At 34.1% G+C, this 65,900-nt stretch overlaps 1 protein-coding gene and 1 long non-coding RNA gene across 2 annotated transcripts; one reads left to right on the top strand and one right to left on the bottom strand.

The window, feature by feature from the left end:
- Positions 1–15,400: 15,400 nt before the first annotated feature.
- Nep3 (M13 family metallopeptidase neprilysin 3) lies at positions 15,401–41,005 on the top strand (the record flags this gene model as incomplete). Its single annotated transcript, XM_088238949.1, has 13 exons — positions 15,401–15,542; positions 19,842–20,060; positions 24,467–24,680; positions 27,620–27,692; positions 29,075–29,304; positions 30,439–30,627; positions 31,121–31,284; positions 32,441–32,623; positions 34,194–34,355; positions 35,311–35,500; positions 37,178–37,308; positions 38,495–38,634; positions 39,958–41,005. Coding segments are annotated over 13 exons (2,214 nt in total), but the record flags the coding sequence as incomplete, so codon positions are not given.
- Positions 41,006–50,519: 9,514 nt separating this feature from the next.
- Positions 50,520–52,293, bottom strand: LOC148285682 (uncharacterized). Its single transcript, XR_015824708.1, has 2 exons — positions 51,736–52,293; positions 50,520–51,612 (listed from the first exon to the last, which is right to left on the bottom strand). It is a non-coding gene; the product is annotated as an uncharacterized LOC148285682 (long non-coding RNA).
- Between the last annotated feature and the right edge of the window lie 13,607 nt (positions 52,294–65,900).

Genomic DNA, 65,900 nt, shown 5'->3' with positions numbered 1-65,900 from the left:
TGTGGAGGAACACAGTGTTAGTTCCAAATTGAGACCGCGGCCGCACGCTCCAGATCCCGCATCGGAAAGGAAGAAGAACGTAGTAATACAAACAAATCAATCAAACGACACGAAACCCAAATACATATAGGAAACATTAGAATAATTTGCCCTATACAACATGCACTCAATCAACAGAAGAAAAACAATACGTATCTATAATAAGTCACAGTGGAACATCAAATCATTAAGACACTACCGGCAAAATCCTAACACAGATCCTAACATGATCCCTATCGAACTCAGGCGAAATTATTTTTCGTCATAGGACTGAATTCCTCGCAAAAACCATTTTCCTAATACCAACAGTAGAAACAATCCTATGCAAAGACCTTAATCGTCCTAACAATCTCACAGACCCTAAAGCAGACGAAACGGGTCCTAGAGCATGGTCGGCGCGTGGTTCTCTTGAGTTAGTCTACTATTAAGATATGTAATTTACCATTTCCCTTCTTCGAGATAAGATACAGATTGTACAGAAGTTAAGTATACCGTCTCGATATAGACAGTTGCAGATAGCGTTCATAATCGAGGCACTGGTCTCTTAAGTCTCGGCCAGAACTTCCAAGCCAATGTTTCCGTTCACAATTAGAACTGTTTATATAATTCGCAGTAACTGTTTATATAAAGTTGATGTTTTTGCTTACCGAAGAATAAATTCTTCCAGAAAGTATCATTACATGTCAATTAAGTCGATCCACTTGATTCGCGAATTTTCGCCATTACTAATAAATGATTTCGTCGATTCAACTTCAGAGATAATTGTCTTTTAAAGGCCTTAAGGTTTATTGCATAGAACAAAAGCGTTTCATGTTTTTTTTGGTTTTTACGTTTATTGGACAGTTTTGGTTAGCGCTTGCAATTCTCAACCCAAGTACCTTCGGCCCGCTGTATTGCTGTAATCCGTAGCTAACTTCGTGGTCAATAATCATTGAATAGTTAAAAAAAACCATGAGTCTGTCTTGTTTTCATGAGTTTTACTCGTTTTCATAATTATCTGTCTTGTTTTCGTGAGTCTTTGAATAAAATAATTGCAAATAAAAAAATTGTTTTCAAAGGTGTAAAAAATTATAACAATCTTCCCAATGAACTAAAAACTATCAAAAATAATATATCAATAAATAAATTTAAAGTAAATCTAAAGAAATTTTTTGAACACGTGTAAAAACTACCAAAAAGAGACAGGTAAAGGCCTTGGTTTTCTCAGTGTTCATCTACGGTGTGAAGTGTTGGACACTGAGGGAATCTAAAAGAAAAAAATCGAAGCTTTTGAGATGTGGTGTTGGCGGCGAGTGCTGCGGATTCCGTGGACGGCCAGGCGTACGAATGCATCTATTCTCCAGGAACTGGGCATAGGAGCAAGACTGATATCCATGTGCGAGAAAAGAATCCTGCAGTTCTTTGGGCATATTTCCAGGGGAGGTTCTGATAGTTTGGAGAAAACTATTCTCCTGGGAAGTGTCGAAGGGACAAGGTCGCGTGGACGTCAACCGACAAGATGGAGCGGCACAGTCCCCGAGTTATCAGAATCATCACTGACGAATGCCTATAGAAGAGCACAAGACCGTTCCAGATGGAGGGAGACTGTCCACAGACGAGCCATGCCTGGAGTCAGGCGTAATCACCATCCTCAGACATGAGGCACGGATTGAAGAGAGAAAAAACTGCATTAAATTTTAATTAGTATGAATGTATTATTGTTTTATGTTTTTTCTTTATAAATCTTATGTTTTTATTTTTTTCTCATGTACTCGTCTTTAAAATTAAATAAACTCTTATAACAAACAATAAACAACTACAACAGTGTAAGTCACTCTCCAAGAACAAGAGTTAGTCTCTTTTTTGGAGAGTTACAGTGATAGCATTTACTAGATGTGTAAAAGTAGATATGTATAGAGTTTTAAAAAAACACGTACTCTTCATGAAATTTATTAATATTTTATTTTTTTTAAATATTGTACTGGGGAAATGAATGTAAATTTATCGTTTCTTTGACTTGTTTTAATGAGTCTCTAAATAAAATAATAGGGAAATATAACTTAATAATATAATATGACGTTTATAAAATACTGTCTATTTAAAAAAATACTACTTATTAGCAGCATAATTTTAAAAAAAAAAATATATTTTTGAATTCCCGCGAAAACTGTAATTGCATTGGCCACACCCCTTATACGTCACGATTCAAGTTGATTTTTAACTTTGTCAGTAACCGTTTAAAAAAATTATAGAACACAATTATCGATGCCAAACATGTCGCGTTTTTCTAGGGTCATGTTTTTAATAATTTCTTTTTTAAAGGTATATATGAAAAAAAAAACACAATATCCACATTGATTTTGTGAAAATAAAATTAATTTTTCTTAATCCATTTCATATATTTTTATCGGTATTCGTAGTGTCTAATATTTACCTATCGTAATTTTGTGCTGAGGAAAATGAATGTAAATTTATCGTTTTTTACTCGTTTTCTTGAGTCTGACTTGTTTCTATGAACATCCGACTTGTTTTTATGAGTCTCTGAATTGCTTTCATGAGTCGCTGCATTGTTTTCATGAGTCTCTGACTTCTTTTTATGAGTCGCTGATTTGTTTTCTCAAGTCTGACTTGTTTTTGTGAGTCTCTGACTTCTTTTTATGAGTCGCTGATTTGTTTTCTCAAGTCTGACTTGTTTTTGTGAGTCTCTGACTTCATATCACGAGTTTGACTTGTTTTCACGAGTCTCTGAATAAAATGATTGAAATTTTGTACTGGGGAAATAAATGTAAATTTATTGTTCTTGCGTGACATCCACCTTGCAATAATCATTGACAATAAATTAATTGTTCTGCATGAATTAATGTACGTAGTTCGCAAAGTCCGTAGTCTTCGAGCCGTGAGGCATAAAGTCAATTAAATAAAATAAAATTTTAAAACAAAACGAATATTAGATGCGCTAACTTTGTGTTTTTTTTACGTTAAATACTTAATTTAACCACCTACGTATTGAACACCACATTTCAACAGAGATAGAGAACATTTTAGAGAAGGGAATATGAAATTCAATGTATTTATAAAATATGTTTTAATTGTTTTTAATCGAAAAAAGAAATACACTAGAACCCTTTTTTTACATGGGAGATACGTTTCATTCATGCTCAACAAGGTTTTAGATTTAGATTTATTAATGACAAAATACAAGGTTTTAGATTTAGATTTATTAATGACAAAATACAAGGTTTTAGATTTAGATTTATTAATGACAAAATACAAGGTTTTAGATTAAGATTTATTAATGACAAAATGCAAGGTTTTTAAACTTTACATATTACATTACATTACAATTATATGCCTATTTCAACATTATCTTGTATCCCTAAAATGTTTGAAGCTATAATTGCTAGCAAAATCACGCCCATGTTTAAGAATATACTGATTGATGAACAGCATGGATTTAGATCTGCCAGATCAACCACCTCTAACTTGATAGATTATACCCAGGTTATTGTCGAAGCACTCGAAAATGGTCAGCAGATTGACGTTCTTTATACAAATTTTTCTAAGGCATTTGACAAAGTAGAACATAAAATTCTCATGTATAAATTACATGCCTTGGGAATAAGAGATCCATTACTCTCATTTATTAAATCGTATCTAACTGGTAGGACACAAAATGTTCGGATAAAGAACTTTTTATCAACCAGTGTTGATGTTACATTGGGGGTACCTCAGGGTGCTCATTTAGCACCCCTGATTTTCAATTTGTTTATTAATGATGTTGTTAAATCATTCTCTTACTCTCGTTTTTGGCTCTTCGCGGACGACAACAAAATTCTCAAAATAATTCAAACTTTACAAGACTGCTTTCTTCTTCAATCAGACACTAACTCTTTTAACCGATGGTGTAAAGTCAATAAATTAGAACTTAATATTTAAAAATGCAAAATAATGTCATTTCATAGAAAAAAACAACCAATTTCCTTCGAGTACCTATTAGAAAACTCCAAAATTGATGTAGTCAAGTCCATTAGAGATTTAGGAGTTGTTTGGACTATAAACTGACATACATCGAGCATATAGATAATACAGTAAATAAATCACTGAAATTACTTGGCTTCATTAACAGAATATCCTCTGATTTTACTCATTTCCGTACAATCAAAACTCTTTATTGCTCAACTGTTCGCCCTTTTCTAGAATATGCCTCCTAGAATAGTGGTCTGGTCTCCATTCTATGTTGATCGCATAAATCACATTGAATCAGTCCAAAATCGCTCGCTTCGAAAAATAGCGTGGATGCTCGGACTAGAGAGAGTTGTATATTGTATTTTTTTTATAGTAAACGCCGACACGAGCGTTGACTTAGAGATTATGCACGCGTTGACTTATGACTGCGATAACTTAAGCATGTTTATTATTGTTCATTGTGATCGCTCAAATTTTCAGCACAGTTACATTGGTTTATATTTTACGCAGTTAGACTTAACTCTAATGGACCAGTGAAGTTTCCATATTGTAAAGTAATTATATGTAAGGTTATTAATTAAAGCACAAAAAAGAGAAGGAAAAAAAACATAAATAGAAGAAAATGAAGAAAATTTGTAAAAGTAATTAAAAGTTAAGAATTAAAATAAAGAATGAAAAACATGCTTAGATGTAAAAATAAAATAAAATAATAACATTTTTTAAAAAGGAAAAACATAAATATACACATACATATATTAAGGGATTCAATATATGTATGTGTATATTTATGTTTTTTACAAAACAATCAAAACTCTGCCTGTTCGAGGACTACTGTGGCTTTGCACCATTTTGGAACTATTTCATAGTAATACATTCAAGTTTCCTCTCAAACATAACCATAATACACGCTTCACGTCTAATGATGGCTTGGTAGTACCAAAAGTATGTAATAAATATGGAAATAGAACTCTCAAATATTTAGTACCTAGAATTTTTAATTTATTACCAAAAGAACTTAAATTTAACTCACATTGTAACAAGAGCAAAATAAGAGAGCGGCTACTCGATCAAGAGTTTATATATGAATAGTAGCTTAGGTGTAAATATTTTATTTTTTCATATATTTTCTTGTATTTAAAAAATAAATTTATATATTATTATTTGTATGAACATGTTTATTCTGATCTTTCCGGCTGTTAATTTTGATATGTTATTCATTGTTTTTATAAATGTAAATAATATTATTAAGTCAGTATAAATATAATCTTCACCAACAAGCTTCAAAAAGTGGCTTGGTGGGATTTTAGTTTTAGTTTTAGTAAAAATATAACAAGAGAAATTTTTTTAAATTGTAAAAATGTATAATTATGCTATTAAATCAAATAAATTTAAAAAAAAAGAAACGATGAGAAAAATCTTTAAAGAATCTTTAAATAAGAAAATAAATTATGGCTTATGGGCTTCTATGGAAATACCGCCACTGAATCAAACATATTTTTATTAATAGTATATTAGCTTCTACCTACAAATCTACCGCATGCAATAATGACTGGACAATAAATTGTTTTCACAAATGATGTAAATCCCTCCATTGTTTTGTAGACTGAGAAATAAATAATGTTTAATCACTTCTTTCTTGAAATGGTAAGCGAAAACTTGTGTTTATACTGCAATAATGATTATTTTTCTTTTCCACAATGGTTGTATTTCCTTTGTTTGAATTGAATATTATGTGTTATCGATTTATTTTATATATTTATTTATTTAAATCTTAAAATAGGGCTGTGTGCCCATTCCATTATAATATCTGTGGCTTGGATCTATAAGGGTGAATGTCGTAAATCGTAATATTACGAGAGAGTAACTATTTGGCCGTTTTGTGACGTTTTAATGAGCTGTTTGACGACTTTTATATTTTTTATTTAAATCTTAAAGTAGGGCACACATATCATACATATTGTTATGTGTGTTCTAATAAATCCATTGCAAATATATTTAATTTATAAATTGTTTATCACATACGTCTTGGCCATTATTTTAAATTTTGATATGTTTTTTTCTTCATAAATATTTTTTTCCATTTCGTAATACTTTTTAATTGCTTTAAACAAAATTGAATTTTGTGACTTTGCCTTTTTCCTAAATGGAAGTCTAATTTTGTTCTTTTCTCTAGTATTGTGATCGTGTTCATGCTGGTTCCGATCAATTTTTTTCCAAAATTCTGTTTTTATCGTTTAAATTATTCCGGAGTGTACCCGACGCTCAAGTCGTAGGGACGGAAACTTTAGGATAAACATTTAAAATGTCAAAATGTATATTTATGTGTGATTTCGTGTACGTTGGAGCCGTTCCGACTACCATTGGGGGAGCCATCTTCAGGATTGACAGTGTGTTTTGTATGAAAAATATGTGTTTATGTACTGGTTATTTGCACCGTGTCGCAGTCGGCAGCAGGCACATTCCGTATCATTTTTGTATTGTGTAGTGTCGGCCTCGTGGTGTAATGGTCAGCGCGTTTGCCTACCATGCAAGAGGTCTCGAGCTCGATTCCCGACATGGTTGATATGAAATATTTATTTTAAGGGTGTTTTTACAATAGAATATTTCTTAGTCCCTGGGTTGGGAACTGAAGTGTAAGACTGATCATCTTACCTTCATGTAACAATTTATTTATTTATTAATTTACATACATAAGTTTATTGTACATTATTTGAGACATAAGTCCCAACTCCATGGGACTAAAAGTCCTGTGTTGAGTTGGGAAGAGCAATTAGTTGACACAGACACATGAGTATATCACCACAAATATAGGATCAGAAACAAAAAAACATTTAAAAAAAAACGCATTTATATACAAGTTCAATAATGATCAAGATACGCTGCGATTGGTGTACCAATGCAGTGCTATATGCACCATTAGGTGCGCAAAGGTAAAATTCTAACAAAATGTCCACCTTGTTTTATTTAATAATCTGACAGACGTCAAAATAATCTAAATCTCAAATATTTGTGAATTCGCTACTTATGGACATAAAATGTAATCTCACCCTTTTCCATTTTAATCCCAGCAGTATTTTGACATTTACAAACGACACAACAAGGCATAGTTGAATTTAAATCGGCAGTTGCATACTAAGCGATGTCTACAGAGTAACTATTGGTTAAAATGTAAAACTACACACTTATGAGTAGCCTAGTCGGCTTCAGTTTCATGTACGTACGCATTTTTTTTTATTTATTGGGGATATCAACAGTAATATATGCAAAGAAAATATAACAAATAAAATACATGGTGTTCGTTAAACCCTGTCACATCCGAAAGCAAAGATTTTTTTTAAAAATAAAATGTTAAAAAAAACAAATGGTTGCTTACTTCTGCAGGGGAGAAGTGAGGGGAGCGTGGCGCAGTATCAGACTTCTCTCCGTTTCGCCCCTGCAGAAGTAAGCAACCATTTGCTTTTTTGATACTTTATTTTTAAAAAATTTATTATTTCTAAAAAATTATTTTAATGTGCCAATATGTCTTCTTGCTCATACTGATCATCGTGGTTTCGGATTTGACAGGGTTTAATGAACACCCTGTATACAGAGAATAAAACCAATGACAGATATCCACAGAAATACATGAAATACTCGTACAATACATGTTAGTGTGTCTGAGTGAGTGTAAGTGTGTCAGAGGGTGGGTGTTATAATGGAATGAGGGTGGACATGTGTGTAAATATTATTGCACAAGTGTCACAAAATATATAAAATATGAAAAATTAGAAATTAAATAATATTTTTTTATAGAAACTATAAAGTATAGGAGAAAAATGTGTATTTTAAAACGCGCATTTTAAATGTTGATTTGTTACAATCAAACGGATTAATAATGGGAAAATTCAATTATACTCACGAGCTAAGCGTAGAAGTGGAGAGTTATGAGCATAGTTCGTACGAACTGTTGGAATTTTATAATTCTATGATATTGTATATCATTATTTTATTACCCCTGTTTATTTATTTATTTATACTTTTACATTGTTTGTATTATTTTTTTATGCAGAATAATGTTCCCTCACTGTGTCCCGTGCCGAGGGAAACATTTTATATGAAGTGAAGTAGAGAGTGAATGCGCTAAACTGGCAGTGCACAACGGAGTTTTAGTCCCAACACTTTTGTATGGAAGCGAAACATGGAACTGGCAGAAGAAGGATTAAAGCCGAGGAAACGCGGTTGAAATGCGATCTCTTAGACGAATGTGTGGGGAATCAAAGTATGACAGGGTTAGGAATGATGAAATCAGGCGAGAGTAAAAATCTGAGTCAAGTATAACTGATAACAATATTTTGAATTTGTCCAAATTTTTGTAGACAAGGACTGGATTCAACTCCCTGGGGAGCTGTTTATATTAACATATTACAACAGAGATGAAAAACATAATATGAATCCAGTCCTTGTCTACAAAAATTTGGACAAATTCAAAATATTGTTGATAAATTACCTGGTCCATGAAGAAGTATAGAAATTGAAAAAATAATATTTTCAGGCGTTGCCTAGTTTGTAGGTGAAATAATTCAATCAGATGAATGTCACCCGCATAAATAAAGGTTTCAGCTCTTTAAATTCACAAACATCAACAGATGAAAGAATTGAAGGAATATGGATGTTCAAATATAGGCGGAATGGTGAATGTTGCACAGTGTGTAAAGTGGCCACTTAAACCAGCCATTGACAGGTCATAAGCCCAGTAGATGCCTAGACTTCCATATTGCCTTCTCTTGAATGTTCTTCATCTCTGTTGTAATATGTTAATAACTGATAAGATTAAGATAGGGTCTCTGAGATGATTTGGTCATGTAGAACGATTGGACTACGAATGAAAGGCGAAAATGAACGGTGACGTGAGACGAGGACGACCAAGGAAGACGTGGCATGATCAGATAAACCAAAATCTTAAGTCTGGTCATGTCAAAAGCCGACAGAACTGAAGGGCATGTATGACAGGATGTATATGCCAGGATAGACGTGTGGGGCGTTCCATTCTCTCTGCCTACCCCTACGGAAATGGCGTGATGGTAGTTGTAGTAGTAGTAGTAGCGTGTAAAAACAGCGCTCTTGTGCCATTATCCAGGGAGAAAATACGGGTACACGTTTGTATGAAGAAAAGTCAGACGGCGGCGGCGGTTCATCTTACAGCCGATGAGATTAATTTATCCCCTCCCACCTCTCAATTTGCAGATAATCTGAATTTGTTGATTTAAATAATCTTCGCGCTGTAATAGTTCTATGCAAGCATAATCTATTCAGTTCAGTGGAAAGTTTCATAAGAGTATTATCTGAGATCCGCAGTACTATACATATTAAATAAATACTTTTAAATCCTTTAAACTTAAAAAAAAATCGAAAACTATAAAAAATTCGTGAACTGTGAAAAATTTATTCGTGAGAACATCAAAGCAAATATTTGAGTTCTCACACTGAGGAAGTTTAGTGCTACGGGAAAGTGGATACTAAAAAATGTTTTTTTGCGCTCAGTTAAAATTAGAGTGTTAAATTGTACAACGAAATTTCTGAAAAAAAATCTGAAATTTAAAAAAACGATCTACTTTGAACGACGTCACTAGTTCTTTTAAATCAACCAATTATAGAGTGCTGTGATAGATTTCCGGGTAGCGGGAAGTCGATACATCAATCAGCATAACGCACCGAAGAGAACTTGCGACGTCACACGCGGAGTAATTTCAAAATTACAAAACTTTAAAATATCATTATAATTCCCTTTCCGCGCCTATTGGTGCATAGGGCCCTGCATTGGTTCACCGATCATTTTTGTTACATGAACATAAGATGATCAGTCTTACGCTTCGGGTACCAGTCCAGGGACTATGAAATATTCTGGTGTGAAAACGACCTTTTTAAATAAATATTTCATGTCAACCATGTCGGGAATCGAACCCGAGATCTCTTGCGTGGTAGGCAAACGCGCTGACCATTTCACTTCGAGGCCGACAAAATATTATAGCGTTTATAATACGATAACTACCATTTTGTTAAAAATTGTTTTAGTTTGATAGTCTTTTATCAATCAGATAAAAGAATTATTTAAATTTTTCCCATTAATATTGATTATTTATCCAAATATATATGTCCAAAATATATACATATGTCCAAATGTTTGAAGACAAGCTGGATATCCTCCCTAGGGACTTATTGAGGAATATCGCAATCGTTTGCTACCAACAAATGCTTAAAAAATGTATTTCATTCGTCACAACTGATGGATTTTAAGTATTATTTGTAAAAATGTGTAATATGCGCGTTTTTTTTCATGTTTTGTTATTCTGCCGAATCTCGGATGTAAAAAGTAGCCGAACAGGCCGAATACCTAATAGTTGCCGAATATTCGTGACATATCTAAATTTGTATATCAGGGAAGCATGTATTCAAGAGATGGAAAAGTAGAAAAAGATAGTAAATACTAATAAAAATATGTCAATCAAAGCTAAACTGGCAGTACACAACGGAGTTTTAGTCCCAACACTTGTGTACGGAAATGAAACATGGAACTAGCAGAAGAAGGATGAAAGCCGAGTGAACGCGGTTGAAGTGCGATCTCTTAGACGAATGTGTGGGAAATCAATGTATGACAGGGTAACAAATGATAAAATCAGGTGAGAGTGTAAATCAGGTGAGAGTCAAGTGTAACTGATAAGATTAAGAAATGGTCTCTGAGATGGTTTGGTCATGTAGAGCGAATGGACGATGAAAAAATGGTAAAACAAGTATACACGGTGAAAATGAACGGTAACGTGAGACGAGGACGACCAAGGAAGACGTGGCATGATCAGATAAACCAAAATCTTAAGTGTTTATGTCAAAAGCAGGCAGAACCGAAGGGCATGTATGACAAGATGTTTGAATGTGGAAGAAGCTAGAAATGTATGCCAGGATAGACGTATGTGGCGGTCCATTCTCTCTGCCTACCCTTACGGAAAAGTTTGTTTTTTGATAATTGAAGAACCTAATTTAGGCAGCTTAGATTGTCAGATTGATGTCGATTATGTCCGCAGGAACATTTTTAGAAATTATCGGCGTTTCCATGGTTTGCTGTGTTTTCTGTTAAGTTTTTTTTTTTTAACAAACGAGGTTATTAATTAATTTAACAAAATCAAAGTGCAGTGCAGTGTTGCAATCATGCCTCAATTGGTAGAAACATCTTCAAGGGCAAATCTTTTTGAAAATGTCATCACCCTAAAAAGGGCCGAATCCATGATACCCAGAAAGGTAATTTTTTTAGTAAAAATGTACAAAAAATACAATAATAAAAAATAAAAAAATACGCTTAAATAAAGACGAATATATATACAAGATACTCCATTAGGAATCAGGGCCTCGATTATGAACGCTATCTTCATCTTTACATTTTGAGACGGTTTACTTAACTTCTGTACTATCTGGACCTACCTCGGTATGTTCTACCTTCTTGTCATATTGACATCATATGATCGAATCCAACCAATGAATGACCCCAAAAAATTAGTCCGCGTTCCTTACTTCATTAAAATTTCAAATAGTTCTCATTTGTATTTTAAATAGGCTTCTGTGATAAAAAGTGCCCACTTGAAAGCAATTTTAAACTCCAATAAGTTCCTGTTCAAGCCGAAAATGCTCGCTTGAACATTATTTTTACATGAGTTTTCACAATTACCGATTGATTACAAAGCCTGCTCCTTTAACATCTCGATACGTACTCTCAGAAAGATAGTAAAACAGATGGAAAATGTATAATAAATAATATTTTTTTTTATAAAATAAAATAAATAAAACAACTTTGTTTTTAACCACTAATTTGGAACATATTGGAACATATTTTTTTATTTGGCAACATTTTTTACACCTAGATACTCTTATATTTTAATAGGGCATAATCTAGCCACATTATTTTTTGCACCCAAGCGTTTGTTTTCAAACTGACAGTTATGTCGAAATTTAATTCAACTTTGGGTTATTTCTCTCTCATGCTTTAATAGGTTTTTAAGAAAAAAAGTGCCAACCCTCAGAACGTTAAATAAATCGTTTTGTCAGTTTCAATGTGGGAGGGGGGGTCAGTAGTGTATCTTCGTAATCGGTCCGGAGAATTTCGACCTCAACTATCACGTCATACTGAAGTAATGTCATTTTAGTGCGTAGATATGTGTACCGAGACGTACTTACCTTTGATTCATTACGATGTACCTACTCAAAACTTGAAGGTAGGGAATCAGTAGTGTATCTTCGTAATCGCTCGAGAGAATTTGTCTTTAACTATACCGCCATGGTGAAGGTATGAAGTCCTTATCTTCCCATCATAATCGAGGCCCTGATACTACGAGAAGGGGTCAACACTGTTCTGACATCGAGGCAATACTATTACGTTGGCTAGAAGGTCTATAATTTTTAAAGGTTGTCAAGTTGAAGAAAGTGTTGACCTCGCTCTTTCATGACGGTGGTCGTAGGGAGTCAGAGAGGTTGATGCATGTCGCGGATTGGAGATTCTTACTGGATGGAGAAAATAAAATATATGCAAATAATAAATAAAAAAACAAATAACAATCATGAAGTTTCGCCTATATTTATTGAATTGTAAATATTTTTTGTATGTTTGTATGTATGTGTATGCGCAAAGGTATATGTATGTGTGTGTATATATATATATTTATGTAAATGTATATGCTAGTAAGTTTATGTTTTATTAAATTTGTCTGTTCTTTTTTTTAAAAAAAATTAACTTGTAAATTATTTTTTGATTATTTAAAAAATAAAATATGTACGTTCTAATATTTTTTTTGTTTTTTATTATTTAATTTTACAATACGCCCAGGGGGCATTTACAAAAATTATTCAGGTAAGTACAAATATAGTAAGTTATTATATTATAGTTGCATAATATGAAAAAAAGAAAGAAAATATGGATACAAGAAGTATGTTAGAATTAAAAAGCAATTCGTAAATAACTTGTAAAGAATTGAAACATATATACATATAAATATATATATTTATTTATGGTTGACTGTACAGAGCTGCTTGTTTTAATAACAATACATGTGCCAGCCAGGATTTGTAGACGGTACCACCTGTTTCATGTACCAACAAGTAAGACATCGTATGTTAAAAATGCTTTTTTTCGTAGGACTTTTTCAATGTACAATACAAAATTTAAAAATATAGATTATACAAACATCACTCTGTCAGATTTAAAATTTAAACTAAAAATGTATTATGTAACTTAGTAGACATTATAATAATAAATATGTACATCTCCCCCCCCCCCCTCCTTATCCTCTCTTCAAGCATTTTTGTCCTTGTTTGTCCTTATCCCGCGCAATTTACAGTAACTTAATGTTCTTAAAATTAATATTTAAAAAATCTTTGATTATTGAGTACTTGAAAATAACATTTTTATATGTATAAATTGTTTGTATTTATTTGATATGTAATATATATATATTCTTTACTAACTTTGTATACTATGTGGAAATCTGTTATTGGTTCTGAGTTTATACACTATATCTGTTTGTTTACTAAAAATATGTATGTAGAACTGTTATTTTCCCTAATAAAATAAAATAAAAATAAAATAAAATAAAATATATATATATATATATATACGTATTAAAAAAAAAGGTTATCACCAATTTAATTTTAAAAAATTAAATAAATAGATAATAATAAAATAATATATGGTGCACTAAAATATTTGATGAATTAATTTCAGAAAGTGATAAGACACATCAAATCAGAAAAAAAATGTCAGGAAAAAGAAAATTTTATTACAACTTTACTAATTAGTTTTTAACAAATTTCCCCATTATTTAATTTTATGGGGCATTTTTAACGAGTTGTAAAAAACTCACTATTAGAAAATAGGAATCAATTTGGGGTAGTGTGGGATTCGAACCTCGGACCTTTGCTCCGCGAGTCCGAGACACTAGCCACGGAACCACAACCCGATTAAAATAAAATTATGTATTAAAATGTAATTGCCCAGCGTGGAACGGGGTATGTACCCTTCTTAGCCGGGCAAAGTTTTAAATCGAAAATGTAAATATGATAAAATCTATGAATAAATAAAATGGTTAAAGGGTAAATTTGAAAAAACGTAAGACATTAAAATATAATTGATTTTTTTCTTTTAAATGTAAAAGACATATATGAAAAAATGTAAAGACAGTGGAATTGGGTTGCGGTCCCGTGACTAGTATCACGAACTCACGGAACATAGGTCTGAGGTTCGAACCCCGCGCTACCACAACTTGATTCACATTTTCCAATAGTGAATTATTTACATCATTATCATTCCCTTTCCGCACCTAATGGTGCATAGGGCACTGCATTGGTACACCAATCGCAGAGTATCTTGATTTTTTTTTTACATGAAGGCGAGATGATCAGTCTTACGCTTCAGGTACCAGTCCAGGGACTATGAAATATTGTATTGTAAATACATCCTTTAAAATAAATATGTCATATCAACCATGTCGGGAATCGAACCCGAGACCTCTTGCATGGTAGGCATTCGCGCTGACCATTGCACCACGAGGCCAACGAATTATCTACAACTTATTGAAAATGGCCCTGAAATTGAAATATTTGTAAATCATAAAACGCAAATATTTTTTTTTTAAATGTATCTAAAAGACAGTAAAATTAAAAAATGTAAGAGAGAAAAATCAAGAAAATATATAAAACACAGTCAATTAAAAAAAGTGTAAATTATACATTTAAAAGGAACCAAAATTTATTTACAAGTAATTCAAATATATCAAGTCAAAGAAGGAATCGTGTGTTAGAAATACCACATTGTAAAATGAGACATGCATATTTTATAGGCCCAAAAAATTTTAATTCTTTTTTTACTGATAATATTGCATTGATTCCAAAGTTTCAAAATGATCCATCTTTTAAAAAACATGCACTATCCTGGATTCAAACTAAAGATACGAACTCTTTTTTTCTATGATTAATTTTGTTGCCCTTTAATAATAAGGAATATTTTTGTGATTTTTAAAAATATTTTTTATTTCCTTTTTTAATTACTACCATCAAAAATACCATATTATCTTTCACAGAATATCTTATTTTTTCTTTCTTATGTTACACAAAAATATTTTAACTGTCCATTATTTATTATAGGAGCAAAAATTCATTAACATTTTCTTGTATACCCACGAACAGACCATGCCTTTGTGGGATTTTTTGTTTCCTATTTTTACTACTAATATGTATTTCATTGTTATGTAACTATGCTTTTTTTTTTTTAATACTATGTTTTATCATTTATGTTTATTGTAAAAAAAAAATAATATTTTTAAAAATGTAATAAAAAAGTGAAGTCGATAAGGATGTCACCCTCAGACCGCGGGATTATTGACCAGCTTCCTCCGCGTTCCAGGGCATATCGGTGTGGGGTTCCCGCAGCCACTTGGAGAAGTGCCTCATAGTGCTGGTGGCGTCATTGCTCCTCATCGTAGTCGTCCTGACTGCCCTGTTATCAGCTTCTCCCGGCCTCACACCTGACTCCGCCGCCTCCTACAGTGAGTACCACTCAAGCAAATTATTATTGTTTTTATTTAATTTATTAACTCGACAATTGAAGACCGTTTTAACAAAGCGAAATATCTACAAAATGTATATTTTACAGGAGAAGGTTTTTTCGTGTTAAAAATAAAACTATTACGATTTTAAATAAGATAAAAATTACATTTTATAGATATATAAAATCCTTACACATGTGCCTAAAATCAACAATGTAGAATCCGTAAAATCTTAATATATAATTCCTCTGTACGTGTGATGTCACCTTACTACTCCTAAACGGCTGAATCGATTTACGTGCGGTTTTCAGAGAAATATAGATCTTTGCGCTGTACGTGTTCGTAGATATTAAAATCTTTAATCGAATATGTAAAAAAGAAGTAAGGAGCAAAAATGTTTTATTCATCGATCTACCAGGGTTGCATTCGAGGAGAATGCATTTGCAAAAAAATGGAAAGATATTGTTTTTTTGTGGATAAAAAGTTTGTTTTTGAATGTTCACAAACAGCATTTGTTTTTTGTGGATCTCAATTATTACCAAAAATCCAGTAAAATGAAATAAATGGAAATAAATTATAAGGAATGGAAGGAAAGAATCTGATGGGGATCCTTAAAAAGCGAATGTTGTTTTTAAACATTAAAAAATAAACTATTTTTGAACACAAAAAAAATAACGTCCTTCCATTTTTTTTGTATATGCATTCTCGTCGAATGCAACTCTGGTAGGTCGATGAAAATAAGATTTATGTATCTAACTTTTTTTTCACAGATTCGATTGAAAATTTTAATACCTACGAGCTACGAACACGCACAGCGCAAAGATCAACAGTTCGCTGAAAGCCGCACGTAAATCTGTCAAGACGTTTAGGAGAAGTTCAGTGACATCACACGTACAGAAGCATTATAAATATAAAAATATTCAAAGCATAAACTTTGTGGTTAAACATTTTACTAAATGTTATTAAATATTTGTATATAACCACTGACCGACTTTTCTATGTCTACCGGTTTCTTCATACACCAATTAAACCAACATGCAAAACCCACTATACACCTTCACCATAGTTGTTGCACAAAAATATAAAACCAACACGACATGCATTTTAATAAGCACATGCACTGATTAGGACAAACATGCACTGATTAAATTATGAAAATATTCTATGTTGTTTGAGAAATGGTTGAAAAAAGGTAGAGGGGATGGAGTGAGGGGTGAGCTTAATAGGTTTGATAGGGTGACCATTACAGTGGAACATCATATAAAAGACTATATTGAAAGGTTGTTTGATAATTGATCAAAGGAACATTATTTTTTTAAAGCTTTCTTAATGTGAAATAGATGAAAAGAATGGATGAAGCGTCAGTGCGAAGAATTGGAATTATATATGATCGTAATCATAATGCTTTCATAATGTAAAATATTTCCAAATCATTTACTTTTTTTAACCCTTTATTATTTGTTTGTAAAATTCTCCTGTATTTTTATTAAAGTCATGATTTAAATTGACAAGGTGATTTGCGAATTTGGAGAAATTATTATTTTGAAGACACAGTGCGCGAGTTTTGCATGTTGGTTTAATTGGTGTTCTGACGAAGAGACGGGTACGTTTCGAAACCGGTAGACAGAAAAATCAGCAAGTAGTTGTATACAAATATTTCATAACGTTTAGTAAAATGTTTGAACACAAAGGCAATGCTTTAAATATTAATAATATAGTATGCATTGTATTGAAAGTGAGTAACGAGCTCTTTGTGCATACCACTACCCTTGGGCCGAGTCCATGGTATGGGCCTAATGCGTGACGACAGCGGGAGCATTAAACACGCCACACGTGGCCATAGTACGAGGCCTGTAGCGGACGCGATAATCAATATATATATATATATATAGTTCGATAATTTATATAGCGCCATTTTTGTGAAAATCACCTCAAGGGCGCTGTACAATTAATAAATATCCCAGTACGTCTTGCAGCTACAGAGCGCATGGACGGTTGGGATTCTAGTTCCTCGTTTTCAATTAAGATCAATAAAAAAATATAAAAGATAGGAGCTAGATTACAGGACGTTTTGCAGCTACAGAGCGCATTGACAGTTAGAAATTTAGCCCTCATTTACACATTTTAAAAATTGACAAATAAATTTAGTGTATTAGTGATACTAAAAAAAAATAAAAATAATATGAATAGTAAAAAGGAGTAAGATTACAACACGTCTTGCAGCTACTAAGCGCATAGACGATTGGAATTCTAGACCCCATTTATAAAATTTAGGTATTTTTAAGTTGGTATATGAAACTAGATAACCAGTCATCGTGCAGCTACAAAGCGCATGGACGAGTGGAATTCCGGCAAAGTTAGAATGATATCAATAAATTTATAAAAAATAGAGCATAGTAGTAAGTTTGTCAAGTGTTCATGCCAAGAACTAAGCAATAAAAAACTAAATAAATAAAGCACTGCATCAACTCCATGGTTAACAAAGGGAGATAGATGTCCGAAGAGAATCTTTTGTAGACAGTAGGTAGATATCGTCACCATGTGGTCCACTAGGCTGCTGGAGAATTTCTGGAAACGCACGTGTGTAGACTGGGGGATTATGCCTATTGTTCCAACGACTTGGTGTCCATTTTGGTCCGCATTATTTCATTTTATGAGACGCAACATTCCTGTTCAATTCACATTTTTAAATGAATATTTTTTTGTATAAGTTAGTTATAGAAGTTTGATTTATCATTTTGTATGTTATTAGAAGGCAGATATTTGAAATATTATGTATTTATCAATAAATGTCAGTTCACTTTTAGTAGCACTGTTGTAATTTTTTAATTATGGGTGTAGTGTTCTAAATAGCAACATTTAGGTACTTTCGCGTCAAAAGCTGATGGATTCTTAAACGGTTTTAATGATTCACATAAAATTTTATGATTTAAAGGTTACAGACGCACTATTTTTGTAAGTTTCCATTGTTCACTATTTGTCACACATTTTGTTAAGAATAAAGTATAAAACAATGCTATTAAATAAATAGTCTTCTTTTTTCCACTGTTTGTCTAAAACATGACTACACTACTACACACTAACGACTTATAAACATTAACTCATTGTTTTCTAACATATAACAACTTATTTTCAGATTTATTATAAGATTATAAGCTACGGTTGGGGAGGAACTATATTTCACGCCCAGCCCGTACGGTGGCTGAGCGCGAATCAATGTTCGAGGCCTTAGTTTTGTGAACTCCCAAGTATTTAAAGCTGTCAACTGTCGGTTAAGAAATCACCACCTCATTGTGCCTAATACACTCCTCAAGCACTTACTCCCAAAACTCGGAAGTAAGATAGTGACAGTCCTGATATATCTATATATCAGACTTCTAGGGTTTATCTTACGAATCTCCAAGCCATTCTCATCACCAAATACATTAAAACTTCTTTACTATACTTATGTGCGAAGTCAACTCGAATTCGCTTCATTAGTATGGTCCCCTCAATATAATGTATATATTAATCAAATTGAAAACATTCAAAAGAAATTTATAAGGAGCCTGGAATATCGTTTTGGTAACATTGAAAATGATTACGGCGCATCTTTGATCAATTTTAATATAGAATCACTACAAAAAAGGCGCCTTAGATATGATTTAATTTTTCTTTTCAAAATTCTCAATAACATAGTTGATTCGCCGTATCTTTTACAAAATATTGGTTTCCGTTGTCCTCTTCGCTATACTAGATTAAATTCCCTTTTTTATGTACCAACTTGCAAAAACAATTATACCTCGAATTCATTCATTAGACGTACCTGTAGAAATTATAACGGACTCAGTATTGATGTAGACATTTTTAACTGCACGTTGCATTTGTACAGAAAATTTCTTCATGGGGTCGATTATTTGGGATAGTTGCTGAATGTACATCTTGAGTGGTTTATGCTATGTATATGTGCCGCATGTAATGTATATGTTTGTGTATGTTTTATATGTGCGTTCATGTGTGTGCGTGGATGGCTCGGAGTGTACATTCGGTATTTTTATTTATTTTAATTTATTACCTCCATGGAAAACGTAAATGTCAACAATTATCCTTTTTTCACTTAAAATTCTTATTTATTTTTTATTTTTTGTCACATTTAATGTTTATATCTTTTTAATTTATGAAAACTTAATTGGTCTTTTTATGTTAAATGGATTTGTATGACTGTATGTTTTCTAAATAAAATAAAATAAAAAAATAGTGTTTACCTAAACACGACCTTACAAAACAGTTTCGAAATTTCCGTTTGATTCCGAATTTCAGATGACAGCTTCCAGTCCATGTGTCTGTCGTCCACGTGCGTGTACACGGCCAGCGAGATGTCGCGCTCGCTGGATCCGGCGGTGGACCCTTGCGAGGACTTCTACTCCTTCTCCTGCGGCGGCTGGGTGAGGAACAACCCCATCCCCGAGGGCAAGTCCATGTGGGGCATCTTCGAGAAGCTGCAGCTGCAGAACCAGCTCATCGTCAGGAATGCCCTGGGTAAGGCGCGAAGAGAACCGCTTTGGTCGTATTGGAATTTCTTAACGCTTGACGATTTGTGGAAATCATGTCCCTGAACGTCTTTTTAAATTCTTGATGTTTTTTTTTTAAAAAGTTTTATTCATTTTAACAAATAAGTAACATACATAATTGTATTCTTGTTCCCGCAAAGCCGAAGCTTGTCTGCGGGTTACATTACATTAAAAAAAAAATATATAAGTAAGTACATAGTTTAATAATAATTAAAGAGTAAAATATATTTATACACTTAAGTTTCACTTGCTGTTTAATAATTTTTTGACTATTTTTTAAAATGAAATTAGGTTTTTTTCTTCACGATTTTTAGCTGGTATTAAATTGTACAGTTTTGGTACTACACTACTCATTGTTCTGTCACCATTGTAGTTTTTCTGTCGTGGTACCATCAGCTGCTGTGCCGATACTAGTCGGGTCATGATCTGGTGGTTTATTTTGGATTTAAAATTGCAATCGAGGAAATGATCTGTCATTATCTTATACTGACACTGTTTGTTGATTGGCAAAACGTTAACAAAATCAAATAATATTTTATTGTTGTCTTTTGCTTCATTCTTTATTTTTACTGGTACGATAATTTTTAAAATTTGGACCTGTAAGTTCAAGACTCTATCCGTATAAGATTTAAAACTTAGTCCCCATATTCTTAATCCATATTGAATAATTGGGTCAACTAGCCCCAAGTAAACTAGTCTCAGCACTGGGTATGGTATGTATGGTTTTAAATGGTACATGTTAAGTAGGCAAACTCTTAGCTTATTGCAAACTGTTTTTATCTGTTCTTCCCAATTAAAAGTGGAATCTATAATAATACCTAAATACTTATATTTTGATACGTGATCTATTTTTGTGCATTTGCAGTCTTGTAGATTGATATGCAAGCATTCGTGAGTGTGTGCATATATTAACAAATCTTCTTTTGGTCTATTATATGGGGACGCAATGTGTAACGCTTTCTATTATGTTTGAATTAGTTGGTGGTGATATGGTCATTGCGTTTGCCTACCATGCAAGAGATCTCGGATTCGATTCCTGACACGGTTGAAATAAAATATTTATTTATTTATTTTATTTGGGAAATCAACAGTTCTACATACATGTTTATAGTAAACATATATGTAGAACTGTTATAGTGTATAAACTCAGAACTTATAACAGATTTCCACAAAGTATACAAAGCTAGTAAATTTATTATATAAATAAAACACGAGTGATACTTTAATCCACAAATTTGGAATATCCAGTGACCGGTTTCATCGCTTTCGCGACATCTTCGAGACTGGTATCTTTATTAAAGAGTTAAATGTATTTATACAGAACAGAGGTAAGGATACATAATTCAAAGTTATATGTAAGTAAATTAAATAAAGTTATTTTTATCTTAAGGATCATTATCAATAAATTTTCTTTGGGTTAACTAATGAATTGATATAATGCTATTTTAATGAGTTTAAGTATTTTATTTTATTTTTGGTGTCCCATCCTTCGTGAGTGCGGTTTTGTAAATAATGATTTCTGAAAAACAAAGGGTAAAAAGTCATTAGTAAAATTATATAACAATGGGTAAAGTAATGGAGAATGCACGTGTGTTATCTGTTCATTAAGTAATTCTACGTCGGGTTTATTTTTTAATCTATTAATTTCGAGAATTTCTAATTTGTCAAGTTTATGGCCTTTAGGTGCAATATGAATTATTTTTTAAAGTATCACTCGTGTTTTATTTATATAATAAATTACAATGAACTTTCATCAAGAATTTTCACTTACAAACTTAAATGTTTTAAAGCTAATAAAGAAAATATATTACATATCAAATAAATACATATAAGTTATAAATACAAATAAAATAAGTACATATAAAAATGTTATTTTCATGTACTCGTATGTATTTTTTAATAATCAAAGATTTTTTTATATTTATTTTAAGAACATTAAGTTACTGTAAATTGGGCGGGATTAGTGCAAGGATGCTTGAAGAGAGGATAAGGAGGGGAAGGGAGATGTACATATTTATTATTATAATGTCTACTAAGTTACATAATGCATTTTTAGTGTAAATTTTTAATCTGACAGAGTGATGTTTGTGTAATCTATATTTTTAAATTTTGTATTGTACACTGAAAAAGTTCCCACGAAAAAAAGCATTTTTAGCAAACGATGTTTTACTTATTGGTACATGAAACAGGTGGTACCGTCTACAAATCCTGGCTGGCACATATATTGTTATTAAACTAAGTAGTTCTGTACAGTCAACTATTCCTGTCATAATTTTGTAAAGCAGTAGTTGGTCCGCACACACTCTGCGGTATTGTAGAGAAATGATTCCATGGAAGGTGGAGGCAGTGAGAGTTGATAAATAAGAAATACCGGTTTTGTATTTAAGGTACTTTATAAATTTGTTTTGAATATTTTCTATTCTTGTTATATATATGGCATACTGGGAATTCCATATCTGAGATCCAAATGGCTTCTGACAAATGTATAATAAAATGAAATTAGGACCTTTGGATTATCAAAGGATTATTTTATTGAAAAGGGTGTTTTTACACTAGAATATTTCATGGTCCCTAGACTAGCTCAAAACGCATTGCCATATGCACTATTAGGTGCAGATTAGAGAATGATGATGACGATGAGATAAAATATTATTTTCTTCATGGGTGCGTGGATTTTCACGGTCACTGCTACAATTGTTAACCCTGAGGAAGCTTCTGCAACGGTAGCCCAAACTTTGGAATGAATCCGTCCTTCACGGGATCACCCAAAAAAGACGATACTTTGTTATCTTTATCTGCCTGGGACCAGGAGTGATTTTTTAAATACAGTTTTGTATGTGACAGAAAACCAGCGAGTGTTTTCTACTCGATGACGGCTCTCCGATAAAAATCCTAAAAAATTAAACCGAGCGAAAACAAGTCCGCCTAATGATTGGCCCATTCGCCAGTGACGCTTGAGGTCCTGGGGTGGTATTCCAAATGCTGTCGAGCCTGTATTATTTCGTGTATTTACATACAAAATACACGAAAAAAACTGTTTGATTCAGAATAGCACCCCTGGGCTCGATTCCCAGCAGGGTGGGCGTAAAATAATGATTCAAAATGTGGCTATTCGGCAATATTTAATTGTTCCTGGGCTAGCTCTTGAAGCGTACGACTGATCACCTATCTGCATATAAAAAATGATCAAAATATTCTGCATTTGGTTTACCAACCAGTGCCCTATACATCGCTGGGTTTGGAAAGGGGAATGCTGAAGAAATCATTCTGATTTGAAATCAATATTTTATTATTGTAAATATATTGAGTTTTTCTATTGTCATTTATTGGTGGAACTGCATTTTAGTTACGAGGCATGTTTAGGAAGTGAGCGTGCTGTGACCAACAGCTACATTGAGTGGTAGAGGAGGATCTCCTGACAGATCGGACATCGCTGGAATATGGTAGTACGTAAACTCACCATGAAGTGTCTTGTTGCGTAAAAGATATCAGTAAGAAATCTCGCCAACTGCGAGCCACGTGCGGTGATCCGCTTCCTGCTCGCGGAAGGAATAACACCTACCGAATTTTATTCGCGAATCAAAACGGTTTACGGCGAAGGTGTTATGAACAGAACGAATGTGCTTAAGTGGCGTAGGGAGCTTAGTGGAGGCAGAACAAACGTCCATGACGAGCAGAGAAAGGGGAGACCTTCCTCAGTGTTTTAGGACCGAAAAGTCATCATTTTGGTAGAATTCCTATCTTAAAAGGAGATCATCAATGCACAACAATTTTGTGAGATCATAAAAAACTCAAAAAGAGCATTCAAAACGAAAAGAGTGGAATGCTGACGAGAACAGTGTGATTGTTGCACGACAACGCCCGCCCTCTAACGACCTAAGCCATCAAGTTACTCATGGACTCATTTGGCTGGGATGTTTTGAACCATTCCCCGAATTCTCTGACTTCCCTGACTATGGCGCCTTCAGATTGTTATCTTTTCGCCTCTCCGAAGGCACACATGGGTGTAATTAAAATTCAATTCAACCGACGAACGGGTGCAGAAAGAGTTCTGAAGGGGGGAGGAGCTGGCGGGAGAGTTTTTCCAGGAGGGCATAAAGCAGCTTGTGCCATGGTTCACCATGAGCATTAAACGGGTTGGGAAATATATGGAAAAGTAGTCAGCAAGTGTATCAAAAATATAAAAAAATTGTATACTTACTTTCTGAACACGCATCATATCATAATAAATGTTGTGTTTAAGTTTATTCCACTTTTATTTATAATTTTCATTAGTGACTGGTAATGTCGTGACCGACAGAGTCAGATTGGTGGGAGACTAAACATCTTTGTATGTTGTATGCGAGCGAAATTATATTATTGTCCCATTTGCAGAGAAAATGGACGTGACCAAAGTGAAATCTAAGGCCGAACAGAAGGCGAGGATTTACTTCGACGCGTGCATGGACGCCAACGAGACCATCGAGACTCTCGGGGGGACGCCTCTGCAGCAGCTCATCAAGAAGGTCGGCGGTTGGAACATCTCCGACAGTGGCTACGCGCCCGCCAAGTTCGATATGCAGAGAACGTTCCAGTTACTGCAGAACAAGTGGGTCAAATAATCAAATAATTTGTTGATCTTTTATGACCTAAATTAGTGGCGGATGTATCTGGGAAGCACGCTTTCTTCTATTTATATAAAAGGCAATGTTTATTTATGTATTTATTTATTTACTTAAGTTAGTTAATATTACATTGTATATTAACTAATATATTTACAATTATAACAAATACTTATTAAATATTTCTTACATAACTACATTATTACAATTAACATAACTTTTTTTTTAAATCCGTAAGTTTTCTTTCATTCTTCATACTTTCAGGCATCTCATCATACAGTTTTAACCCTTTATACATTAAGCTATTTTGTGATTTTGTTTTTTTCTTAAGTGGTAGTCTTATCCTATTTCTATTTCTTGTCCTATATTTATGTACATTTCTATTTAATATAATTTCACTTATAAAATACTTTGGCATGAGATTATTAAACACTTTATATATAAATACAAATACATTATACAATAGTCTTTTCTTTATTCCTATCCAGTTCAATTGTTTTCTCATTTTTTCAACACTATTATATTTGCTTTTTTTCAGTATAATTCTCATTGCTCTATTTTGTAGTATTTCAAACTTGTTTATGTCTCCCTCGTTAGCTAAATATAATATAGTAGAGCAATAGTCCCAATGAGGGGCAATTATTGTTTTGTATATAAGTTCTGCACTCTTTTTATTTATTTTGAATGGTTGTCTTCGAGGGACTGAATAACTGCCGGACCGATTTACGTGCGGTTTTCAGATAAATGTACATCTTTGCCGCGAGAAGGTTTATAGCTAATAAAATTTTTGATTTATTGAGTACAAAAAAAGTTAGAAGCGTAAATGTTTTTTTTATCCATCACCGTTGCATTCGCCGAGAATGCGGATACAAAAAAAATGGATGGAGGTTATTTTTTTGTGTATAAAAAAAGTTGGTTTTTGAATGTTTACAAACAAAATTAGTTTTTTTTATGGATCCCAGTCAGATTATTTCAATGAATTCCTTATAATTTCCACCCATTTATTTCTTTTTACTGGATTTTTGGTTGTACTGAAATAATACCAACTAATTTTCTATACATTTTTGAAAATCGCATTCCTGACTAAAGTGCATTCCTGAGCAGAGTTTGACATTCGCTAAAAGAACTCTTTATTTGAAAATCATTGATTATTTCATGTTTTGGAATTCAAACAGAAACAAGTAGGTACATAGGTACCTACTTAAATGCAATATATTTGAATATCTATTATTTTTAGATTTGGAATTTAATCACAAACATGTACCTACCTAGGTACTTACCGATGAAAAGTTACAACATATTTTTTTACGTTTATCCGAACGGTGTTTACTAAAGATTTTTAAGTAAAGTTTTGTAATTATTCTTAGTTATGTTAAACTTGAAGAAGAAACGCTGTCCGACTTTTCTTCATACAAACGGATTCACGTATTTTCTCTCTGAATTATGGCATTAGAGAAATATTTTTTTATAAATAACAACAACAACAAACTATCACGCCGTTTCCCCGTTAGGTAAAGGAGAGAGGATAGAACGCCACATCACTATATCTTTACATTCAGATCTCGCTTCCTCTACATTTATAGATCTTCTCATGCACGCGCGCCTATTATTCCGGCTTTTGCCATATACATCGTCAAGTATTTGTAGGATTTGGTCGTGCCATGTCTTTCTCGGTCTTCTTCTATTTCTGCGTCCATGAACATTCACATTGAAAATATTTTTAGCCGTTCTCTCGTTGTCCATTCGCTCTACATGTTCAAACCGACGCAGAGCTCCTTTCTTGATCTCAACAGTTGTGCATCTATTGTATTTATTTTTATGACACATTCACATGAGAAATCGTACTTCGACAGCATTCGATTTTGTTCGTTTAATCTATATACGAGTGTGTATTCAAATCTAGCAATAGCAAAGCATTGCCGGATTCAGCTCGTATGTAATAAATACAAATCGAAGTACAACCTTTTTTTTTCCTCTCCAAGGGGGGGGGGGTGGTTGTACCCCCCCTGCATTGACAAACAAAATAGCCTAAATCTCCATATAATATCTGTGGCTTGGATCTATAAGGGTGAATGTCGTAAATCGTAATATTACGAGAGAGTAACTATTTGGCCGTTTTGTAACGTTTTAATGAGCTGTTTGACGACTTTTATATTTTTTTTATTTTTTATTTAAATCTTAAAGTAGGGCACACATATCATACATATTGTTATGTGTGTTCTAATAATAACATCGCAAATATATTTAATTTATAAATTGTTTATCACATATGTCTTGACCATTATTTTAAATTTTGATATGTTTTTTTCTTCATAAATATTTTTTTCCATTTCGTAATACTTTTTAATTGCTTTAAATAAAATGGAATTTTGTGACTTTGCCTTTTTCCTAAATGGAAGTCTAATTTTGTTCTTTTCTCTAGTATTGTGATCGTGTCCATGCTGGTTCCGATCATTTTTTTTCCAAAATTCTGTTTTTTTATTAGAGTTTATAATTTTATGAACAAATATCATTGTATTGTAAAATATTCTTTGTTTATATGTTAATAATTTCATTTCATTTACCATCGACTTTACCCTCGTATATCTGTTTTTTTTCAAAATGATTCTAAAGGCTTTATTTTGTAATACAGTTAGTTTATCTATATTTTCTTTGTTTGATAAAAATAAAATGCTACTACAGTAGTTAACGTGTGGTTCAATAATTGCTTTGTAAATAGTTTTGCTAACTTTGATAACAAATATTAATAAAATACATTACGACACATGTATGTGAATATAAAAAAGTTAAATATATAAGTTTTTTAATTGTAATCGATCCTCTGCAAACTGGTGGGAAGAAAAATATGAAATCTGACATTGGCCCCTTTAGATCTAAGCCAAGGATATTATTATTTGAAATGTATGTATTTGTTTTTTTATTCCAGATATAACTTAGGAGGATTGTTCAACTGGGCCGTCGGTGAGGATGATAGAAACTCTTCCAAACACGTCATAATTGTAAGTTTTCCGATTGAAGGTATTTGTATTAATTTATATTCCAACCATGTCGGGAATAGAACGGCAAACATTTAATTAATGTTAGTATTTAACCACTTACCGACTGTGGTTATTATTTTATGTCTACCAGTTTTGAGATGTACCCGTTTCTTCTTCAAGACACTCAATACACCAACATGCAAATATTAAAATACCCTTTTTACCTTTACCGTCACCGTAGTATACATAGTATTGATGAAAAAATGCACAAATTACATGCAGAGTTAAAGGAATGCAAACACCACCATGTCCGAACATGCGCTATTAATAATATTTAGTGACATGTCGCAGAATGTGTAGGGGGGATTAGGAAGGGAGGGGGGGGCTAAGAGATTGATCGGTTGAACGTTACACGATTGGATTTTTAAATGAATGGGCTACGTGCTTCTGAACAGAAAGGGGGCTTGGAAGACGTGACGTGCAAAGAAAAATAAACAAGGAGCCTGGGAGGAGATGAACTTTCTGGCTGAAAAACTTGCGGCAGTATTATATGAAGTCTTCAGTGGAGTTCCGATTTCCCGGAAGACCGGGTGGCTGTTAATAAAATCATGTTGGTTGACATGATCGTAGACTTTCGATAGCGTACATGCACCCAGAGAAGAAGAATAAAACTTGCGTAGAATCCAGTTCTTGTCTACAAACATTTGGCAATGCTTTAAATGTTGTTGCAATTGAAGTATCTTACATTGTTGAAAAATAAGGATATACTATTAAAAAGTACGAAATAATGATTTATTGAACAATAAGAGATATTTTTGAAAAATAATAAGTAACGTTGATGAAAAATAAGAGATTTTGATGAAAAGCGAGAGATATTGTTGAAAAATAAGAGATATTATAGGAAAATAGGAAGTAGTGTCTACGAAAGATAATAGATATTGATGAAAAATACGAAGTAAAGTTGGTGAAAAATAAGAGATATTGTTGAAAAATAAGAGATACTATTGAAAAATAAGGGATATTATAGAAAAATAAGAAGTAATGTTTTTGAAACATAAGAAATATGATGTCTACAAACATTTGGACAAACCCAAATATTGTAATAAGAGATATTTTTGAAAAATAAAAATTAACGTTGATAAAAAAGAGGGGATTTTGATGAAAAATAAGGGATATTGTTGAAAAATAAAAGATATTGTAGAAAAATAAGAAGTAATGTTGAGGAGACATAAGAGATATTGTTGAAAAATAAGAAATATTGGAGAATGAGTTATAATATTGCTAAAAAACAAAAATTACGCTTTTGTATTTTTTTCTCTTTAGAATAATTAAGACCGACCGCTATTTTCTTGCCGAGCTAATGTATTTAATTTAATATCAAACGATTGCTTCCAAATTTCCAGGTCGACCAGGGCGGCCTGAATCTCCTCACGCGCGACAACTACCTGAACCAGACGGCGCACAAGAAGATCATCGACGCCTACCTCGAGTTCATGACCAAGATCTCGGTGCTGCTGGGCGGGAACGAGACGGACGCGCGGCGCCAGATGCTGGACGTGATCCAGCTGGAGACGGATCTCGCCAATATCACGGTGCCCAGCGCCAACCGCCGGGACGAGGAGCAGCTATACAGGCACTGATTTACTCTTGGGCTTGATAGGTTTTATTTTCAATAGTGAGGAAGTTCAGTGCTGCTGGAAATTAGGTACAAAAATGTTTTATTACACGCGGTAAAAATTAGAGCATTCAAATCAATTCAAGTATAAAGGGTCTATGAAATACTGTTGAGTAAAAAATTACTACTTATTAAAAACATAAAAATATTTTTAAATATTTTATTTTAAATCCCCGCGAAAACGGTCATTGCGTTAGCCACGCCCCTAATACGTCACGATTCATGTTAATTTTGAACTTTGTTTGAAACCGTTAAAATTTTTATAGAACACCCTCTCGAATCTTGACGTCACAATTAACGATGCCAAACACGTCACGTTTTTCTAGGGACAATAAAAAAAAATATTTTTCAAAGTTATGTATGAAAACATTTCTCCACGAAATATCCATATTTAAAAAAAAAATTATTTATGACAAAATACAAGGTTTTTAAACTTTACATATTTTATTTGTACGAAATATTCCCAATCAGCAAAAGTGCTGGTATGAGGGGATATTATATATAATAACACAATATTTTAAATAAAAAGTCGATAAAATAACATCGCATATCACTCGTCAAACGGGCTGTAAGAACTGTTTTATTTAGGTGTTTTTTAAGTTCGTATATGTTTTGTATATTTTTTGGGTCATTAGAAAGTGAATTGTAAAAATTTATTGCTGTATACACAAAACTGTTTCTTTTTTTGTTAGTCCTAGGGTTTTCGCAAGTTAAATTATTTGATACTCTCGTATTTATTTTGTGTATGTTGTAGTTAAAATTAAATTTAATATTTGTCTTTATTTTATTATTCTTCATGTTAAATATCATTTTTATTTTTGCTGTGTAGATTAATTCCTCTAGATCGAGCATTTTTGTTATTCCTGAACCACTGAACTTCCTAGGGGTGTCTTTAAAACTGCCATAAAGTCTCAAAATTTTAACGAGGATATTAAATACAAAAGTGTTTTCTTTCGCGCGGTTAAAATGAGAGCATTAAATTAAACTACAGAGTCTCTTGAAAACGTTCGAAAAAAATATTGGGTACACAAACTGTATTCGTCACAACACAGAAACAAGGATATAGAGTTATCGAGAACTGTATGTGTACAGGGCCATGTCAGTAGACGAGCTCCAGGAGTTGAGCCCCTTCATCAGGTGGCGGGAGTTCTTCAACGACGCCTTCCGGCTCGTCTCGCGGAAGATCGGCAACAAGGAGCGCGTGGTCGTCTACGCCTCCGAGTTTCTTCAGAAGCTGGACGTGGTCGTCAAGGGCTACATGGAAACGGAACGGGGAAATAAGTAAGTTTTGTCAATCAGTTAGAGCTAAGATGTTGATTTATTAGATGTAAATATGACCTAGGTTCGATTCCTAGGAGGGTGGACGTATAATATTAGTTTCAAAGGTAGTTATACCCTGCAATATTGAATTGTTCCTGGACTGGTATTTTAAGCGTAAGACTTATTACTTTAACTACTGTGTAAAAAAAATTATCGAGAAACGCTATGCACCACTTGGGCGTGGATAGAGAAACGTTTCCAAGTGTGTCACCTAAAACCAGTCAATGACATGTCATAAACCCTTTAAATGACTAAACTTCTATATTCCCTTCTCTAAAATGTTTTCCATCTCTGTTAGGGTGAAATACAGTGTTTATCTTCAAACATTCGGACAAACTCAAATTTTGTTCAGCATTTTTGCTGTTATTAAATTGTCAATTCCATTTTCCAATTCCAATTTATGTCAATACCATTCTGGTATTTTAAAAAATTCTGGTATTCTGATTCTTCCTAGTACCGTGAACAATTACTTGATCTGGCAAGCCGCCAAATCTCTCTCTCCGTACCTGAGCAAGGCCTTCAGGGACGCGGCCAAGGTTCTGCGGAAGGCGGTATTCGGCTCCGAGGGAGGCGAAGAGCTCTGGCGCTACTGCGTCACCGACACCAATAACGCCATCGGTGAGTGACAATGAGAAATTGCATAATACGAGGTGTGTTTAATAAATTTAGTAAATGATTTTTTATAGCAGCAACTGCTCACGCTTCCATTTGAAGTAATAAGTCGGATAGATTGATTCGTTGAGATAGTCGGTGTCAAGTTTGAACAAGTTGTGATTTGTCAGTTGGCTTCCAGAGCCAGAAGAGTGAAGTTGTGTCTGCTGTGTCTGTCGCGCTCTTAAGGTAATAACCTTATGGAGTCGCCTATACGGAGAAAAACAAAAACCATTCTACGATATTTGACTACGAAGCTAGCTACAGATTACAGCAAAACAACGGGCCGTAGGTACATCGGTTAAGAATTTCAAGCGCAAACCGAAACCGTCTATAACACGTTTGTTGTTAAACTAAAAACTAAACTAAACCAAATTTGGAGCGCTTTTCTTCAATGCAGTAAGGTTTAAGTGCTTCTCTAGAGATTTATTACTCTGAGGTCATGCATCATTGATTTCGAAAAACGCGTTAACATTAAATTTTGTTTTAAGTTGTAAAAAGGTGTCAAAGAAGGCCATGAAATGTTTAAATCAATATATGGCAATAATGTGGTGACTCTAAAGACTGTTTAGAAGTTGCATGAGCGATATCAAAGTGGAAATGAATTGGTTGAAGATGAGCAACAGTCAGGACGTCCTGTGACCTCAAAAACATGTGAAAACTTGCACAAAATGATTCATTCAAACAGAAGATTGACCATAGAGAGCTCGTTGGAATATTTTGTGCGGGTCGGGTCAATTCAATTCAAGCCAATTCTATCATATAAACATAAACATAAAACAAAATTTTATATGTAAAGCACTTATGGTGGTCTTAGCATATCCCGCCATCGCTCGAACCAGGGTGAATGGATCCACCCTGCAGTGGCTTGGAGAAGCGCGTTATTAGAGCTTTTCAGGCGTTCCCATAGGCCCCAGGCTCTTTAGCGAAGTAGGGCAGCGAAGGTGTTTACCCTTCCAGCTGTAAACATTTCCGAGGCACTGCAGTGCCCAGGCAGTCTAAATAATTGCCTGTATGAATTTTAACCAAATCTCGCCTCTGATCAGCGAGTTTTTGCTAGAAATAGGTTTCTATCTGTTTGCAGTGAAGTAGTTTAATTTTAATTGCGAAAATTTCATTGCAGGTTTTGCCGTGGGCGCAATGTTTGTTCGCGAATCTTTTCACGGGGAGGCGAAACCGCAAGGGGAGATTATGATAGAAGGACTCAGGGATGCATTTAAGAAAAATCTTCGCACATTGACTTGGATGGACAAGGAAACCAGAGATCTGGCGCTGCTTAAGGCGGATGCCATCACAGATATGATAGGTAAAGAATTGTGTTTTATTTGTTAAGTTTTTAATTTTGAAATTTTACCAAGGTCTCAAAATATCGTGATATTAAATACATATCAAAACATCTGATATGCATCAAAAAGTGATATTTATTTTGTATCAATATTACTGAAGGAAAATCGACGTTAAAATACGGTTTTGTTATGTAGTTAATATAATTTGTTATTGGCAGGCAGCCTTTGCTGATGTGGCTATATATCCCGTGTACTGCTTTTTGTCTGCATTCTTCTTCGTTCAAAAAGCATCCTAACAGTTTTTGAACTGGTCGACTCAAATGAAATGGAGAACTAAACTTGGTAATTTATTCCAGTCTGGAACTAACCTGCTGGAAAGGAAGTTTTTCTTGGGATTGAGGTGGAATTGGGGACGATAAAGTTTTCAGTTATAACCCCGTAAATTTGTGTTGGGATTTAATTGATACATCTCATGCAGAGGCCAGTCACAGTAATTATGGAGTAGGTATCTTTTAAGTTTCAATCAAGTCCCCTCTCTTCCGTCATTCCTCCAATGACGTAAGTCCTAGTGCTTTGAATCTACCGTGATCAGGCATCCTTTTGAGTAATTTGGGGATTTTTAATAACTCGATGTCTTTAGTAAAGTAGGACTCCATACAATTTTTGATGCTTTACGGGTTTGAGTTAGACACCACCCAAAAGATAAGTATACATAGGATCGTTTTTGCCTATGTGAAGAACGGTACATATTTCAGTATTCAGCGAGATCAGCCAGTTTTTAGTCCTTTCGGCTAGAACTCCGACTGTCCAAATTGCTGATTATCCGAATCGCTTTCGGATTTTATAGAAAAAAAAATAAAGCCGAAAATGTACTGCGATTTGCAAAATAACGACTTGTCCGAAAACGGATGATGACAGTCAAACAGCTTATTTTGACCGAGATGTTCAGCAAGCAATGACTTTCATTTACAGTACGGTACGTACATACTGTACTTATGTACAGCACTTGTAACTACGCTTAACATGTAAAAGTGTTGTCTTTTCATTTAATTAATTAAAAGCTCATTTCTAATTTTCAATTATTCATTCCTATTTTCAACATACATACAATAATGAATTAAATTGTTCCCTTTTTTCGAAAAAATCAAATTAGCTGAATTTTAGATTATCCGAATGGGTTCCTGTCCCAATTGATCCGGATAGTTGGAGTTCTACTGTAGTTGTCCAAAGTATAGAAGAGGGTTCGCAAACAGTTTGGTGCTATCTGAAAAGATACTGGATTGAGATTTTTTTTACTGTTTTGAGATCGTTAATGTACTGGATTAAGAGGATCGGGCCAAAGACTGACCCTTGCGGAACACCGCTATGTACGTTATGTTCTATAGATAAGGTGTTGCTTATTTTTACTTGAAAGATACGATTGTTCAATGAAGCTTCAATTCGTCTTAGTCACCACGGATACCCAAGTGCTCCAACTTCACGATATAATTAAATCCTTCGATTCCTAAATTTTACACATTATTTTACATTACACTGAGTGAAATATTTTTTCTTTGTTTAAATCTCCGTGAATTCTGGATCGTCTTTCAGGGTTTCCTGACTATATTCTGAACCCCCAAGAACTGGACACGCAGTATGCGGATCTTAAGGTGAAACCAAACGAGTATTTTCAGAACAATATAGAAGTGAACTCGCATACCCTGAGGAAGAACCTGGAAAAGTTGGACGAGCCAGTCAACAAAACAAGATGGGGTGAGAAAAACTTATTAAATATAATGCAATTTTTCGTCATTCATTTATTAGAAATGTGATGCTGGAGATTGATGGTCCGCATTCTGTGGACTGCAGGCTAACAAACGTCTGGTCGTCATTGCCTAGTAACTAACTAACTAACCATCACGCCATTTCCCCGGAGGGGTAGGCAGAGAGGATAGAACGCCACACCACTCTGTCCTGGCACACTTCCTTTGCTTCCTTCACATTCATACATCTTCTCATGCACGCACGTCGATTATTCCGACTTTTCACATGATCACTTTCAAGAATTTGTTGTACTTGATCATGCCATGTCTTTCTCGGCCTTCCTCGACTTCTACAACCAGACACATTCGCATCATAAATCTTTTTAGCCGTTCTTTCATCATTCATTCGCTCCACATGACCGAACCATCGCAAAAGACCTTTCTTAATTTTGTCGATAATGCTTAACTCAGCCTTGCATTCTGCTCTAATTTCGATATTAGGGCACCTATCATACATTGTTTTTCCGCACATTCGCCTGAGGGATCGCATTTCAACAGCATTCAGTCTACTTTCGTCCTTTTTTTCCAACTCCATGCTTCGTTTCCATACATTAGGGTTGGTACCAGAACTCCATTATGAACTGCTAATTTAGCCTCTTGCGATATTGCCTAGTAAGTAAAATAATTCAGCCAGATGAGTCGCGTCCACTTCAATAAAGATTTCAGCTCTTTTACTTCACAAAAGTCAACAGATAGAGGACTTGATGAATTATGTATGTTCACACATGGTGAATATTACACAGTATGTAAAGTGGCCATTAAAACCAGCCTATTAACCAGCCAGATAGAAATCCCTGTAAATGCCTAGACTTCCATATCCCTTCTCAAAAAAGTTTTCCCTCTCTTTACAATAAATTGATATGTTATTATATTTCAAGCATTTCTCTAACAGCCCCATCTTGCAGGTATGACGCCCACAACAGTGAATGCCTACTACACTCCCACGAAAAACCAGATTGTGTTCCCGGCTGGCATCCTGCAGCTCCCATTCTACGATGGGAGGAATCCCAAGAGCATCAACTATGGAGCCATGGGGGTCGTTATGGGGCACGAGCTGACCCATGCCTTTGATGACCAGGGCAGGGAATACGACAGGTAAATTGTCACCTCTCATACACGCATTGTCTAATATTATGTAAAAAAAAGTCAATTGCACAGGAATGTTGCGTCTCATAAAACGAAACAACACGGACCAAAATGGACACCAGGTCATTGGAGCAATACGCATCACCCCGGTGTAACTACACATGTGCATCTACCATCTTCCAGGAATTATCAAGCAGGTAATAGGTTACATAACGGCGGTATCTACCTACAATCTTCAAAAGCTACTTGTTGGGGCCAAAACTAAATTGAGCAATATTTCGTTTATTAAATAATTCTTTACAGAACGCATTTAAATTACTAACTTCGTTCCGAAGATTTGGCGGGTTAAAATAATACTTTACAAAGAACGCTTTATTGGTCAATTTTGTATACCGACTAGCAATTTCAGATGTTATTGTTCGGCTTTGCAACATGTTCATTTATTTCAAAAGTGTCGTATATCGTGAATTATTGTTTTATGCCCTTTTAAATGTCGTCTACTGAAGTTGAGATATTTATTTTTCTGTGTATACTTTGTACCCTTGTATTTTTTTATATATAATATTTCAAAGAACCGGACATTTGTCCTGTGTTAAGATCCTAGTTTAGTTTATTGTTTCTTGTCCTAGGATGTCACATATAATTTAATTTATTGAGGAAAAGAAATCTCGTAATTGTTTGAAAAGGTCTCAGATATATTTTGTTTGGCACTAAAATATCAGTATTTTTTGTAGAATGTAATCGAAATAGGTTTTGGAAAGCTTGTGAGAGAGGAACAAGCTTTAGTCTTCATTTTGAAGTCTGCAAGTGCGCTTGTAGAATTGCTGACGGAAAGTCAGACCGTAGCAGGCGAGGAGTTTTCGCATCCTCGAGTGTTACGTGTATTAGGTAAATGTGTTTACCTAGGTAATCATTTAAAGAAACTGCAGTTATCTTTTAGAATAGTTGCAATAATTAATTATTTCTGTGACATTCAATGGTGAGCCTCTAGAGACAATGACGGAAGGTCCTAAGTGACAGGCGAGGCTTGTACGCATCCTCGAGTGTTACGAGTTGCGATTGTGAGGGTGTGATTGCCCTGTGGTTTTATTTGAGCTGATTTGTGTATTTAATGACTACGTACCGGCTCAACTTTTTCAGACTATTTTCAATTATGATTTATGTGACATTGCGGAATTAGATAATAAATAATATTTTGAAGGAACTGTGTGTCTTTTTCCTCGTTCGCATGTCACCCGAGATTGGCGAGACCGTCGAAGCGAGAACCCTGCACCAGCTGGCGTGAACACTACTCTTTAAAACATTGTTAACCATAATGTCAAAACACTGTTTTATTTATTTCGTTTTTCGCTTCGGCTACTGTCTAAGAAGCCATCTTTGGGGTAATGTAAAGTTTACTTGAGAGGTCTTGAAATCCGCCAAAATATAACAGAAAATTAAACTGATTTTTTTTTTTAAAATGAAAACACCGCTAAGGCTTTACTTTAGAGGCTTGTCAGCAGGTGGAAAAATAAGGATATTGAAGTAAGTTATGAAAAATACATTAAAACTTCCAGATCAGATTTATTTGAACCTGCGACGCCAATTTCACAGTCGGCCAGATGGAAAAAAAAACCAAATACTTTTCATATTATTATAATTGCACCTAAATGAACAATTATACTAACGAACATTTCGTTTTTATAGATTTGGTAACTTAAATCGCTGGTGGAATAATGAGACAACAGACCAGTTCAAACTGCGAACGGATTGCTTCAAAGAGCAGTACTCTAATTACTCGCAAGATGGTGCTAAAATAAACGGGAAACAGAGCTTAGGTGAGTCGTATATTATCATCAGTACTGCGGTACTCTGATAACTGCATATTATCTGAATAATTTTTATTACAAGGTAAGGTGTTTCGTAGATAGCAATTGTCGTGTGAGAACCGGCAACTCTTTGACTGATTGATTCGGGTCTCGACTGGAGTGAGGCAAGGCTGCGTCCTTGCACCGTTCTTATTCGCCATATTGATGGATTTTTTACTATTTAAATCAATACCTTCTGACTGAGGTGTAGAAATGTACTCTCCTCTTGGAGTATACAAACAAAGCAGTTCTTTTTTTAAAATATTTTGGTGATCTTCAGGAAATTGTTGACAGACTGCAGGAAAACTCCACTCGTCCGAGTCTTAATATTAATATGAAAAATACCCAGATAATACAGAAAAAGCTTCGTGGCCTTCTGAATCGACCTGCATACTCAGTTTTGACGAACTCCCACTAGAGGTGCTGCAAATCGACTCACATGAGCATGACATATCAAAATTTTCTAGACAACATGACATACATATCTTATTCAGTTTTTTGTCTATCCTGTACAGTGCGAAAAGATGAGATAGATCATGTGACGATATGTCACTTATTAATTTAAAAAAAATAAAAAAATACTACTACTTCTACTTCTACCATCACGCCATTTCCCCGTAGGGGTAGGCAGAGAGAATGGACCGCCACACACGTCTATCCTGGCATATATTCCTAGCTTTTTTTACATTCATACATCTTGTCATACACGCCCTTCGGTTCTGTCTGATTTTGACATGACCAGATTTGAGATTTTGGTTTATCTGAGCATGGCACGTCTTCCTTGGTCGTCCTCGTCTCACGTTACCGTTTATTTCCCCCATATATACTTGTTTTACCATTATTTCATCGTCAATTCGTTCTACACGACCAAACCATCTCAGAGACTATACTGAAAAGATATTTGAATTTTTACTAGGGGACTATAAGTTTTCAAGCCTTTTTTAATATGAAATACCTTCATGCTGTTTAATTTAAGTGTTTTTTTATTGTTTGAATGTAAAATTTTAAGTGTAAGTATTTAAGTAAAAATATTTACTAACATTAATTAAAATGTTTGACAACAAAGTTAATGCTTTGAACATTAAAAAATCATTATTTTTGGCTCATACTCGGTACTAAACTTACATAGAAAATATAATTTCCATTGTGTTTTTAGGTGAGAATATAGCGGATAACGGGGGCCTAAAGTCGGCCTTCCACGCCTACCTGGACTATGCCAAAACAGCCCCCAAAAATGAGACCTTGCCTGGTATGAACTACACGCACAGGCAGCTGTTCTTCATATCATTTGCTCAGGTAATTCCTCATCACCATTTTAGTATGGAAATGAATCGGATCAGAGGTCCCCGATTCTCTTCTCTTTATGTTCTACCATCCCAGCGGTGCTATTCTAAACCGCTCTTGCGGCCGTAGAAAACACTTTAGGTCGTGTATTTTGTATGTAAATACGCGAGATAAATGGTTTTTCTAATACCAGCCCAGGTGATCCTGCTTCTGTTAATTGACTTCAAAGCGGCATATGACAATATCGAGAGGTTGAAACTACGAGGCAATGGTTGAATCGGGATTCCTAAAAAGCTAATAAGCCTCACTAAGATGACAATGTCTAAAACACAATGCTTGGTGAAGGTCCAAAACAGTAAATCAGATCCATTCCAGACGTACAACGTAATATTGCTCTTGAAAAATCCATAAGAGAGCTAGACTTAATCTCCAGAACTGTCCCGGGAATAAAATATGATTTCTTAAAGCTGGAAATGGCTGCAAGTGACATGGGTCTTAAAATAAATACATCTAAGACTAAATATATGTTGGCAAGGAAGTCACAAATAAACTATGTACAACAGGCAATTGACGTTCCGTCACACCACATAGACAATGTCAATTCCTTTAAATATTTAGGTACTGAAATGACTAATGATAACAATTATAGTACCGAGATTAGAGCACGGCTATCGGCAGCAAATAGATGTTATTATGGCTTGTTTAAACATCTGGGATCCAAATTGCTCACTGGAAAAACTAAGACCATTATTTACAAAACTCTCTTCAGACCGGTCATTGCATATGGTGCCGAATGCTGGGTTATGGCCAAAAAATATGAAAATATGGTATTAGTATTTGAAAGAAAAATATTAAGGAAGAAATTTGGTGCTGTCAACCAAAACGGAGTATGGAGGAGATGAATCATGAATTGCACAATTCATCAAAATAAGAAGATGAAAATGGTTGGGCCATGTGCACAGAATGAATGATACCCCAAAAAATCTTTATACCACTCCGGAAGGCAGACGAAGCAGATGCAGGCCAAAATTAACATGGCTGGATAATGTGGAAAGTGACATTAGAGCGATTGGCCTGACGAACTGGAGAAGAGCCGCAGGGTGCAGGAACGAATGGAGACAAATTCTGGAGGAGGCCAGGGCCCACAACGGGCTTTAGCTCCACTGATGATGATGGTGATCCTGCTTCCAAAGTAAAAAAACTTTTTTGCAATTTTAAATGTTGCTCTAACGTTTTTCGCCAAATCATGAAACTTCTTCCTGCATGTTGCGCATTGCATTTTTGCGTACAATTTTTATCGCCAGCTGACATCCACAAACTGCTTTTCATTTCCAGGTGTGGTGCTCATCGATGACCAAAGAGGCGACAGTCCTCATGATGGAGAAAGACGACCACTCGATCGCCAGGTTCCGGGTCATAGGTTCCCTCTCCAACCTGCCCGACTTCTCCAAAGAGTTCAACTGCCCCCTGGGCTCCAAGATGAACCCGGTCAACAAGTGTGAAGTGTGGTGAATCCGACGCGAAACAAACGTGAAATTATCCTTAATAATTAAATCAACATCATCAGTTATCATCCACACCCCGTGGTGTATAGGGCACTCTGCATTCGATACACGAATGCAAGATGATCAGTCTTATGCTTCAGAAACCACGAAATATTAGTGAAAATCACCGTTTTATATCAATATTTGACCTCGCTGGGAGCATGGCATGGTAGGCGAGTGTGCCAACGTGGAGGCAGATCAATCTGCTCTCGGTCAATCTTCTTCAGGTGCTGTAGCTGAGAGTAGCCATGGAGTGCAAAACATTTTCCCAGGGTTCTGATTCTATTCCACACATGGAACTGTATTCTTCGTTCCACCTGGACGTGGGGGTATCAAGAATGCAATTGTTGAAAAAGGGAGTGGAAAATTGAAATTTTATAAGGCTGTTATTCAAAAAGAAAAAAATACACCTTTTTTGTAAAAAGTTGAAAATTGAAAATTAATTAAGAAATTTTCTATACATTTTCTCTTGAACAAGGAGCAAATCTTTGTGATAAAAAATTTCAACTAATATAAGTAAAAATTAGTATGTAACCACTTAACGATTTTTTAATGTCTACCGGTTTCGAGACTATCATGTTCAAAACCAAACTGCATGTTATAATATTTTTTAAAAAATACTATTTACAAGTTAAAGATCTTGGTGATAAAAGTCGTACTTTTATTCCATGTATGAATGATTAACATATTACAACAGAGATGAAGAACATTTCAGAGAAGGTAATATAGAAGTCTAGGCATCTATAGGGCTTATTTTATTTATTTATTTATTTTACTAACATAAACGGAAAATCTACCTTTTACAAAAATTTATAATACTAACATTTTTGGCTTAATATATTTATTTTTTTTAAACATAAATTTAAAAAAAAAATTAAACCTTGAAATAATACAAGATTTATATTTAAAAAAATAACCTTAAAATTATACAGCATATTCAGTAGAAAGTTTAAATAATTCAAGAATAAATGTAAAAAACAAAATTAAATAATAAAAAATTCTACAGTAATACAACAAGAAAATCATAAGTACCGTTTCATACAGCTGGGCAAAGTGAACAAAAAACTGTATATATTATGAAATGCATGAATAAATAAATATAATTACCATTCACCATCTTTGAAAAAGTTCAAAAGGTTTGTTCTATGGGAACAATACCCTACACTAAATTTATCCGATACGTGGGAATAACTATTACCTATGATCTGTCATTGGCTGGTTTAAGTGGCCACTTTACACATTGTGTAACATTCATCATTCTGCCCATATTTTAACATCTATATTCCTTCAATTCTTTCATCTGTTGATGTTTGTGAAGTTATATATATAAACAGCTCTCCAGGGAGTTGAATCCTGTACTTGTCTACAAAAATTTGAACAAACTCAAAATATTGTTGATTTATATGGCAAGCATTGTATTAAAAAAATAAATTAACATGCCAGATACAAATGATTTTTCGTGTGTCAATATAACTCGCTCCTTAGACGTCACTACAAAGTTTTGTCGTCACTTTTTCTGACAACTGTCATTCTAATCAAGCTTTATTATAAGGACTATAGTATTATAGTTTTTGCAGTGCGTCTCGAAACCAGTAGACATTAAAAAGTCGGTAAGTAGTTTGAAATATGCTAATAAATAAGTACATAGTTTACGACAGCTTCTGGTAGCTATCATCAACGCTTGATCAACATTTATTAAAATTGTCATTTATATATTTTTTTTAAATGGGAAATATTTGCGTTCTTGCGATTTACTAAAATATTTTAATTTTGTGAGCTATTTTCCACGAGTTGTAAATAACTCGCTATTAGAAAATGGGAATCAAGATGTGGTAGATTGGGGTTCGAACCTAGGACACCGCGACTCGTGTCCACATCAAATAATGCATAAGGCACTGTATCAGTACACAAATCGCCGCGTATTTTGATATTTTTTTTAATCCGTTGCGTGAAGCCCAGACGATTGGTCTTACGCTTCAGATGACAGTCCGAGGGCTATGAAATATTGCAGTGTAAAAACACATACCGAAATCCGCGTTTTGTATACTGGTGCAGTGCCTTATGCATCATTCCGTGTGGACCAACGAACAATAATTTTATCAATAAAATTTATATTTGAAGCACTTACTTTGTGGTTATCAATTATAATAATACAAATATAAAAAAACTTTGTTTCCAACCAATTATTTTTAATTTTTTCTACTGACTGGTTTCAAATCTACACAAGCTTCTTTATCAGGGTATACTTAACTAATGATTTCTAACCTATTTTATTTTTACAGTGATACTAAATATTATATTATTGATACATCATCATCATTCCATGTCCGCTCCCTAGTTGGAGCATATGGTATCCACAAAAATGCTCCATGCATCTCTATCGGCTGCCAGCTTCTTTGCGTCCTCCCAAGTCAGGTTCTCGTCCCGAAGTTCTGACATAAACTGCCGGCAAACTGTCAGGACGTAGATAACCTGATGCCTTAAAAGTAGGCGAGCGTAGTAAAGACTCTCAAGAGGCATCCACAGCACATGGTCAAGCCAATCATGGACGACAGTTGTCACCGGAGTTTGCTGCGTCCGTTCTCTTATTACCTCGTTCCTCACAAAGGCAAATCACCGCACACCCGAGATTCTTCTGAGAAGCCTTTTCTCAAAACTCAGAATTTTGCCATTTTGGGCCCGAGTGAGGTGCCACGATTCGCATACGTGGAGGAGAATAGGTTTTATGCAGGCGTTATATAGGCGGCATTCGGTTTTCACTGAGTAAATATCCGATCTCCGGACAGCCTTCATACTGTTGAATGTGGCGCCTGCTAATCCTAACCGCACTCCCAGTTCTTTTTGAAAGCTGCCGATACTGATACATATGGAGCTAATAAGTCGATTCATAATAAGAAAGATTATTTTTTTTTTTTAATATTTAATTCACTCTTGTCTAACTAGTTAAATCTGCTAAACTCAAAAGATCGTATCCATCTCACTTCACACTTCCCATCATCAAAAGAACAACATGAAAAAAACAATTGAGTTTTTTTTTTTTTATATAGTAAAGAAATATTTGCGTTCTTACGATTTACCCAAATATTTAATTTTAAAGGACCATTTTCAACGAGTTGTAAATAACTCACTATTAGAAAATGGGAATCAAGTTGGGGTAGAGTGGGATTCGAACCACGGACCTTCGGTCCGTGAGTCCGAGACACTAGCCACAGGACCACAACCCGATTATTAGCTTTATATGTATCAATAATGTAATATTTAGTTATCACTGTAAGAATAAAATAGGATTGAATTTATAAGTTAAGTATACCTTGATAAAGAAGCTTGTGAAGCTTTGAAACCGGTCGGTAGAAAAAAATAAAAAAAGTGGTTAAAAACAAAGTTTTTTGTTTTTATTTAATTTTATTTATTTTTAGTTTTAGTAACAAGGATTTACGAAATAACCCTTATCATGAAAATGGCGCTATATAAGTTATTCATAATGATAACAACATGTTTTCTTTTAAGTATAAGTTAGTTTAAATTTTTTTCAGTGTTATATAATTTTATTTTATTGTTTTTATAATATCTACTAGTGATTAAAAATGTTACCAATGAACAAATTTTAGCAGTTTATCCTAATTATAGATTATCCTTTGGGAGTTTGCTTTGGATGAAATTAATGCTTGTAAAAATATTATTTTAACAAATCATATGATATAAGGTCGGTATGCTGATAAAACCTCAGTAGCTCAATCACAAATAACTATCGATGTGCTCAAAAACATGCTGAGCATTTGAGCGATCACACTGAAGAATCATGCACATGCTTAAGTTATCGCAGTTATAAGTCAACGCTCGTGTCAGTTTGTTTTTTGTTTTCCTCGTAAATAAATACAGTTCACTGGCGAAAAATCGGCGTTTACTATAAAAAATAATACAAAATATTACATTGGCAAAATAGTAAGGAGTATCTAAAACAAAAGTGAAAATTAAATTACAATTACCATGGCAACTGCTTTTCTTGACATTTGGCTTGCCAACTGCAGGCTTAATGCAATAAATAGAGTGATAAATAATAAATAAATAAAAATAGCAGTTTTGGAATATTTTCGATGTTTACACCGGTGGAATTCAAATATGTGATTGCGCAGCAGGATTATACGTCGCGAAATGCAAATATTTTGACATTCAATATTAGGTGTTCACGGACGTTGCATTGTGATCGCGAATACGATGAACAACCATGGTGAGAAATTGTTATCGCGTCGCTTATTAGCACGTCGATAGTTATTTGTGATTGAGCTACTGAGTAATAACTCTTTCTCGCTTAACCTTTCCCTTACTGTGCCTGTCGCCTCGAAGGCTATCTGTGGGCACGTCTCGAAACCGGTAGACATGAAAATTCGGTAAGGGGTTATATAAACGATGTCTCAAAACCTATTAGAATTTCGAATAATTTTCGTTGTGTCAAACATGGAACGCGGATATTTTGAATTTATATTTTTAAAAATTAGTTAAAATGTTTGGCTATTGGTCGGTTTTTATACATGCTAGAAACTTAACCTCAGAGGATTTCAAAGATTTTAATAGTTGATAAACCAACAATACTTCGAGTTTGTCCAAATTTTTGTAGACAAGGACTGGATTCAACTTCCCGAGGAGCTGTTAATATCAACATATTACAACAGATATGAATTTGTCTTGTCTACGAAAATTTGGACAAACTCAAAATATTGTTGATATATCCACCTGGTCCATGAAGAAGGATAGAAATTGATAAAATAACATTTTCAGGCGTTGCCTAGTATGTAGGTGAAATAATTCAATTAGATGAATCTCACCCGCATAAATAAAGGTTTCATCTCTTTAACTTCACAAACATCAACTGATGAAAGAATTGAAGGAATATAGATGTTCAAATATGGGGAGAATGGTGAATGTTACACAGTGTGTAAAGTGGCCACTTAAACATGTAGATGCCCAGACTTCTATATTACCTTTTCTAAAATGTTCTTCATCTCTGTTGTAATATGTTAATAGTTAATAAACCTTGAAAAACGACTTATAATTTTCAACTTGTTTTTTCAAATTTTGTCATTTAGAGGGTTTCATCTGTATACCGACAATATAAAAGTTTATTTAAATTATTTGTCTAATTTATGATTTCAAGTTCTGGGCCATAGTGGCGAGCGTTTAGCGGCGCGGCGCGGGCGCGGTTTCCACACTTATTACCACATGTTTGAGTTTACCGCACTCGCGCCGCACCGTAAAATGCTCACCACTATGGCCACGCACACAGAAGTATCCATATCCTATGGTGCATAAACATTTTATTACAGTAGAACTCCAATTATCCGAACTCCGACTATCCAAATTGCTTTCATAAAAAAAATTAAGACGGAAACGAATTGCGATTTGCAAAATAACAACTTGGCTACCCGATAACGGATGATGACAGTCAAACAGCTTTCTTTGACCTAGATGTTCAGCAAGCAATGACTTTCTTTAAAGTACAGTACTTGTAACTACGCTTAACGTGTAAAAGCGTTGCCTTTTCATTTTATCAATTAAAAGTTTATTTTTCATTTTCATTTTCAACATATATACAGTAATTAATTAAAACCGACCCCTTTTTCGGAAAAAATCTAATCATCCGAATTTTCGATTATCAGATGGGGTCCGGTCCCAATTGATTCGGATAATTGGACTTCTACTGTACTTTATTTTATAAAATGTCAAAATCGTTTAATTTCCTTACTTTTTATCAGATCACAGCCTTAAAATAGTCATATTGTGGAAATTTTAACAATAGTTCTTAAAATATAGCTTGATTAAAATAACAGCTGTCAAACTAATGTCAATAGTGATGGGAAATTACTGAACACTGATCAAATAGATTTTATCAGTTTTTTCATGCAAACATGTTTCATGCAAACATGAAACTCCGTTTCCGAAAATTGATATAAAAACGCAAAAACAAGCCTATTATAGTGTGTTCAAGACAATTATTTACCAAAAAGTAAGACATTTATACTTTTTTCATGAACAACATCACATAAATTATTTTTTCATTTGATCAATTTGTCCCATCTCTAATATTTTTGCAAAATGATTTAACCTTGTAAGAACGTCGTTAATAATTAGGTTTATTTTAGTTTTTTTTAAGTTTTACAGCCGTTTTTAAGCATTGTTTTAAAAAAATTAATTAACATGCCAAATACGTGTGATTTTTCGTGTGTCAATGTTAATCACTCCTTAGACATTACTACAAAGTTATGTCGCAACTTTTGCTGACAACTGTCATTCTAATCAAGTTATATTTGAAGAACTATAATTATATTATTTTTAAGAAATTATCAAAAATATTGTGATAATATGGGCATTATGTATTTTTTTGTTTAAAACACAATGCCTTTCTTAATTTTTATTATTTATTATTAAGCTCCAAGCCATGTTTTATATTTGATGTGATTTTATTTTTAGTCAAAGATTAATTTATTAAACAATGTATTTAGCGTTAATTAGTTAAGTGTAAGATTCGTTTATTGTTTTGATCATTACTAGTATGTTGATGGTAAAAAGACTTGGTGACTGACGGGCCATTATTGCTGTTAAGCCAAACACACTATAAATGGGTAATCGCAAAGGTTTGCCTTCGACCTAATAAAGCTCAGTCTCCTCAAGTGAGGGTTATCACTAGAGCCCGCCCAGGGCACTGCAGATTGAACAAACTCCTTGCTAGAATGAACCTTCCCGAAACTTCTGGATGTAGGTTCCGCAGTGCAGATGAGGAAACACATGTACGCATTCTATGTGAATGTGATGCTTTACATCATAAAAGAATTGCTTTACATCCTCGGTAGACCACTGGTTAAACCTGAGGATGCTTAAGAGCTCGTCCCCTCACTAATAGCCGGATACTTTATGGATCTGGGCTTGGAGGGGGAGTTTTAGCAAAATTAAAACTCTCGCCTTTAGCTGTAATTTCTTAATTGAGAGGCACAGAGACGCCTGTTCCAGGCATAATAGGGAAATATCACTTTTTTTCATTAACATTTTTCAAGTAACAGTCTATGAAATACTGTCCAGTAAAAAAATATTTTTTTTGCTTTTGCGTAGCATAAAAAATACTTTTAAATTTGTAATTATGAATTCCCGCGAAAACTGTAGTTCCATTGACCGCGCCCCTAATACGTCACGATTCATGTTTATTTGTTCCTGTAGCTCAATCGTAAATAACTAACGACGTGCTTTAAAATATCTAAGCATTTGAGCGACCACAATGAACATGCTTAAGTTATCGCAGTCATAAGTCAATTTCATTCATTTTATTTTTGAAAAAAACATTTTTTCTAAATATTTTTTTAAATATGCTAATATGCCTTCTTGCCCATACTGATCATCGTCGTTTCGGATATGACAGGGTTTAAAGATCACCCGTATAAAAATATTTTTGGCTTAGTTAAATAGTCTATTTAAAAATAAAATTATTTAAAAAAAACACTGAACTTCTTTCTAGTGAGTACATCAGTCATATTGGTCTTTTTACTGTCGTATTTTATGAATGTTAATTATTAAAATTATTATTTTATGTAAATTACCTTAAGTACCTTGTCTTGTTTTCTATTCTGAAGTAACAATTAATATCATAATTTCTCTGTCATTGCTTTACGTTAAAACGGGTTGTTTAAGAAATGATCCAAAAACAATATTTTATAAAACCGTGTAGAACAAATGACTTGATTGGGTCTTTCCACATTATTTTTTTTATAGGGTACTGCATTGGTAGATCAATCGCAGTGTATCCCTGTAAGACGAAGGTAAGATGATCACTTTTACCGTTCACATTCAAGTTCAGATATTATAAAATATTGCTGTGTAAAAACATAATTTAAAATTAATATATCAATGTGTATTTTTTTATTTAAATTCTTATGATTTAACTAAATACTTCAAGTTCGGGTGCCATTTCGAGCCACTATTACTGCTTTTACTATCACGCCATTTCCCTTTAGGGGTAGGCAGAGGAATGGACCGCCATACGCGTCTATCTTGGCATCCATTTCTAGCTTCTTTCACATTCATACACATCTTGTCGTACATGCCCTTCGGCTCTGTCTGCTTTTGACATGACCAGACTTAAGATTTTGGTTTATCTGATCATGCCACGTCTTCCTTGATCGTCCTCGTCTCACGTTACCGTTCATTTTCACCATAAATACCTGTTTTACCATTTTTTTGTCTCCATTTGTTTTACATGACCAAACCATCCCAGAGACCCTTTCTTAATCTTATAAATTATGCCTGACTCAGATTTACACTCTCGCCTGATTTCATCATTCGTAACTTTGCCATACACACATTCGTCAAAGAGATCGCATTTCAACCGCGTTCACTCGGCTTTCATCCTTCCTCTGCCAGTTCCATGTTTCACTTTCATACATAAGTGTTGGGACTAAATCTCCGTTTTGCACTGCCAGTTTAACTTCGATTGACATATTCTTACTGGCCATTTCGAACGAGTTGTAAATAACACGCTTTAAAAAATAGGAATCAAGTTACGATAGAGTGGGATGCGAACCTGAGACCTCTAATCCGTGAGTCCGCGACACTAGCCGCTGGACCACAACCCATTAAAATCAACATGTGTGAGTAACCCACCAAAAACACATTGTTTTACCACAATATTTGAGTTTGTAGATAAAAGACTGGATTTCATCCCCTCGGGAGTCATTAGGATTAACAAATTACAACAGGGATGGAGAATACCTTAGAAAAGGGAATATGGAAGTCTAGGCATCTACAGGGCTTATGACCTGTCATTGGCTGGTTTAAGTGGCCACTTTACACACTGTGTTACATTCACCATTTTGCCTATGTTTGAACATTTATATTTCTTCAATTCTTCAATTTGTTGTATCTTCCTCCGTGAATGCTACAAATAGACGAGTCGTGTATTCAAATCATCATGATATGATGCAATGAATCAATTCTGTTCACCAAAGTTCTGGTTTCCTAGGAAAGCGCTGCCAATATCTAGCGGCCGTAATGAACGGTGATGCGGTGGACAGCCGCCTTAATGGTGTCCAGAGAGTGGTTCCCTAGGAAAACGGTGTCATTTCATGTCAGTCACAAACGGTGGCAAAATGTTCACCGCTACGCGAGGAAAACCGTTCGATGTCTGTTCACACCGCTGTGACCGCCGTCAACGCTCTCTATGAAACCAGCGCCATTGATTTACGCTGTCAATGTTTTAATGGCGTCATCCGGCGCCTCGTGACGGCCGCTAGGTGACCGTGCCGCTTTTCTTGGAAACCATAGCTTTAGGGACATCCTGGACATTAGCACTCTCAGAACTGACTGGAAAGTCAGTGGCTACTTTTGGTATAGTGGGCTGGGGAGGTTGCACTGCGTCTATCACGAACCCCCTAATAAACGTTCAAAAACTAATACTTAGTGAGAGTGATGCTTCCATGTCCCCCATTTTTTTCATCTGAGACATTGTTTCAATTTATGAGTGTTCTGGACATTAGACATTTTTTAATTAAAGAGTCATTGGTACATTTCTAGTCATGCCGTTGCAAGAGGAGGTTCCAGCAGAATGCTCGTACGAGGTTTTCCTGTAATTTGAATTATTTAATACCTAAAAAACGTGCGACTTTCGCTAAAATAAATTTTTCTTTTGTGACCCCAAGAGTGTTCAATTTCCTCCTTAACAAAAAACATTTTCAAGAGAAGTGTACACTGTACAGGTTTGGATTTTGTCTAAGGGAAGAGACCAATGCAGGAGACTGCTGCGAGACACTGCATAGATTTATATAAGCGTTGTTCAGATGACGATTAATATTTATATTTGTGTAATAATTTTTATTTTGGTGTCCTTTAAATAATATGCATGTTTTTACTTTCCATTATGTTGTATCCCAACTTAACACAAGGCTCTTGGTGTCATGGAGTTAGAGGGATACGTTTTTATTTTTTTGTAAAATGTATCTATAAAAAAATTTAAATACTTTCGGGTTACATGATGGTAAGGTGATCAGACTTATGCTTAAGGTATGGTAGGTGAACGCGCCAACCACTGCACAACGTGGTGGACTTAGATAAGTGGAGATCCACTCGACTACTTTATTCTGAATTTTTACCTGAGTATCCATCGAGTGGAATTCACTCGTCCATGATTCTGGTTTATTTCACACACAGAACTGTATTCTTAAACCACCCGGACACAGAGAAAACCACTATGTAAATTATGATACACATCATATTATGGATAATATTTGTTATTTCACTTCAACTGCCTATTTGCATAATAAATGTTTTGTAAAATAAAATTTTAATTTGACACTGTTTCTGTTTAAATTATTATCAGAATGTAATTGTTTTTATAAAAATAATGTAACTGTTTTTACAAAAAACTAATGTAACGGTTTTTTATTATAAAATATATTGTGTGCATAGTTAGTAATAAAAACAAAAAACAAAATTATCGTACTTAATTTTAAATGCTGTATTTAATGTACCAAATATATATAGAGGAACATATTGTCAATATTGCTATACATACTTTTGTGGAATAAATTATTTTGTATCGGCGTCTTTAGCAAATAAAGCAGAAAGTCACTTGAACAAGAGATTTTTTTTTTGATTTTTAAGGCAGTTCAGCACTTTGGTTTTTTGGGTTTTTCTTAATGACATATAATAGGGTATTTTCACAAGTCAACGTTTTTTCATAAAGTCAAAAATACAATATGAATTTAAAGCGGATTTTTACGATTCTAATGATACAACTATCCATTTATTCAAAACGTGTTTTAATTTTAAATTTTCGGGTTTCAAAATGAGCATTCACAAAACGACTCGCAGTTGGAATCACGTCATTTTGACATCACGCGTTATGACCGCCGACTGCGCTCCTAATATAAACATTGCGTACAAGTTTGGCGTTAAAACGTCATTTGTGCCGTTTTTCTCACAGGGTGCGAATCGTCTCGTTTCCGGGTAATTCAAAATGTGGATATTTTAAACCCTTAAAGAAAATTTATCCGACGCCGCAGGAAAAAAATATTGATACCGTTACCTTTGTAATTTTTTGCTTAAGTATATAATAAAAAGAACAAAAAAACTTTAAAAGACGCGTAACTTGTGGACAGCTTGTAAACGCAAAGTTGTATAATTTCAATTTGTGGGCCTTTGCAAGGCTGCTCAACCTTTTTGACAGTCGGGCCAAGCGGACGATTCAGAACTCTTTGGCGAGCCAAAGAGTTCTGAATCGGCGGAACAGTTCCTATTTTAATTACATTTAAGACTCGTGTAATAAAAAATCCAATACATATTATGAAATAATTTTTTTGTTGAATAAAATAATAACATAAAGAGCATCTTAAATCAAATTCTAAAGGTAGGTAATTGATGAAATTAATGTGATTTCTGACATTGTGTTTGTTGCAATATTTTTCTTACACTAATATTCGTATGCAGAGACAAAACTCAAGGTGAGGAAAGTACATTCTAATCTCATATGCATAGAATAACCCGAAGGTGAAGACAATAGAATGTACCTACCTTAAAGTTTGTCTCTGCATACGGGTATCAGTCAAATGTTGACAGTAACAATAAGTCACAAATATGTTGCTCTGTCAGTGATGAGCAGTATTAATTTTTTACGTAATTAAGATTTGAAAAATACTTTTTGGAAACATATGTTGATCAGAAACTACTTACTGCTTACCACGTCAGTCATTGCAGGAAAGTCATCTTTTGTTACCAATTTTTAGAAATCTGCAAAATCTGAGGAATGTTGAAGTTTCGAAGATACTTTTTAGGCAAAATGGTTTTTTAGGGCAAAATGATTTTTTGGTTCAGTGAGGTCTAACTGAATATTGGCAATATTATTTAAGTTAAATTGATTATAAAGGGATTGATAAAAAAATTATATTTTGTGTCTTACTCTCGAGGTGGGCCATTAAAAATTCGTAGATGGGCTACAATGTAGCCCACGGGCTTGGGGTTGAGCAGTATTGCTAAATGAGATTCTCATAATAAAGATATGATTTTTTATGTTTTTTCTCTGCATAATATAATCATGCTTAAATAAGAGTTTCTGCTTTATTTGATTGAGGTGTTGATACATATAAGAAAACATGCTTGTATTGTTTTATTTTATTAATTTTTTGTAGAGATACTGGCACTCTGATGGTGTAATCAAAGTTATAATGTTCATATTGAGTTTTAGAAATAGGTGTTTCAGAAGAATCTTGGGTGTGCGGTGGTTTGTTGACTGTTTTATTAGGTTTTTTTTGTTTTCTTTTACAATATACATAAGAGGTAAAATAAAGTATTCAAAAAATAAAGGATAATTACATAGCAATGAAATACATATTAACAGTAAAAATAGTAAACAAAAAATCCCACAAAGGCATGGCCTGTTCGTGGGTATACAAGAAATGTTTATGAATTTTTTGCTCCTATAATAAATAGACAGGTATAATATTTTTGTGTGATATAAGAAAAAGAAAAGAAAAAGAAAAGAAAAAGAAAAGAAAAAGAAAAGAAAAAGAAAAGAAAAAGAAAAGAAAAAGAAAAAGAAAAGAAAAAGAAAAGAAAAGAAAAAAAAAAAGAAAAGAAAATATTCCGTAAACGATTAGAAGGTACTTTTTCATTTTATAGCAATTAAAAAAGGAAATAAAAAATATTTAAAAAAAAATGTATTCCTAATTATTTAAAAGCAACAAAATATATCATGGAAAAAAAAATATTTAGTTTAAATCCAGGATAATGAGTGCATTTTAAAAGGAGAAAAAATTCAAAAGTTTGGGATCAATGAAATATTATCAGTAAAAACAGAATTATAAATTTTTGGGCCTATAAATTTGGGCATGTCTCTTTGCTAGCCTCGTTTTACAACGTGGTATTTCTAACACACGATTCCTTCTTTGACTTGATCTATTTGAATTACTTGTAAATACATTTTGGTTCTTAAATAGAGATGGAAGCAGCAAACTCCGGTGACAACCGTCATCAAGCGAGGCGATACAGTTGTCTAGGCCATATAACGCCAATGCCTCCTGAGGAGAGCCTTTACCACGCTTGCCTATTTTACAAGGCATCAGGTTCTCGACGTTCTGGACGTTCTCTCGTTCTCTGCTGACTGTTCGTCGGCAGTTCGTGCCGTAACTGCGGGACGCGAATCTGACTTGGGAGGATACACAGTAGCTGGCAGCTGACAGATGCCTGGTGTTTACAAAGAGACTAACTACCCGTTGGGCATGACTGAGCGTTTGGGCATGAGTTAAGCGTCAATTCAATTCATTTATTTAAAATATAACATACACATTACAAACATATATTCAATACGTACATATTATAAAAAAGAAAAAATACACGAAAGAGACTCATGTCAAAATAGTAGGAGAATCCTGCTCCGGAAAACCCCTTCGGATACATAGAACAGATCAATATCCAGAGCGATGTTGTTCAGCATAGCGGTAGCCCTTCCAACAGGCATAACCATAGGCAGGTTGGTCCTGAATATCGGAATATGAAAAAATCTATGCGTCATCATTTTTGAGGGCTCAGGGCATGTCTATGTATTAATGCGTCAATGATTTAATGACGTTTTGCTTGTTTATAATCTGAACAAAGCAAGCCAGTAAGGAAATATTACAAATAATGATTAAATTTTGTGGTCAAAAATAAGTTATATTTTAAGAAATATTTTTAATTTTAAAGAATGACAGTAAAGAAATAGTTTCGACTGTAAGCAGTGTTGTCAATTTAGCAACTTTGTCGCTAGATTAAGCGACATTTTGACATTGAAAACGACTTTTTTTCTTTTTTTAGCGACAAATAAATTCTAGCGACTTTTCAGCGAGCTGTCAAAAGTTTAAATAAAAATGGAATCAATCACTTGTGATGAAATTTTACTTCCAAAAATATAGAAATGAATAAGAAGTCAGACATTTGAAGTTTATTTTATTAAAATTAAATATTTTTGTCATTAATATGACATGTAATTACTTAAAACGGTGTGATATTAAGTGACATTACTTACTTTTAATAAAAATAACAATTATTTTGTTTTATTTTATACTGGTATTAAAATATGTTATGTATTTATACCATTTCGTTATAATGCACATGACTATAGAAATGATTTTTAACTATTTTGCATAGAAAAAGCGTTCCGTATTTTAAAGTTTTTTTGTGATATATGGTGTATATATATGGTGTTATTATGTTATGTTATGACTGATTTAAGCTGTGAGCAACTCGATAAACTTAAACGACTTCAGAATACATGCATAAGGTACATTTTTGATCTTAAGAAATATGACAACATTTCTGGTTTTCGTAGGTAACTGAAATGGCTCAAAATCAGACAGCGGAAAGACTATCACTCCCTCTCACTTCCGTTCAATGAACTTCAAAGTCCTAATGCTCCTATATACCTGCGAGAAAAATTTCAATGCTTATCAGTTCATGGTTTACCTCTTCGTTCTATTTCTCAAGGCACTCTCTACTACATTATCTTTGTTTAAATCACGTCTGAAGAAACATCTCCTTTCTTTTCCTTAATCTCTCCTCCTTTCCTCTTTCCTCTTTTTCCTTTTTCGCATTGAGTAATAATTTTGATTAAAGGTAATTTATAAACAAATACTTACGTTTATTTCTATTTTTATATATCTATAGCTGTTTAATCTTTATTTTCTATTGAACTATCAACTTTAATTATACAAATAAAACTATTATTTTATTGGTTGGTTGAAAGAAATTGCCATTTGGAAATAAGCCCGCTAATGTACAAATAACATTATGTACAAATAGTTGAAAAAATTAAAATTATTGTTATCAAAAACATTTTCACTTTGTGGTATGACATTTTACACTTATATGCTTATACATTTGTATAAACCACTTTAATTTTGAGTAATACAGATTAATTCCTGATCTGAGTCGAAGTGTAACTCAAAATTTAAGTGGTTTATACAAATTTATAAACATGTAACACTATATGGTGACTGTTTTTTTTTTTTAATTTAGAGTATTTCATCATAATGAAATATTTTTGTTATTAATATTAAGGTAATAATTATTCTTACTACTTTCGTTACGTTTATTAAAATCTAATTTCATTTACTCCCCACCCCCTTCTATCTTCCCCTCCATCTAGCGACTTTTGAACCTCCGTTTAGCGACATTTGCTCATGACGAGTTGGCAACACTGATTGTCGGTTAGACTTAAAAATAGTTCAACTTTCAGTTGAAAGTTGAACTATTGGGGCACTTTGACAGTTGTCAAAGTGCCCCAAGTTTATTTAGTGCAATTGTGTAAAGTGTTTGTATCCAATCGTGTCAGATTAAGTATTTTTGTTTATTCTTCGTTTTTCAAAAATAAGTGCTGTTATTATCTGTATTTTCTTAATTAATAGATTCACCTTTGGTTAAATGTCCGTTAGTCCTACCTGACTTACAACTTACAACAATAATAATATTGTGCATTTAAATTTTTTAAATATATACTTTATTGTATTTTTAAATTCTTCTTCTGTAATATTGAGGACGGGGAAAAACCTCCTGATCCTCCAGATGCAAAAGGAACCGTGAGATTCGCTGAAGAGGATGCCTGTGGTATGAGTTCACCTATTTTACTGCCATCAAAAGTCCGAAATAAACGTCTTCGAAGGCTGGCTCCATTTTGTTTTAAGGAAGAAAACTGTTGCTGTTTTAAGGAAAAAAAAAATAAAAAAATCGTCCACAATGTTTTGAGTTTGTCCAAATTTTTGTAGACAAGGACTGGATTCAACTCCCTGGGAAGCTGTTAATATTAACATTTTACAACAGAGACGAAGAGCATTTTAGATAAGGTAATACAGAAGTCTAGGTATCTACAGGACTTATGACCTATCATTGGCTGGTTTAAGTGGCCACTTTCACCATTCTGCTCATATTTGAACATCTATATCCCTAAAATTCTTTCACCTGTTGATGTTTGTGAACCACAACATGGTTTAGATGCTATCAGGACACGGCATGTTTGGCGCAAAACTTTTTGATTTGGGTCTAGTGGAGCGTGTGCTTGCGGTGAACTCCTTCAAACAGCGTCCCATATTCTGTGGGACTGCTCATTCCTGGACACGGAAAGGGACATGATGGTTTGTAGTCTGAGCGATGTGCCGAGACCTGTTTGGTGTACCGATCTAGTGGCAAATAGGAACAACTTGAGGGCATTTTCTGCGTTTGTGGAAGGGTGGGTTCAAATGTGGGACCTGTTGGGGTGCCCCTCGATCTAGACCAAGATGACCCCCGGGCCTACTGCACCAGTAGATTACACATATACGGGAGGAATGGATCTATGCTGGTCGAGGTGCGGAACATATGTCTGTGCCATCTTTGTCCCGATCTAAGGGAAGGTGGGGGTAATTAATCCTTTACTAAACAGGAGTCACCGGACGTGTCTGGGGCCTGAGGTTTTTGATTGTGGGTGCCTTTGTCAGTGGACATCTTTTGTTGAGGACTTCCCTGAGCACGGAATATACGTCTCCTTTATTGCTTTCGCTTGATGAGGTAAAATTCTTCAATAATTACGGTTTGAGTAGGTTATGAGTGGTGGCAAAAGTTGGTTTGCAACCAGAAGTCTTTGGGTAAGTCTGCTGCTTTTGGCTGACTGGGTTTAAGCGTCACCTGGGGGCGTTCTGGTGCTCCGTAGTAACTAACGTTTCCTATCACTGTCGACATAAGGGGGTTTGAAATGGGTGAAGGATTTATTTATTTATTTTATTTATACTTCCCTTTGTCTCTACCTTGTAGACGATGAAGGGTGGTTTTAGAGCGACAGTGAAAGGGACATTGAAAGTTGTAAATGTAAATATTTGTTCGCGCTCCTTACTGAATTTGGTTAGTAATGGATGAAATATAATCAATTCACAATGAAAAAAAAAAAATTGCTTGCTTGTATGAGTGAATCCGAAGAAAGACATGTTGTCTTTAAAACGGATTCAGGTATGTAGTGGATGCTTTCAATGTTGATGTTTGTGAAGTTAAAGAGCTGAAACCTTTATTTATGCGGCTAAGATTCGTGTAATTGAATTATTTCACCTACATACTAACTAGGCAACGCCTGATAATGTCATTTTTTCAATTTCTATTCTTCTTCATGGACTAGGTGAATATATCAAAATTTTTTAAGTTTGTCAAAATTTTTGTAAACAAGACAAATTCATCTCTGTTGTAATATGTTGATATTAACAGCTCCCCGGGGAGTTGAATCCAGTCCTTGCCTAAATAATTTTGGACAAACTCGAAATATGGTTGGTTTATCAACTATTAAAATCTTTTAAATCCTCTGAGATTTCAAATAATATTTATTCAATTTCTATACTTCTTCATGGACCAGGTGGATTTATCAACAATATTTTGAGTTTGTCCAAATTTTTTAAAATAAATAAATAAATAAAGGTTTCAGCTCTTTAACTTCACAAACATCAACAGATGAAAAAAATGAATGAATATAGATTTTCAAATATGGGCAGAATGGTGAATGTTACACAGTGTGTAAAGTGGCCACTTAAACCAGCCAGTGACAGGTCATAAGCCCTGTAGATGCCTAGATTTCTCTATTACCTTCTCTAAAATGTTGTTCATCTCTGTTGTGATATGTTAAAATACCGTTCAAATCTGCCTGAACTGTCAATAAATTGTAGTTGTGCAGAAAACTGACAGCCATAGAAAAGTGAAATTGAGATAATAGCACTTTTGTGAAAAGGGTGAATAATCGCATCTACACAACAGTTGGAATATTTTTGACTCTAACAAATGATAAACAATGAATACACTAGTTTTTTTTTATATTACAAACAATAATCTAATTTTGTATTTGACCAGTTTTAATGTTTTTTTAAAGTACTGTAAGATTTTTCTAGTTCTGTGGGTGTTTTCTGCAAATTGAGAAATGGCGTTTTTGTGATCAACTCAATTTTTAGATGGTGATTAATACAGTTTTTTGTATGAAAGCGGTCTGGCTGCTTTTAGCAGAACATAGAATTGACCTTACTGCACCCGATAACATCAAAATAGCATTTTTTCAAAATTGTGGACTGGCTGCTTTCTGCATAACTACGTTCAATTCTATCTGCCTTTAGTGATTTACGCTTGTTGAGATTTTAGTGAAAGTCACACCAGTTTTTTACTAACAACAAATAATTTAAATTGACGCAACGCTTGTCTAAGTAATCTTTCTGCCTATGTTTGAACATTTACATTTTCTCAACAATAGTTGCAGCACAAAAGTCAACGAATGGAATACCATTCGTTGACTTTTGTGAAGTAAAAGAGCCAAAACCTTTATCATGTGGGTGAGATTCACCCGGGATGGAAGAGTTGAGAAAATGTGGATGTTCAAACATAGGCAGAATGGTGAATGTTACACAGTGTGTAAAGTGGCCACTTAGACCAGCCAATCATAGGTCATAAGCCCTGTTGTAGATGCCTAGACTTTATTATTACTTCCTTTAAAATGTTTTCCCTCTCTGTTCCAACAAATTTCAATAAGAAAATCCAGCCAGTCTGCAAGCATTTGGACATACTCTAAACATTGTTGAATATAAAAAATTTGCATCAAAACACAGGCCAGGAGGGCCCAATTACAGTGATGAATACCTCTGCTTGAGAATGAATACCTCTGCACAGAATACCTCTGCTTGAGAAAAATCACATTTGAATTTTTGTGTTGTCACCGGGAATCGAACCCAGAACCTTCCTATTTGCCTGAATGATGGCGATATGTTCCGATTATGGAGCGAACATGAAATCATGATGATGACGATTGATAGCTTTTTTCCGGCTTTGTCATTTCAGCAATAGCAGAATTAAAACTATGTCAACCGTCTTAATTTCAATTTATCTGGACTGTAGTAGTAGCGTGTGAAATAATTCAACAACAACAAACCATCACGCCGTTTCTCCGTAAGGGTAGGTAGAGAGGATAGGACGCCACGTCACTCTATCTTGCATACAGATCTCGCATCCTCTACATTCATACATCTTCTCATTTACGCGCGCCGATTATTCCGATTTTTGACATGTCCGTCTTCAAGTATTTGTTGAATTTGGTCATGCCATGTCTTCTCGGTCTTCCTCTATTTCTGCATCCATCAACATTCACATTGTTAACATTTTTAGCCGTTCTTTCGCTGTCCATTCGCTCTGCATGTCCAAACCAACGCAGAGCTCCTTTCTTGATTTCATCGATAATGCCTATCTCAGCCTTACATAATGTACAGATCTCGACATTTGTACATGTATCTTACATAGTTTTACCACACATTCGCATGAGAGATCGCATTTCGACAGCATTCAGCCTACTTTCATCCCTGTTTTTCCAAGTCCATACTTCGCTCCCGTACATCGGGACCAGGACTCCACTGTGAACTGCTAATTTTGCCTCTTGCGACAAACATTTCATTTAAAAAACATGCAATAATTTACTTCATTATAAAACTGAAGATCAAAGGAGTCAAAATTGATGCAAGAAAAACCATCAGATTTCTTCATTTTATATAAATTTTTTGATTAACAAATTATGTGTATTTAAATAAAAACACGGATATAAATATTTGTCCATTTATTTCATATAATTAATAATAATATGTACACAGTAAACTTTATATTATTTAACATATATAAAAATATTTTTTAACATTAGTTTTGATGATTGAGATTATAAGGACAAAAATAATAATACGCTGAGGACATTTTCACAGTTCTGTAGATCGAACCACATTCCATTCATTCTTTGGAAAACCACCGACCCACGGTGGCGATGGTAAAATGGAACGATGGTATTCCAAGGAACAAATACCCGACGGTCGATGGTAAATTTGAGGATTTGTCGGGTCGAATTTGGCCCGCCCTACAGAAAAATGAAAAAAAAAAAATGACAGAACACGGTAATTTAAATTTAATTTAGTTAATTATTTAAGAAAAACGAGTCAAGCAAGCGTGGACTTTAAATGTCAAACGGGTATTTTTGCCCTTCAAATGCGAAGGTTTCATTATATGAATTTGGACTTACAACGAAAAATGGCGTGATTCAATAAATAATGCGACTTAATTTTAAAAATGTACGGGTCGGGATTCGCCAGGAGTAAAAATTCAAAGCCAACTCCGCAACCGCAATGAAGCTTAAATTACAAAATAAAAAAGTGAGATTCACCCGACTTCACACAGATAACTTTCTCACGGAAATAAAAAGCGTTTTACTCGCGCGGCAGATTGGGGCCCGCGGACCGCGGCGCGATTTTTAAAATAAATAAATAAAACATTGCCGCGGCGACGAGTCAAGAAATACATTCAATAATTAAAAAATCATAAAAAGATAACGTAATACATATATGTATACAATAATATGACTAGTTTAAAGTAAGACTAACTCCCGATTTTCATTCAATTCGTTTCTGTGACAAAAAAATATTCACAAATTTAAATTTTCGATTTATTTTAATAGTTCGTTTTTTAGCATGAAAAGATGAGAAATTCATTTAAATTCTGCGAAAATATTTGAAAAATAATATCAGCGGAAATAAATTAACATCGACAGTATTTTAACAATGTGTCAAAATTAAGAAGATGTAAATTAGTTTCCAATGTAAAATTTTACACATTTTTAAACGGGCGACAACTGTTGCATGTTTAAAAATGCATTCAAAGATGCAACAGATGCCACTAGAGTAAAAATAAAACGTAAAATTTTGTACAATTTACGCATCAATCAGAAAATGTAATATTTTGCAAACGGTGAGGTTTGATAGCGGGAGAGGCTATTTTTTTTATAAGCGCCATATTCAAAATCATCGGGGTTCAATTTCCAATTGGTAAACAGCTACATTCACGCTTAATAAAGGCATCGATAAGTTTCGATTTGGTGATTAGCAATATGGCGATGGGTGTTCGTCGTCGTCTAGCTATCGCAGACGTTGATGGAGAAGGCCGCGAGGCAGTCGCCCTTGGCGCCGACGGCCTTGGCCTGGTACTGCCCGGCGTCCTGGACGTCGCAGGAGACGATCTCCAGGCGGTACTTGGAGTCGCCCTCCATGGTGAAGCTGTATCGCAGGGACTTCTCGTCGATGGGCTTTCCGTCCTTCAGCCACTGTAGCTGTACCGGTGGCTGGCGAGAAAAACATCAATAAGAATTAGGAATAAAAAAATAGTTATACTTTTATTCTCTCGAATCACATATTGTAATTTTCATATTGCGGTAGAGCGGGGTTCGAACCTTGGATATCTTATCTGTGAGTGTGCGTGGAGACACTACCACCTTTATCATTCTTCAAAATACAATATGAATTACTACATACACAGCTAATTTTCACAAGGTTCAAAATCTCGCAACTCGGCGTACCATGTTGGATATGAGCTTTCTCCACAAAATTGTTAATAACCTAATTGATAGCCCAGAAATTGTTAGAGGCATTTCGTATCGAGACCCTGTCCGTAGAACTCGTCAATCTGTTCTCTTCGACATTCCTAACTCAATGACTAATTATTTGAAAAATAGCACTCTTCGAAGAATACAGATTACCTTTAATGACAGTTTTAGTCACATCGACATATATATATTACATTGTAAATACCATATTTTCATCAGATCTGTTAAAGACATTTTAAATTTATCTCCTGCTTGACTTTTAATTTTATCTTTCAATTTTAACTTTTTAATTTTAATTCTTAATTTAAACTTTTAATTTAAACTTTTAATTTAAACTTTTACTTTTAATTTAAACTTTTACTTTTGATTTCAACTCTTAATTTATACTTATTCATATGTACATCTACTACCTGCATCTAATTAATTATTGTTGGTTGTGAATTTTTACAAAGAAATATAAATGTTCATAGAAGCAGAGAGAGATCCCTCTGGTGTAGATGATTCACTATTTACAATATGTACGACCTATAGTCCTTCAAATATAGCTTGGTTAGAATGACAGCAGTCAAACTAATTTAATTAGCGATGGGAAATTATTGATCACTGATCAAATGGATTTTATCAGTTATTTCATGCAATCACGAAACTCTGTTTCCGAAAATTGATATAAAAAACACTAAAACAAGCCTGTTATAGTGTGTTCAACACAATTATTCACCAAAAAACAAGACATTTATACTTCTTTCATGAACAACATCAATTGAATTATTTTTTTATTCAATCAATTTACATAGATCAATTTGTCCCATCCCTAACGTTTTTGCAAAATGATGTAACCTTGTAAGAACGTTGTTAATAATTAGGTTTATTTTAGTTTTTCTTTAGTTTTAAAGCTGATTTTATATATTAATGTTGATTTATGTGTCTTTTTTAACTAGTGATTTTTTGTGTAATAAATATAAATAACTCTTTTGACGTTACTACAAAGTTATGTCGCCACTTTTTCTGACAAATGTCATTCTAATCAAGCTATATTTTAAGGACTATAGTGTTTTTTTTTACGTAATATAATATAACTCTTTACTCTTAATTTTAAATATATTTTCACTTTTTTCAATTCTTTTGCTTTCTGGCATTTCCTCAAACAACTGCATTCCCTTGTACATGCGGCAGTTCTGGGACGTCGCTCTTGATTTCTTTTCCAGTCTTATATTTTAACATTCTCTTGTTGCATATTTTATAAAAGAACTAATTATTTTTTACAAATTTTATATTTGAAGCGCTAACTTTGTGGTTGTTCATTATATCATTATTTTTTAGTTTGTTTTGAAAATATCTCGGAAGGAATACCTTTAATAATTTTGTTGATTTCGTTGGCAACATTGAATTTGATACTTTGATCAATTGTCATTATTATGATATATATTTATCTACATGTCACTCCTGATTCGCAATGACACACGGGCCAGGTCCGCCTAGATTATGCCATAATTATACCTTTGTAAATTTAAAATTGTTCAGATTAAGTGTTACTTTATAATAAATACTCAATAATGCCAATCTGTTATGGCTTTCATAAGCTTGTTGATTGGCTTAAAAAAAAGATTTGAATCATTTTCTTAACTTTCGTGCTAAACTAAAATAACTTTTTTGGTAGAGGTAAAATTGAAGACATTTGAACGTCCAGCGCAAAAAATTGATGCTTGAATTTTAAAGACATATTTATTGTTTGTAAATTACGTCAGTCAACTGATTACATTATTGAAATTCACCCGGTGAATCAAATAATGTAAATAAAGGTGTGTGAGGTTTCTTATGTAATTTTGTTATGTCTGCTTCAAGAAGCAGTCAAGATGTATCGGATATTGGTGTGTGTATTAAAATGATGATGAACAGTTTGAAATATCTGTACATGACACATCGAAAACCAGCCTTTTCTGTGACGTTTTACCTTATCAGTCTCCGCTGTGAAGGAGGCTCCCTCCCCGGGCGCGACCGTGACGGAGGCGGGGAAGTTTGTGAAGTGCGGGCTGCGGACCTCCTCTCCAGGAACTACTACGGCCAGCGAGCACGATGAGAATGACTCTCCGCAGTCGTTGAACGCCTCGCAAGTGTAAACGCCTGGAATCAGACACAAAAAAACATAGTTATATTAGATATCCACTTACGGAGAAATAGAGTCGATGTTAAAAATCTCAAGTCTACAAAAACGTAGAAATAACATTGACTCCATATTTATGTTTAATTACTGAATGGCTTAATTGATGTACCGTCGTTACTGGAACAAGTGGCATTCAATGTTCCGATCTGCTGGTTGCGAGATAATAATGTGCTGATAACTATAGCTCACATGCACCAATGTCCCAAATGTGTCTCATTGTAAACTCGAGACAAGATCTGGACTTTTTTGGTGTAAGTCTTTATAGATTTAAAAATCACTAGGATAGACCGAATCTTGTCTGGAGGTGGTAATTTTTATTTGTTTTGTCCTAGCTTTAATTTTAGTATTTAGTAATTAGTACCTGTATTTATTATAAGAATTTGTATTTACCATCGTTAGAATGGACTACATAAGTCCGTCAATTAAATATTATGTATCGAATGCCGCATATAATAATATTTAATGCCCAATTTTTCTAATTCTAACTAAAAAAATATTTTTATGTATGTTTTTGATGCAAACTGGGAAAAATAATGAAAAAAAAAGGAGTCAATTTTTTTCAGTTTTAATTTCATATTTTAGTTTATGTGAACAATATGCTAAAATCGGGCGTTAAAAATTAAAAAAATACAAGAATGTAAGGAAAACAAGAAATAATGATTCTTATGAACATCTTTTCAAATAATAATAAAAGTTGCGGAAACAATTATAACTTTATATATTAATAAAAAAAACCAAAGAAATCACCCATTGAACTTTAGCTAAATAACACTTTTGACAGAATACATGCAACTGACTTTTTGTTTCAAATTTTATAGGTAGAGGTTTCAGCTCTTTTACTTCACAAAAGTCAACAGTTGGAACAGTTGAGAAACTGTGGATGTTTAAATACAGACAGTTAAACATGTTACACAGTGTGTGTAAAGTGGCCGCTTAAACCAGCCAATGACAGGTCATTAGCCCTGTTAATGCCTAGAGTTCCATATTTCCTTCTCAAAAATGTTTTCCCTCTCTGTTGCAACGAATTTAGTATTATGAGACTTAAATTAATCTTTCATGTCAACTGTGTCGAGAATCGAACCCGATACCTCTTGGATAGTAAGCGAACACACCTTCAACTCTTGAGACAAATTTTTATATATTTTAAAAAATTATGTCTTAAAACTATGTTTTAACAGATTGAAGATTGAAATTTTTAGCAGTTTTGAAAAAAAAACCTTAGATAAAGGTTTATTGATAAATTATTTTCAGGCTTTCAGTATTGGGAGGTTATAAAACTAAAAACATCCTATATTTTGACCAAAATTGATATGTGCTAATGGAAATATGATAACTTTGGTGCTTTCAATTTAATATGTTCAAATGATTGAATATTTGATTGGTTGGTTGGTTAATTATTAATTAGTATACAGTAAACCCCCCCCCCCCCCCCAGGGGTAAATTAGCAGTTCATAATGGAGTTCTGGTACCAACCCTAATGTATGGAAGCGAAGCATGGAGTTGGAAAAAAAGGGACGAAAGTACACTGAATGCTGTTGAAATGCGATCCCTCAGGCGAATGTGCGGAAAAACAATGTATGATAGGTGCCCTAATGTCGAAATTAGAGCAGAATGCAAGGCTGAGTTAAGCATTATCGACAACATTAAGAAAGGTCTTTTGCGATGGTTCGGTCATGTGGAGCGAATGAATGATGAAAAAACGGCTAAAAAGATTTATGATGCGAATGTGTCTGGTTGTAGAAGTCGAGGAAGGCCGAGAAAGACATGGCATGATCAAGTACAACAAATTCTTGAAAGTGGTCATGTGAAAAGTCGGAATAATCGACGTGCGTGCATGAGAAGATGTATGAATATGAAGGAAGCAAAGGAAGTGTGCCATGACAGAGTGGTGTGGCGTTCTATCCTCTCTGCCTACCCCTCTGGGGAATTGGCGTGATGGTTAGTTAGTTAGTTAGTTATACAGTAAACCCCCTATAACGTACACTAGTACAAGATTTTGTTCCTATAACGGTGGTCCCCCGTAAAACGTAGTAGTTCCGTGTCCCTTGACCTTGATAGACACGTTCGGCGGAACTAACATGATGGCTCATCGGCACATCGCTGCTCTGTCCCAAGGATATTCACATGATACAGTAAGTAAATAAGTTCTACTGGGAATAAATTATGA

The sequence above is a fragment of the Micrasema longulum genome, unplaced genomic scaffold (genome assembly GCF_059751315.1).
Source record: "Micrasema longulum isolate JH-2025_06_02 unplaced genomic scaffold, ASM5975131v1 h1tg000014l, whole genome shotgun sequence".
Lineage (NCBI taxonomy): Eukaryota > Metazoa > Arthropoda > Insecta > Trichoptera > Brachycentridae > Micrasema > Micrasema longulum.
Note: the sequence above shows the minus strand (reverse complement) of the source record. Positions and strands in the feature narration are given on the sequence as shown.